The following is a 72089-nucleotide window of genomic DNA, read 5'->3' as shown; positions in this document are numbered from 1 at the left end:
TTAGTAGGATCTGAATGCTCCTCATCTCTTAGCGACATCTGCTGGAGAACTTTCAACATATTACTTACATTTTCATATGGAGGAGGGGCCGTAGGCAGGGGTATCGCACCGGAATTCAAAACTGATGGATCAGGGACTGGTAACTTAGGTTGTGGTGTGTTAACATCTAGAGTCGCAAGTCCTTTGCTCATTTCTTTATCTGCCTTGCTTATTACAACTTTCATATGTTGCAAAGCCACCTTAGTTCTAACTAGTTAATCCTGCAGCTTTACCAGCTGTCTCCTGTTTGCTAATGCCTTCAGTCGCCCTTCTCGATTTAATACCCAATTATGAAATATTTTTTTATATTTCTCACCTTCCTTGTCTCTACCTTTTACTGGTTGGTGTCTTTGATCCTATTGATAACTACCTGCTGCAATTGTCTTGCTGTTAGATCTCCCATTTTAGGTTAAGTTTACTGTATATATTGTTATCAAAGACCTGAGCAGTCAAAGTCAAACACAAGTGTGATGGACTGGATAAAGTGTCAAGCTAAAAGGCAACGCACACCAAGTTATTCACCTGGGGAAGAAATGGTCTAACTCAGAGATGGGGAGTCGCAGATAATGTCAGTCACTCGTGATGTCACTTTAGCTCCGCCCCTTGAGGGTCGTCCAGGGCCCCCAGTGGGATTCCTCCAATTCACTACCAACTACAGAGGGGAGCACATACTGTATTTCTAAAGTTTATCAACACTACAATGGAGGCCTTAAACTTTTGGATCACGTAGACATGTGTTCCTAACTTCACAACCCCCACACATTAGAACAAAGAAACAATAGAACAATCTCTCAACAATACATGCACCAACACACCCAGCAAATATCTTATCACAATCAACAAGCACTGTGTTACTCTCAAACAATTTTAATCTTATTCATTTACATTACATTTTCAGCATTTAGCAGACGCTTTTATCCAAAGCGACTTACACAATGACCTGAACACGATGAGCAATTGAGGGTTAAGGGCCTTGCTCAGGGACCCAACAGTGGCAACTTGGTGGTGGCAGGGCTTGAACCGGCAACCTTCTGCTTACTAGCCCAGTACCTTAACCACTGAACTATCACTGGCCCCTATTCACTATAACAACCCTGATTAAGCAGATTTTCCTTAATTACTTGTGAAAATGTTTTACTCTTTTCAGTTGTGAGGGATAATACTTTTCACAAATGGATGAATTCTACTCTAAGTGCCCCCCTTTCCTAGTTTAAGAATTAAAACCTATTGTTCGGATACAATATGCCAGGGCTTGCAAGTCAATGGATTCTTCCAGACGCTACCCACTTTAAAACACACTTAATAAGGTACCATATCATATACTTCGTCTCAACTCATAGTTATGTTAAGATTATAAAATTAAATTAAATTATAAAATTATCTGCAACAACCTACACACCCCAGGCACACGAAGACAAAATAGCCGATGGACAAGAGATACGGCAAGTTGCGCACATAGAGCCAAAATGGTCGGCGGACAAAAGATAACACGCTGCGCATCCAGAGCCAAAATGGCGCCGACGAACAAAAGAAAACACGCTGCGCATCCAGAGCCAAAATGGCGCAGACGAACAAAAGAATACACGCTGCGCATCCAGAGCCAAAATGGCGCCGACGAACAAAAGAAAACACCACGTGGGCAAGATGGCCGACAAACAAAAGGTAACACACAGACAAGATGGCTGTCAGACCAAAATAACACAAAGCACACACACGGTTTCACCCGCGGTTCGCAGACGAATATACACAGAGATTTACTGACAAACAAAACTCCTGATGTACTATTTTCGAACCGAATTTAGAATTTAGAATAATCAAATTACTCGAGCCCCGCTACCAAAACAGACTCGTTAAAATTTAGAACAATCAAATTAATCGAGCCCCACTACCAAAACAGACAGACTCGTTAAATTTAGAACAATCAAATTAATCGAGCCCCGCTACCAAAACAGACAGACTCGTTAAATTTAGAACAATTAAATTAGTCGAGCCCCGCTACCAAAACAGACAGGCTCGCTAAAGTTTGCGACAATCAAATTAATCGAGCCCCGCTACCAAAACAGACAGACTCGTTAAATTTAGAACAATTAAATTAGTCGAGCCCCGCTACCAAAACAGACAGGCTCGCTAAAGTTTGCGACAATCAAATTAATCGAGCCCCGCTACCAAAACAGACAGATTCGTTAGAATTTAGAACAATTAAATTAGTCGAGCCCCGCTACCAAAACAGACAGGCTCGCTAAAGTTTGTGACAATCGAATTAATCGAATCCCGCTACCAAAACAGACAGACTCGTTAGAATTTAGAACGATTGAATCAGGCCAGTCCCGCTACCAAAACAGACAGACTCTCCTTTCACTCCGATAGTGCCCCGGGCTCCGACCCAGCCGAACACAATGGCGCCCTGTACAGTTTATTTAGACCGGTCTGGTTCAAACTCAGCAATCAGGAAACATACATTTTAGCTCCAGCATATATTCACAGTTTTAAACTATCTAATGATACTTTAGTAATTTAATCAGACACTTACGGATTCTGAGATTCAATTTCACACTCACTACGCTAAATAATAAGTGCAGCTAATGTATACAGAGAACGTCTGTTTACCTTGTGTAGGCGCGCCTTGTACTGAGTACAAAAGATTCTCAGAATCCAGGTCTTAGCTCAGTCTTGATGCTATTTCAGGCCTCTTCGAACCATCCTCTGCTACCATCTGTTACGACGAATCTTTTTGTCGAGAGGCCTTGAAGAAGCAGTCGGAGAATCCAGAAAGTACTCTTCAAAAACACTTTATTAAGTGTAAGAAATGATCTGTGAATATACAGTAGTGTTCAAAAAAATAGCAGTGATTTTAAAAAAGTGAATAAAGCACAAAATCATTCTAATAACTTTTATTTCCATGAATGCAAATGCACTGAAAATACTACGCTTTCAATTCTAAATCAAAACATTAACAACATTTAGCCAGTTTGTGTTCATCATTTACAGAACATTAAGAAAAATTAATATTAGGCTGTTCAAAAAAATAGCAGTGCCAGCATTTTTCTCAAAAAATGTATCTATAAACTAAAAATGTTTGAGGTTTCACTTTAGTTTAAATTACTGAACGAATATTTAGTGGCATTACAATTGTTTCCGAGATCTGTGTTGCATGGAGTCGACCAACTTCTGGCACCTCTGAACAGGTATTCCAGTCCAGGATGATTAGACTACATTCCACAGTTCTTCTGCAATTTTGGGTTTTGCCTCAAAAGAATGCATTTCAGATATCAGAACACAAGTTCTCTATGGGATTGAAGTCAGGAGATTGGGCTGGTCACTCTATTACCTCAATCTTGTTTGTCTGTAACCAAGATGTTTTGGGTCATTGTCATGTTGAAACATCCATTTTAAGGACATTTCTTCTTCGACATAGGGCAACATGATCTTCTCAAGTATTCTGATATATTTAAACTGATCCATGATCCCTCGTATGTGATTAATAGGCGTAACACCATGGTATGAGAAACATCCCCATATCATCATTTTGTACCACCATGCTTTACTGCCTTCACAGTGAACTTTGGCTTGAATTCAGTGCTCAAGGGGTGTCAGACATACTGTATACTGCCACTAGACCAAAAAAAAAAACAATTTTGCTTTCACCAGTCCACAAATGTTGAGCCATTTCTCTTTGGACCAGTTAATGTGTTCCTTGGCAAATTTGATCCCATTCAGGACGTGTCTTTTTCTTAACAACGGGACTTTGCAAGAAGTTCTTGCTGGTAAATTGGCTTCACTTAATCATCTTCTGTACTCACTGGTAACTTCAGATGTTCCTTGATCTTTCTGGAGGTGATCATTGGCTGAACCTTTGCCATTTTGGCTATTCTTTGATCCAATCGAACAGTAGTTCCACGCTTCCTTCCGCGTCTTTCAGATTTTAGTTGTCACTTCAAGACATTTGAGATCATTTTAGATGAGCAGCCTATAATTTGCTGCACTTCTCTGTATGTTTTTTCCCTCTACTATCAACTTTTTAATCAAAGTACGCTGTTCATCAGAACAATGTCTGGAACAACCCATTTTACCCAGTATTTCAAAAGGACATGTGCTATGACCAACCTGTGCAACATTTGCCCCCCCCCCCCTCCTACATTAAATAAGGGCCAAAATTGACACCCGTTCTTCTGCAGAATGAATAGCTTCACCAATTGAAATTCTCACTGCTATTATTTTGAACAACCCCCTTTCAATCAATGCTTCGATTACTCAGAATGAGCGGCATGCATGTCCTAATTGTTGGGTTTGTTTTGTTTTCATTACTCTACTACACTTTCAAGTAAAATTGTTGCTATGTAGAAATAGCATTTCTACTAAAAACAGTGATTTATCAGGTCAATGGTGTTGGACTGCTATTTTTTTGAACACCACTGTATGTCAGAGCTAAGCCGATCGGCGCTCCTTTTCTCCTGCAATGCAGATGATCACCAGCCAAAAAGAGAGCCTGTGCGTCTCAGCGCGCGGTTTTTTAAACTAACCTAGGCTCCTCCTCCTTCACTGCTGGTGGAGCCAATGAAATGTGCTAAAGAAGTCCAGGGCTCCACCCCTCCCCCCCTACGGCAGACATCTGGAGGGTCCCTAACAAGGGAACATGGTAGGCGCCATTTTGAGTGCACCTACCAGACAAAGAGCCACGTGGGGAATTGATGTTATGTTCCAAAAAATCCTAACAGCTGCTATAGCCAAACCTTTGGTCACTCGTGCCAATGCCAAACGTCGGTTTCAATGGTGCAAGGAGCGCAAATCTTGGGCTGTGGACAATGTGAAACATGTATTGTTCTCTGATGAGTCCACCTTTACTGTTTTCCCCACATCCGGGAGAGTTACGGTGTGGAGAAGCCCCAAAGAAGCGTACCACCCAGACTGTTGCATGCCCAGAGTGAAGCATGGGGGTGGATCAGTGATGGTTTGGGCTGCCATATCATGGCATTCCCTTGGTCCAATACTTGTGCTAGATGGGCGCATCACTGCCAAGGGCTACCGAACCATTCTGGAGGACCATGTGCATCTAATGGCGGTGCCGTGTATCAGGATGACAATGCACCAATACACACAGCAAGACTGGTGAAAGATTGGTTTGATGAACATGAAAGTGAAGTTGAACATCTCCCATGGCCTGCACAGTCACCAGATCTAAATATTATTGAGCCACTTTGGGGTGTTTTGGAGAAGCGAGTCAGGAAACGTTTTCCTCCACCAGCATCACGTAGTGACCTGGCCACTATCCTGCAAGAAGAATGGCTTAAAATCCCTCTGACCACTGTGCAGGACTTGTATATGTCATTTCCAAGACGAATTGACGCTGTATTGGCCGCAAAAGGAGGCCCTACACCATACTAATAAATTATTGTGGTCTAAAACCAGGTGTTTCAGTTATTTTGTCCAACCCCTGTACTATCATGCTTTCTAGTAGCATGACAGTTTATTTTCGTACAAGTTGCAACATATGTCATAATTATCATTCCATATCATGAAAAGACTCAAGTAGGCTACCTGATATTTCTTTAATGTAACAGATCTTTTTATCTTGATGTTTTTCTAGAACTTCTGATGGTTCTTGTCTTCTAATTTTATTAATATAAAGCAATCTAAATTGCTTTAATATTTTATATCTTAACTGTTTTTATACCACTATCACTATTACACTTTGATTTATTTTTCATTCTTCTCTGTAAACTTTGTAAACATTTTAAAATATGCTAAATAAATAAATGGATGTGCATGGTGTCATGTTTCTTTACAAGAACCAAGGCCAGAAGGTAAGCTGTTCTGGAAGAACAAAACAAATGTGTTGTTCAGAAGATGATTGTGTTAAGAGATTCATCTTCAATAAACCACAGCCACTATTCATCATCAATGCCTAAATAACTGATTTGTCAGTGCTTGAAGAAGCACAAACTTCTACACAATTGTACAATGTACTTATTAACCTTATTATTCATTAATGAATCATACTGGGCACATCGGTGAGCATACTGACGTATACTGTTTAACAATGCATCTATAAAATACAGTGGCATGCGAACATTTGGGCACCCCGGTCAAAATTACTGTTACTGTGAACAGTTAAGCAAGTTGAAGATAAAATTATCTCCAAAAGGCATGAAGTTAAAGATGACACAAAAACATTTTTTTTATTATGTCTCTATTATGAATTACATCTCGGTTGTGAGGTTGTAGTGAATGCTGTTCATCATCCTCTTCATATTGCACATCATCGCCATGGTCTCCTGGCTCCAAGCAAACACTGTGTAGAATGCAACAGACACTGCTGAGCTGATGGACTGGACATTCCTCATGTGCAGGCATCGGAGTCTCCTAAACTTTGCCGAAGGCATGCTCAATGACCACACGGCCAGTGTTTAGTTTTCTATTAAAGCGCTTCTGCCTAGCTGTCAAGTGCCCATTGTTTCTGTAAGGCCTCATCAGTTGGGGCAATAGAGGGTAGGCTGAATCCCCAATTATATACATCCCTTGTGGAACCATGGACAGACAGGGGATCTTCTTCTAAAAGACAAGCAACCTCTGTGAGGCGAAAGGCTCTGGCATCATGCCAGCTACCAGGATGACCCACGCTGATGTGGGTGAACTGCCGGTGACTGTCACAAAATCCAGTGAGAATGATAGAATAGAACTGTTTCCTGTTAAAATATGCCAGGGGGTTGTCACAGTGTGGCTTCTGAATATGAATGTGGCATCCATCTACTGCACATAGTGTTTGGAAATCCAGCTGCTTGAAAGCCTAACAAAGAATTGTGCAGGGTTTGTCCTAAAGGCCAGGAAATGTGGTGTGCCATGTGAGTACAAAACTCATGGAGATGTTTGGCAAGAGTGGATTTTGTGATATTGAATCTGTCTGAAATACCCCTATATATATGACTCCTGGTTCGACAGTGTCCATAGACAGGCTAGGACACTCTGTCAGTGGCAATTTTGTCTGCTGTGGATTCATATAGACAGGGCCAATGGTGCTTATAAGATCCTACATAGTAAGTGAGAGAAAAGAAGGTTATCATATCGTACCTCCACTTGTCCTTTGGAGAGTCTGAAATGACCTCTAAATTCTGAGAGACTATAGAGGGGGACAACATCCTCTACAAAATGTTGTATTTTTGGAACAAGCCTAAAGAAGGGTAAATGTGATTAAGTCCTTACTAGACAATATAATTAGACAGTTTGGACTTTAAGCCACTTTGACACAATATAATTGCAGTCTATTTACCATAATGATGATTAAGGTCTGATTGAGTGCACTTTATAATTTCCATCTAATTATTTCTAGAACACTTTTACGTACATTGTTTTATCATATTCACTAATTCTACCTTGAACAAACCGTATATTTGGAATTATGTATTCACACGTTTTCATGTGAAATGTTTCAATAGACAGTCTTGAAAAATAGGCTACTTAGTTTAGGTCTATTCATTTAAATTGTTGTAGACAAATATTTAAATCTATTCAATAACATAAATATGTGTTTGATAACATGTTTGTTAGAACTTTTCTTTTTCACCAATCTACAAGATAAATGAATGATGAGTAAAACTATATTTATTTACAGATTTTACAGAAACTTAGTTTGACACTTTATGGTCATCTATATTCACCACTATGAATTTGGAAAACAAACGCTGGGTTTAACCTGCTCAATGATCAAGAATGTTTAGTTCGATTTCACGCAAAGGCAGAGCTATTTCTACTGCGTTCACTTCATCAGCCACGCAGAACGCAAACGCAGCGAGATCCGCTGTAGCTCACATGGGTTGCAGGTGGCGACTGTCCGACTTGACGGCTTTCTTTTAACCTCCTCCCCCAACTGCAACCGGCAGCTCTCGCTGACCACCAAGGCGAGGTGCAGTTCATCTCGAACAAGCCTACTGTGATGAAGGCATTCGGACTTTGGTTCTGCACTCTAGCGATAGTTGAATGAATGACGTCACACGCGATGTCTGCGCTGGCTGATGGAGGGATGTACACAGCACACAAAACCACTTTCGTAAATTCTCGCGGCAAATAATACGGACGCATACCGATCACACACAGTTCAATGTCCGGCTGACAGATCACTTCCTTCAGCGTAATGTGACCAGGGTTACACCATCTGTTGTTCACGAACACAGCGAGACCCCCTCCCTTCTTCTTACCGGTCTGATGGTAAACTCTGTCCGCCCTCACAGTAGTAAATCCGTTCAGGTGAACATGAGAGTCCGGTACATTCTGATTCAGCCAGGATTCCGTAAAGCATAAGATGCTGCACTCACGGTACTCTCGCTGTGTCCGGATCAGCGCAGAAAGTTCATCCGTTTTATTCACCAGTGATCGCACGTTTCCCATGATGATGGAAGGGAGACAAGGTTTATAACTCCTTCTCCTCTCCCGCCGCTTGTTCCCAGCTCTACATCCACGATACGGCCGTCTCAGTTCTGCTGGGATCTCCGTCCTATATGTAAACAAAGCCGGCGTCTTCCGCAGCGCGATCAGCTGATCCCGCGAGTAGACAATGCGACGAGACATGTTGCGAGTGAAGTCCGAAAAAAAAAAAAAAAAACTCTCTAAAAGTAATTAAAGAACTTAAACTTAAAAAGCTGCATGAAAATGTCCATAAACTTGACAGAGGTTCGGGGAAAAGTCACAAAAAAACACTAAAACAGACAAAAAAGATGCAGAAACACAGAGAGACTGTGACTGGCAGCCGCACGGAGCAGCGCACATCAAGAATATGCAACATTATTAATCACAATAATCACAATATTAATGAAAAGGCTTGTTATAAGATTAATTATAACATTGTGGATGGAATGCTATGGATGAATATAGAATAACTTTAACAAACTAATGAGTGAAAACCACAAATACAAATAAACATAAATAAAAAATGATGCAAAATGATGTTAAAGAAAGATAATGAATTCTGTAAGCATTTTTTGCCATTTGTGAATTGTACAGACATTTTCATGATCTGCATACACAGGCATTAATATTTCCTGCTCTATTGGTGTAAAATATGACGCTCTAGTCTTTCTTTCATTCCCATCCACAGTTACCATCCACCTTTTAATGCCACTCCATTGAGAATGTCTGTTTGTAGTTTAAATTTTACATTTACATTTTCAGCATTTAGCAGACGCTTTTATCCAAAGCGACTTACACGAGGAGCGGAACACGATGAGCAATTGAGGGTTAAGGGCCTTGCTCAGGGACCCAACAGTGGCAACTTGGTGGTGGCGGGGCTTGAACCGGCAACCTTCTGTTTACTAGTCTAGTACCTTAACCACTGAGCTATCACTGGCCCTAGTAGTAGTTAACCGTGGAAGCGCCTCTGCTGGGTTCAATCTACTCAGAATCTGTTCACCTAACACTGATCCGCTTTTCTGGAACTGGAAACTCTGACATGACGAGATAAGTCAACTCGGAGTTCATGGTTACGTTTAAATTTTGTTAAACCCACTTTCTGGAATACCCCCCTGTTAGCAATGCTTGTGGCAGAAACAACTACATTCAATCTACATACTAGGAGGGGTGTCCAAATACATTTACAAACAGGCCTAACCAACTGTCTGCGAGTCGCCATCGGACGTCACCCGGAATCCTTAGGTCACAAACCATTGAGACTGTGTCTGTTTACCGTGGCAGGTGTAAGCCAAAACTAAATCAAAAGTATGTCATAATAACTTAATTAAAATTAATCTAAATGAGCATCATGAAAACCATAGTAGGGCTAAACTAAAGTTAGGACTTCTAAATATCAGGTCACTTGCATGCAAAACAGTAATTGCAAATGAAATAATTACAGATAATTGTCTTAGTGCACTTTGTTTAACTGAGACCTGGGCTAGACCTGATGAGTATCTAGGTTTAAACAAAGCAGCTCCTCTGGATTACAGTTATGAACATAAGCCACGTCTTAGCGGTCGTGGTGGAGGAGTAGCCACAATTTATGATAAAGACATAGGTCTTACTGTAAAATCATCGCCCATAACAAACTTGTTTGAAGTTCTTATCTCTGACATAGCCAATAAATGTTCATCTGATAAAACTAGTATGTTTAAGCTGGTTACTGTTTATCGACCCCCTGGTCCTTACTCAGAATTTCTTAACGATTTTGCCGATTTTCTCTCTAAATTAGTTTTATCAACTAAAAAAGCTTTAATTGTTGGTGACTTTAATATTCATTATGAGGATAAGTGTAATCCACTCAAAATTGCATTTCATTCTATTTTAGAATCTTTAGGCATCACCCAAAATGTAACAGGACCCACTCACCGCTGTAAACATACGTTAGATTTAATACTTACTTATGGTATAAACATAGACAACCTGGAAATTGTACCACAGAATGACTTAATTTCTGATCACTCCCTACTAATTTATGAAGTGTCCCTGTCCAATAATATACAGCAACCACATCGTTTTAAATGTAAGCGCACTATTACATCTGCAACTGCAGCAGCGTTCATAAACTGCCTACCAGAATGACCAAATATATCAGCATCAGAACCTAAAGAACTAGATCAGGCAACTCGACACCTAGAGACCGTACTGCGCACAACCTTAGATAACGTAGCCCCACTCAAAACTAAAGTGATTAGGGAGAAAAAACTTGCTCGATGGTACAATGACCACACATGCGCACTTAAACAAGCAGCACGGAAATTAGAACGCAAGTGGCGTCACACTACACTGGAAGTGTATAAGATTGCTTGGAAAGATGCTCTAACTGAGTATAAACATGCACTTATAAAAGCTAAATCTTTATATTATTCGTCCCTAATAGAGAAAAATAAAAACAATCCTAGATTCCTTTTCGAGAAAGTGTCCAAATTAACTAAAAACGTCAATGAAACTGAATCTAATATACCACCCGACTGTACCAGCGATGATTTTTTACAATTCTTTAATGATAAGAAAGAAAAAATACGACTTCAGAGTCAAAGTGTGTCACTTGCCAATGTTAAGTATGGACTCACTCCGAGCAGCATTGGTGATAATAGTAACGAGTTAATCCAACTAAATTCCTTTAATCCAATCTCCCAAAATAAACTAACTGCGTTGATTAAATCATCAAAATCATCATCGTGTATACTCGATCCTGTTCCAACTCGTTTACTTAAAGATTTACTCCCAGCTATTGTAGAGCCCCTGCTTACATTAATCAATGCATCCCTTAGCCTTGGGTACGTACCTAAATTGTTTAAAAGCGCTGTTATTAAACCCCTGATTAAAAAACCTAATCTTGATCCACATGTTCCAGCTAATTATAGGCCAATTTCAAATCGTTCTTTTATCTCTAAGATATTAGAAAAAGTTGTTTCCAAACAGTTATGCTCTAATTTGAATGAAAATTGTATTCACGAAAAATTTCAATCAGGATTTAGACCCAATCATAGTACCGAAACCGCATTAATTAGAGTAGTTAACGAGTTGTTAATGTCTTCTGATAATGGATGTGTCTAGATATGTAATAGATCTTAGTGCAGCGTTTGATACGGTTGATCATAACATTTTACTGGAGAGGCTAGAAAATACAGTAGGTGTTAAAGGACTCGCACTCTCTTGGTTCAAATCATATTTGACTGACCGCTCGCAATTTGTTTATGTAAATAATAAATGCTCAGAAACAACAAAAGTAAACTGTGGTGTTCCACAGGGGTTCGTACTGGGACCGCTATTATTTACACTCTATATGCTTACACTAGGAGAAATTATTCATAAACATGGCATAAAATTTCACTGCTATGCAGATGACACACAGCTGTATATATCAGCCAAACCAAATGATACTGACACAATCAGTAAGATAGAAGATTGTGTAAATGACATAAAAAACTGGATGTCGTGTAATTTTCTTTTACTTAATTCAGATAAAACAGGTTTTACTTGTTGGCTCTAAAGCTGCAAGAGACAAGTTGTCTAACCTGGTGCTAAACCTAAACACTTTCTCTGTTACTCCCAGCCCAGATGTAAAAAACTTGGGTGTCACAATAGATTCAGATCTTTCCTTTGATGCACACGTTAATAATATTACTAGAGTTGCTTTCTATCATTTGCGTAATATCTCTAAAATAAGAAATATACTATCTGTTAATGACTCTGAAAAACTGATCCATGCGTTTATAACTTCTGGGTTAGATTATTGTAATGCTCTTCTAACTGGATGCTCTGGTAGATCCATAAACAAACTCCAGTTAGTTCAAAATGCAGCAGCTCAAATGCTAACTAGAACTAAAAAATTTTATCATATTAGTCCTGTTCTATCATCTCTACACTGGCTACCAGTTAAATTCCGCATTGATTACAAAATACTTTTACTAACCTATAAAGCGCTACATGGTCTGGCTCCACAGTATCTGAGTGAACTTATTAATCACTACAACCCAGCGCGTTCACTTCGTTCACAAGATGCAGGGTTACTTATAGTTCCTAAAATTAGGAACACAGCTGGTGGAAGAGCATTTTCTTACAAAGCTCCACAACTCTGGAATAATCTTCCTGCCTCTGTTCGGGACTCGGACACAGTCTCAATGTTTAAGTCTAGACTGAAAACATATTTATTTTCTCAGGCTTTTGATTAATATAGACAAAGGCACAGAGCTTGGGGGTTCTTGGTGATAGAAACTTGTGGTGATCAGGGATGTTGGGTTGCTGTCGTTCTGCCTCTCTTATCCGATCACTCAGGTTTGGGTAGGGAGGTGGGCGCTGATGTCCTGTGAAAGCCTTCATGACTTTGTTACCTGCTCGCTCTCCCTTTTAGTTATGCTGTAATAATTAGGGCTGCCGGAGTCTAAAACTCTCTGTAAAACTGTTTTACTCAACTAGCATTGTACATTATTAACTACATTCTTTGTTGTTTTACTCCAAAGGCATTCTGATGGAAACCTGTTTACCCGCCGAGGTTAAGGATTAAAGTCGAGACTGCCGTGACAACTATGCTGCTCCTGCCAGATGTGACGAGTCTGGAGTAATTGCACCAAGAATGACAAGAAATCACTACAGACTTTATTGAAGACTAGAGCGAATAACAACTCTATTATTATTTATCTATTTATTACCAGTTATAACTTTTAGAGCATTTAATTCTGTGTTTGTATGCTTTGTGTAAATTGTGCATTTATTTAAAGTATCCTCCAGACCACCCAAGAAGGATGGGCTCTGCTGAGTCTGGTTCCTCTCAAGGTTTCTTCCTGTAATTTTCAGGGAGTTTTTCCTTGCCACAGTCGCCCTCGGCTTGCTCAACAGGGGTTTTTGTATCTGTTGGTCCTGGATTTTGTAAAGTTGCTTTGAGACAATGTCTATTGTAAAAAGCGCTATATAAATAAAGTTGACTTGACTTGACAATAGGGTTGGGCGGTATGACGATATTACCGTATACTGCGGTATTAAAAAATGGTGACGGTATTCAAAAATGGTGACGGTATTCAAAAATGGTGACTGTATTTTTTAAATGCTGTATTTTGCTGCTTCAGGTTTACCTTGAAAACTGAGACTTTAGGACATGCGCGCATCCACAGTAAGGGAGGGGTGGGAGGGGTAGGCGGTTGGAGCTCGCTGATTGGCTGTGGGGTGCTCACTGTGTAAGCTGATAACACAGAGAGACGAGTGAAAAGCCACACTGGCCAGTGTTGCCAACTTAGCGACTTCGTCGCTATATTTAGCGACTTTTCAGACCCCTCTAGCGACTTTTTTTTCTTCAATAAAGTGACTAGCGACAAATCTAGCGACTTTTTCTGGTGTTATTGGAGAATTTTGGAGACTCTAACCTGAAAACACACATTTTGTTCTGCAGTTACTGTCCTCAACGAGCAGCGGTGAGCTGCCGTGAGCCCCTTCCTCGTCCCAAAGCACGGGCGGTCAGTATCACAGTAAGTGTTGCCAGATTGGGCGGGTTTCCACCAAAATGAGCGGATTTTGTTGGAAATTGGCAGGGAAAAACACACTTTGGCAGGTGGACAAATTTGGGCTGGTTTGTAATTATTTTGGCAGCTTAAAATATAAATAAAAAAAGCTATTGCTAAAGCAGGTGGAATATAAATAGGTCTCCCTTCTCACTACCTTCTCCCACCACATCCAACCCGTTGTCAAAAGTTTGATTGACAGGTTATTCTTTCCAGTCCAAGACACTGTTGCCACACCCATCAATACACTGATTCATATGTTAGACAAGTGATTTGAGTTGAATATGAAGGTAAGCAAGTCTCGTACATACAACCTCTCATATGTACGAAAGGGCAAACTTTCATTGCTTGCAAGTTTATTTTTATTTACATGCAAAGGGTTGTGTGTTCTAACAAATAATGCATTTTACAAACTTGGTAGGCTACTTCAAAGACATGCAAGCATAATTTGTCCTTTATTATGTATAATTACTAATCTGTACATTTTAAGATATTAATTTGTAGGTCATGATGGTTTAACTGGTTTATTATTTGTGAAATGCTAAACATCATCTGCTTATCCTGTGTTTTGGGTGTTTTATCATGCATTTTGGTTGAAAAATACTGTGGCAATCTGGCAACCCTCCCCAGAGTAGCTCAGTGTTGTCTTAAAAAAACAAAAACAAACCACGAATTAACAGAAGAATGTTCATTTGTAGTTCTAAACATATTTAGTGTGTTTTTACCCACTTTTTGTCTCTCCCACGATGTTATTTCTCTCTTCTACAGCGTCAATTACATGCAAATGGATCATATGCAAATTAGGCGATGACGTCATTTAGCGACTTCCAGCGACTTTTAGGACAGCCAATAGCTACTTTCCTTACTGAGGAGTTGGCAACACTGACTCTGGCTAGCGTTAGCTGTGAGCTAACAAGCAGAAACTGGAAAACGGCTCATCTTTTAATTTTTCAAAATCAAAATTTTTTATCAGTTCAACCGGAAATGAACACAAGCGCGTGCATGCACGGACATGTACTTATTTACTAAATATATCTTCAGTGTAAATCGAGCACAAGTGTTGAGAAAAAGGAGCAAACAGTAGTAATAACGTTACACCCAATCCGCTGTTCTGACTCTTGTCTGCCATAGATTTTCCTGCCTATGTAAGAACTATTTTTTCCTAAATAAAAGCGCTATATTAAGAAAAATGTTTAAGAATGAAGTGCACTATAGGGCGTAGGCAGCGAGTGTGTAGGGAAGAGATCGGATTTGTACCGTTTCCGTGTTCGTGTTTTGCACTGAGCTTGTGTGACATTTAAAGTAGTGTTCTCGTTAACCACTCAAATGTTTGGACTTTAAATTATTTTAACATTACTTTACATCACCGTCATCGCAACATGAACATTTACATTCATATTTTTTGTTACGGTATAGAACTTAATTCTGGATTACAGGCATAACTAATCGTACACGTTCATACACTTTTAAGAAATATCTGTAACTATAAAGTAAGCAGTTAACTTTTGAAATATATTGAAGTGTGTAGCCTGCTGTCATTCTGTTTTGTGTGGGCAGAGAGAGAGATTACAATGCCAAAATGTTATGTGTTAATGTTTGTGTTAAAGTGTAATTGATACACATGCATTTATACTTATGCGTATTTATTATAGATCAGATAAGATAAGCAATGTTTGACGTTCAGATTGTTAAATCTTTTTATAATAGATCACTGAAATATTGTAATTGCACTCAAGTGTGTACACTGTAAAGTTTGTCCCCCCCCCCCGCGGTAATACCGTATACCGCGGTATTTCCTGAAGACGGTATAAAAATCGGCAATATCGCCCAACCCTACTTGACAAACAAAAAAAATAAAAATCACACAGGACCAAAAGCAGCTGATGTAACTTAAGTGGCAGCAATCAACTGCAGTCAATAGGCTTGTTCGAGATGAACTGCGCCTCGCCTTGGTGGTCAGCGAGAGCTGCCGGTTGCAGGAGGTTAAAAGAAAGCCGTCAAGTCGGACAGTCGCCACCTGCAACCCACGTGAGCTACAGCGGATCTCGCTGCGTTCTGCGTGGCTGATGAAGTGAATGCAGTAGAAATAGCTCTGCTTTTGCGTGAAATCGAACTAAACATTCTTGATCATTGAGCAGGTTAAGCCCAGCGTTTGTTTTCCAAATCCATAGTGGTGAATATAGATGACCATAAAGTGTCAAAATAAGTTTCTGTAAATAAATATAGTTTTACTCATCATTCATTTATCTTGTAGATTGTAGATTGAAAAAAAAGAAACAAACATGTTATCAAACACATATTTATGTTAATGAATAGATTTAAATATCTGTCTACAACAATTTAAATAAATAGACCTAAACTAAGTAGCCTATTTTTCAAGACTATTGAAACATTTCACATGAAAACGTAAGAATACATAATTCCAAATATATGGTTTGTTCAAGGTAGAATCAGTGAATGTGATAAACAATGTAAAAGTGTTCCAAAAATAATTAGATGGAAATTATAAAGTGCACTCAATCAGACCTTAATCATTATGGTTGTGTATATGGTAAATAGACTGCAATTATATTGTGTCAAAGTGGCTTAAAGTCCAAACTGTCTACACTCAGTGTCTGGAGGACATCAATAACTGGATGAGCCAGAATTTTTTACAGTTAAATAAGGACAAAACAGAGATTGTTGTGTTTGGCAGCAAAGAAAAGAGGACCAGTGTCAGTGAACACCTCAGTTCCCGGGCTCTAAAAACCAAAGACCAAGTCCGAAATCTTGGCGTTCTAATAGACTCAGATCTCACATTCACCAGCCATATAAAAACCATCACCAAAACAGCCTTCTACCATCTTAGAAATATAGCCAAAATCAAGGGTCTAGTGTGCCAACATGACCTAGAGAAGCTGATCCATGCTTTTATCTCCAGTAGGGTGGACTATTGTAATGGTCTCTTAACTGGACTTCCCAAAAAGACCATTAAACAGTTACAGCTCATTCAGAACGCTGCTGCTAGAGTTTTAACTAAGACGAAGAGAACTGAGCATATCACTCCAGTTCTAAAATCTCTACACTGGCTTCCAGTTAGTTACAGAATAGAATTTAAAGTGCTGCTACTGGTCTATAAATCACTGAATGGGTTCGGCCCAGAATACATCTCAGAAATGTTTAGAGAATATAAACCCAGTAGATCTCTTAGATCGATGGACTCAGGTCAGCTAGTTGAGCCCAGAGTCCAAGCTAAACATGGTGAAGCAGCATTTAGTTGTTGGGCTGCATATAACTGGAACAGACTGCCAGGAGATATTAGATGTTCCTTAAATGTAGAAATCTTTAAATCCAGGTTAAAAACATTTCTTTTTTCTTGTGCCTATGATTGAGCTCGAAATTTTTGCTATTACCCTTATTTTACCATATTTCTTTTAGTTTTTCATGCTCTTCTAAATTGTAGTGTATGTTTTACTATGTTTTCTTTTAGTTTTCATGTTCTTAATTTTTTACCTCTCTTGTTTTAATTTCATATTCCCTAAATTGTAGGTTATACTTTACAATATTTTTTTTGTATTTTTCATGTCCTTAATTTTTTTTATCTCTCTTGTTTGAATTTCATGTTATTAATTGTAACTAAATGTTTGCAAGAAGTCTTTCTGAGGTTTTAGATCTCAGGAATGTTTTAATGCTTTTAATAATTTTTTTTTCCTTATGTAAAGCACTTTGAATTGCCACTGTGTATGAAAGGTGCTATATAAATAAACTTGCCTTGCCTTGCCTTACATCAGGGGTCATCAAACTACGGCCCGATGCTTTAATTTGACCGGCCCCTTTAACCACTGCAGCAATACATGTTGTCTGGCCACTGTTCATCTTCGAACTCGGGGGGAAAAATAACAGAGGAAAATTGGCCACCCGGAGTCTCAGTAGATTATACGGCAGCGATCCAACGGGTGGCGCTCCGAGCATGAGGGTAGTGATTGGCGCATCAATGGAGAGATGAGTGACCGCAGCCACTGAACTGTGTTGCAAAGTGGGATTTTGTTATGAAAATCCTTGTGTCCTGTGTTAATTTCATTAAAGCTACTGCTCTTAACTACAGGCAGTTTCAGGAATTCTTGTCTGAGCTGAAGATGTGCTTTACTGAGATCCGCTGGATGAGTCGGGGCTAGTTTTGAAATGTTTTAACGACCTGCTCCCGGAGATCAAGGCATTTATGCATCCAAAATCAAAACTCAAGCACATTGTTTAATTTTTATGCTTCTCTTTCCATTGCTCCCCGATCTCAATAAAACATGCACTCAAAGTAACTACCGTTTTCGACAGCATCTACTTCTGTGAGCAGACTTTTTCGAAGTTGAAACACCTTAAATCTCCAACCAGATCCAGACTCACTGATCAACATTTATTAGCTATTATGACTGGCAGTAACAAATATGGAACCTGACGCTTACTGTCGTCAGGCAAAAGCAGGCTCACAGTTCACACTGATTTTTTAAGGAAACACTGTACGAGGTAGGATAAGGGAAATTATTGAAATAAATAAAATTTCTGCATTATCATTATGAACTACAATTATACAAAGCACAGACAATACATCCAGTATACATAGTAAATAGCTTTTTTGGGTGTGTTTTCTATTTCACCTGCGGTCCGGCCACCGAAACACTGAAGAACAGTAATCTGGCCCTTTGGTTAAAAAGTTTGAGGACCCCTGGTCTACATAATTATTTTGTCTACGTAAGGACTTAATCACATTTACCCTGCTTTAGGCTTGTTCCAAAAATACAACATTTTGTAGAGGATGTTGTCCCCCTCTATAGTCTCTCAGAATTTAGAGGTCATTTCAGACTCACCAAAGGACAAGTGGAGGTACGTAGAGTATGTGGAAGCCACATAATCATCCAGATGGTTTCAATGTTATCATGATAACCGTCTTTTCTCTCACTTACATTTACATTTTCAGCATTTAGCAGACGCTTTTATCCAAAGCGACTTACACAGTGAGCGGAACACAATGAGCAATTGAGGGTTAAGGGCCTTGCTCAGGGACCCAACAGTGGCAACTTGGTGGTGGCGGGGCTTGAACCGGCAACCTTCTGTTTACTAGTCCAGTACCTTAACCACTGAGCTATCACTGGCCCTAACAGACAAGCTTGAGGCGCGAACCCGGGTCCCCCAGATATGAGGCGTTCGCGTTTCTCAATGCGCTACAATTACACTTACTATTTAGGATCTTATAAACACGTTTGGCCCTGTCTATATGAATCCACAGCAAACAAAATTGCCACTGACAAAGAGTGTCCTAGCCTGTCTATGGACACTGTCGAACCAGGAGTCATATAGGGGTATTTCAGACCGATTCAGTATCACAAAATCCACTCTTGCCAAACATCTCCATGAGTTTTGTACTCTGGTAAATACACACATGGCACACCACATTTCCTGTCCTTTAGGACAAACCCTGCACAATTCTTTATTAGGCTTTCAAGCAGCTGTATTTCCAAACACTATCTGTGCAGTAGATGGTGTACATTCATATTCAGAAGCCACACTGTGACAACCCCCTGGCATATTTTAACAGGAAACAGTTCTATTCTATCATTCTCACTGGATTTCTGAAAGCAAAGTTTAGGAGACTCTGATGCCTGCACATGAGGAATGTCCAGTCCATCAGCTCAGCAGTGTCAGCTTGTTGCATTCTACACAATGTTTGCTTGGAGCCAGGAGACCAAGGTGATGATGTGCAGGATGAAGAGAATGATGAACAGCATTCACTACAACCTCACAACCAAGATGCAGTTTATTATAGAGACATAATAAAAAAAATGTTTTGTGTCATCTTTAACTTTATGCCTGTTGGAGATCATTTTATGTTCAACTTGCTTAACTGTTCACAGTAACAGTAATTGTGACCGGGGTGCCCACATGTTCACATGCCACTGTATTTTATAGATGCATTGTTAAACAGTAAACTTCAGTATGCTCACCGATGTGCCCAGTATGATTCATTAATGAATAATAAGGTTAATAAGTACATTGTACAATTGTGTAGAAGTTTGTGCTTCTTCGAGCATGGACACATCAGTTATTTAGGCATTGATGATGAATAGTGGCTGTGGTTTATTGAAGATGAATCTCTTAACACAATCATCATCTGAACAAGATTGTTTTGTTCTTCCAGAACAGCTTACCTTCTGGCCTTGGTTCTTGTAAAGAAACATGACACCATGCTCATCCACACATTTTTATTCATGTAGCATTTTTTAAAATGTTTACAGAGAAGAATGAAAAATAAATAAAAGTGTAATAGTGATAGTGGTATTAAAACAGTTAAGATATAAAATATTAAAGCAATTTAGATTGCTTTATATTAATAAAATTAGAAGACAAGAACCATCAGAAGTTCTAGAAAAACATCAAGATAAAAAGATCTGTTACATTAAAGAAATATCAGGTAGCCTACTTGTGTCTTTTCATGATATGGAATGATAATTATGACATATGTTGCAATTTGTACGAAAACAAACTGTCATGCTACTAGAAAGCATGATAGTATTTCGCACATATCAGGTCTTTAAGACAAATAAACTGACATTTACATTTTAGAATGAAACGAAACAACCGCCAGAGATTCAGCGGAGCTTCTGGCCAATGAGGATTAAGCTCTGTCGTCATCAAGCCGTCTCTCAGGCAGCGCAGCCCGTGGAGAGCAACTGCAGTGAACCGCTTCCACCGCCTGCATCCGCCCCGCTCTCGCGAGATTATAACCAGTCTGTCATCGTGACGCGCCGGTGGCGCCGACGCAAGTCGGACAAAAAAAACTAACCGGCATGCACCGTACCGAGCCAGGCGGCGATCGGTCTGCGCAGCGCCGGGTTAAGTCGAACAAGCCTATTGTGTGCAGCGTTCTTACACCAGAAACTTTCTCTCTCACTCTCACACACACATCCTTCAGTACACCTGTGTTTTATACTGACTATATCATCATCAATGTATACTTTTATTAAGACTGAATTAATTACACTTACCATGTAAACTTGAGAGCAGGAAAATGGTGCTGTCATCTCCCTGTCTCCAACCGAAGAAGTAAAATGCATGGGTGGAGTTTAATTAAATCTAAATGCATGGGCAGAGTTGAATTAAATCTCTGCTAAGTTAGGTTAACACCGATCCAATCAACTCTGCCAAATAACTCCAACACTGAACACAATTTAAACCTGAATGTGTTAAAATGACACTTTGAACTCTGAAATGTTTAACTCTGAAATTTCAACACTCAAAAGCAACAGTTTTTGCTGTGTACATACACAAAATCATTTATTACTGTTATTATCACCATTAAATCACATCACGTCTACACATCTGCAGTTATAATCTAATACATGCACTAAATCATTTATTACTGTTATTATCACCATTATATCACTTTACATCTGCAGTTAAACTCTAATACATGCACTAAATCATTTATTACTGTTATTATCACCATTATATCACATCACGTCTACACATCTGCAGTTATAATCTAATACATGCACTAAATCATTTATTACTGTTATTATCACCATTATATCACATCACGTCTACACATCTGCAGTTAAACTCTAATACATGCACTAAATCATTTATTACTGTTATTATCACCATTATATCACATCACGTCTACACATCTGCAGTTATAATCTAATACATGCACTAAATCATTTATTACTGTTATTATCACCATTATATCACTATACATCTGCGGTTATAATCCAATACATGCACTAAATCATTTATTACTGTTATTATCACCATTATATCACTTCACATCTGCAGTTATAATCTAATACACACACTAAATCATTTATTACTGTTATTATCACCATTATATCACTTTACATCTGCAGTTAAACTCTAATACATGCACTAAATCATTTATTACTGTTATTATCACCATTATATCACATCACATCTACACATCTGCAGTTATAATCTAATACATGCACTAAATCATTTATTACTGTTATTATCACCATTATATCACATCACGTCTACACATCTGCAGTTATAATCTAATACATGCACTAAATCATTTATTACTGTTATTATCACCATTATATCACTTCACAACTGCAGTTATAATCTAATACACACACTAAATCATTTATGACTGTTATTATCACCATTATATCACTTCACATTTGGGTCAAAGACGAGACGTAACTTTTTAGTGTCCCCACTTGATAAATAATATACAATTATATTAATATAAGTGGATATACCTTCAATCTACTCCATTTGTACATCTTTACAGAAACCTAAAGTAATTTTTACGGAAAATGTATGATTTTTGAAAAAATAACCCTTGAAACCCCCAAAATGTCATTCAGTGCAACGGTCCCCCTACCTCTTTAAGTAATAAAACATTAAGAAAAAACTAATTAATCTTAAGTAAAACTTAAAATTTACTGCTTTGGCATAATTGTACAAATGTCATGTGTGACATATTAAATAATATTCAATCAGATGTGTTTTTTAATATTAATAATATTCAGGATACTTGCAGTCCCCATTTTTCCAATCTTCAGTTGTCATTCAGTACAACGTTAATAAAAAGCCTTATTTTAATATGCAATCAAGCTACTGCAGTCATGTGACCAATTATAACAACAAAAGAAGACTACTGGGGACCCTTCAGCACGCACACGAGGTCAATGCGTTTTAACATTATTTGATAATTATTTATTTTTACTGACACAGTACATTAAAGAACAAAACTGAGTGTCATTCAGTACAACACAGGAAACGTAATATTATGGTTACTCTTGTAAACAAACAAGGTTATTAACATTTAAATGTGAATATGTGTAGAAATGTCTTTGAGCTAAGGTAAAATTTCTGTCATTCAGTACAACAGAATTTCGCTGATGCACTAAATTGACAATGACATTGTTATACTGACTTTTTAATGTTTTAAAATTATTTTTAAATATTAAAACCACTTTTTTCTATTCTAGTCTTCCTTAATAAGAGCAGTAATTACAATGAATATTAATAATTATGTTTTTGATGAAGTGGTCCCTGAGATTTTGTTATTGTCAAGTACGATGACCTGCCATTCATTGGGCAGGTACTGCTGTCTGTAGGAGATGAGGTGCAAGTTAGCTGCATCCTACAAAATTGAAACATAAATTCCTTTGTGTGGCCAAATCCACATGACGAAATTTACTACCTTAAGTCTGATGTCAAAATCTTAATCGCAGAACCAAAGCCATGTACAGCAAGAACCTCAAGGTTAACAACAAAAGACTGGAAAACATTTGTTCAGTTCATGAAATAAAATGTGACTTCAAATGGTTTTCACGGCTGAAAGAATTTAGATTTACTGCAGCAACTTTTTCACGTGTTATGACACAAATTCCACACTTCCACACTGTTCTGGTGCCTTACAAGTTGTTATGATTATATTACTACACATCTGCAGTTAAACTCTAATACATGTACTAAATCATTAATTACTGCATTATCACCATTATATCACATCACATGTCTACACATCTGCAGTTATAATCTAATACATGCACTAAATCATTTATTACTGTTATTATCATCATATCACTTCACATCTGCAGTTAAAGTCTAATACACACACTAAATCATTTATTACTGTTATTATCATCATTATATCACTTCACATGTCTACACATCTACGGTTATAATCTAATACATACACTAAGATGCATTTCTGTATCTTCTGTGAATTAATTCATCTGGATGATCAAATGTTATAAAAAAAAGATCAGGAACAGAAGCAAGCTTTATATCACTATGGAATTTAGCTCAACCATGCAGAGGAAGTAAGAAACCCTTGGAACAGGAAATAGGAAAACACAGTCATCTTACATTGTCTACCTTCCTCTATTCCTCTTTCTTCTTCTTCTCTTGTTTGTGAGCATAAACAGCAGCACCAACACATGTAGCACCACTAGCTACAGCCATAGCAGCCCCACAACCAGCAGCAGTACCAGTAACAGTAGCAGTAACAGTAACAGTAGCAATAGCAGCACCACCAGCAAAAGCCAAAATACCAAGACCAGCACCTACAAGTATAGCTCCACAGACACCTAATATAATATATGTTTTATACTTTCTCCAAAACCGACTGAATCCACTGGGTTGAGTTTTCTTTTGAGCCTCTTTCTTTTCTAACTGTGATCTTAATTTATTCATTTCCTCTTGTTTCTCCCATTTAATTTTGTCTTCTGTCTCTCTTTTTATATTTTCAATTTCTTCTTGTCTTTGTTTTTGTTCTCTTTGCTTTCCCTCTTCTTCCTCCTGCATCATCCTCTCTTCTTCCTCTCTTTTGAATCTGGCTGCTTCCTCAAACATCTCGTTGGAGTAGCAGCTTCCTCCGTTTTGCTCCACCATTCTGTCGATCTTCTCTAACAGCTCACTGACCTGCTCTCTGTTAATTGTATCTCTATTGTTGAAGACGTGATAACCACCTCCACACTTCTCTACAAGCTTTCTTAAAGATTCATTCTCACTAATGAGATCCTCCACGTTTTCATCTTCATCTAACTGATCTCCATGAGTGAAGAGAATAATTGTATATTTCGCCACATCCTCTCCAAATAACATTTCAATTTTCTGAATAACTTCCTCTTCCTGTTCTGTGAACCTGATATTTACTGGTAGAACCATGAGGAAAGCGTGAGGTCCTGGACTGGATAAATAGATACTTCTTCCTATCTCTTCATCTAACTCTTCATAAGCAACATTTGCATTTTTTATTTTGTTTCTCGTATCAAAGAGCCCTGGAGTATCAATCACTGTCACATTCCTGTCATCAACACGTCCACTCTGAGCTTCACTCTTACTAGAGACAGAAATCATACTACGTTTAGATTTAAAACGTTTCTCTCCCAGGATGGTGTTTCCTGTTGCACTTTTCCCAAAACCAGTTTTCCCCAGCAGAATGATTCTTCTGTCTGAACTGGTGGAAATTTCTGTTTTCTCTTTTTTTCTGTGTAGATGTGTTGCTGTTTGAAAAAAATGACATGTTGTTTAATAGTAATAAAAATACAAAGTTATGAAATTAGTAAACAAGTATTTAGAACTGAATTATAACTCACCAGATTGTAGATATGTCTGTACAACGTTTACAATCAGAGATTTCACTTGTTCATCAGAGCCTCTTATCTTCTTGTTGTTGAAGACGTGGTATCTGTTCTCATATTTCTGCACCAGCTTCTTCAGATCATCAGTTTTATTGATAAATTTATCAATTGTCTGATCCTCTTCCAGTTCGTCTCCCCTGGTGAAGAGGATCCAGGTTTTCTTCAGACGATCTTCTCCTAAGAGATCCTCAATCTGCTCCACAGTTCTTCTCTCTTCTGCAGTGAATCTGTCTGCACTGATGACCAGAAGATACGAACAGATTTCTGATTCTGATTCACATGAGCTGAGAACATTCTGACATTTCTGTCTGATCTGTTCATCACTCAGTTCTGTGTTACAGAATCCTGGAGTATCATAAACAGCGACCGGGATTCCACATACAGTGTCACATTCTTTCTGAACATCTTGAGTCACAGATTTGTGACTCTTCAGTGAAGAAAAAGCTCTTTGTCCCAGTATTGTGTTTCCTGTTGCACTTTTTCCTGAACCTGTTTTTCCTAACAGGACAAAAGTAAAATGTGTCTTTGTGTCCATTTCTATTGGGAGCTGAAAAAGAAATCAGACTACAGCTGTGAGGAAAATACAAAACAAACACACAAACAGAATGTTAAAAAAAAGAATAGTGTCACTGGAAATAAATAGGATTTAATTTATTTACACTATTTCTGACTTGGTATTTGAAATAGAGAGTTGAGTTTTATATAGAAAATGTAATGAGGCAGAAAGGACCCAAGATGCAGATTCTTAAAAAATAAACTTTATTAATTATTTTGAAACAAAAAACAAAGCAAAAGACAGAGACCAGAACAAAAAAGCAGTCGGGAGAACCCCGATTGCGCCGCAGGCTCAGCAGGCAACTGAAAAAGAAAAGGCAAAATAATAAATGAATGCGAGGCACGAACCCCGGTCGCTCCGGTGCTGGGCGTTCGCGCTACAGTCTCACCTACTGGAGGATAAAGAGCCGCTAGGCACAAGCTAAAGATAAACGTCTGGACGAGGCATGGCACCAGACGCTGAAATCCTGCTATTAGCAACAGGGGAGCTAGCACAAAGCTATAAACAAACAGACAGCGCGAGGGCTGAGCGAAATCGCACCACTTTCCCTAGGATGAAGGAAATCAAAGGACTATACCTCAGCACAGCGCTTACAATCCCGAACGGCCTAAATACCGTCCAGGCTACCGTCTTTCCCTGCAAAATGGGGACGAGAGGACGTTCTCGCCACCGGGCTACACAGGCCAACACAAACAAAAGGTGCGACGACCACTGCTGCACACAGGCAGATTAAATAGGCCAGGTGCAGCTGCAGGCAATTGCCCTAATTAGCCGCCCTCCTACTTGAGGCCTCACTGGGTTTGGGACTGTAACGCCTGCTTCGCCGGGAACTCGGGGTGAGTTCGCCAGCTACCGCAGGCACCCTAACAGAAAAGTTTCCCTTTTTTAACCAATAACTGTTTAGATTAGTGATTGTTGAACCAATGCAGATGATTTAAGTTCCTCTCCAACAGCTAATTCTTGATATTTAAATAAAAGCTGAGCTGCAGATATCACACATCAGCATCATGGAGTGCAAGTCGATGTTGTGCAGACATTCAGCACCCAAAGCGTTCATGTAGCAGTTAACCAAGCACAACTACAACCATAACTTTACATTTCTGTAAGACACCGCCATCCGCCCACCACTAGAGGGAGACCGCGTGCCACACCCAGGGATAATTAAGCGGATTGACATCAGCTGTGCAGCCTCTTTATAAAGGCTGCGCACGGCTCACTTGGCGCAGAGTCTTGTGTTAATCTAGTAATACCAGACCTCGCCGGTACTTTGGTATTTTCTTCTTAAAAAAAGACATCTTTCGTCCTCTTTTTCCTCTGTTTCGGGAACATTGGTTTTCCCCAAAAGAAAGACCTTTTTGTTTATCTCCCTGTTTAAATAACTGGAACAGTTTTAGAAAAGTAAAGTAATTCATTATTTCTTTAGTAACCTCACACCTTTATTGAGGTCTCTTTGAGTTCTGAAACGACTACCCAACAGCCAGCGGGTAGCTCATCAGATTAGTTTTTCTTTGTGTATTTTTTTTTTTGGGTTTGTTTGGCATCCTTTGTTTCGTTTCCCGCCTGTTTGAGGCGCATATGTTAATAAGCGATTCAGATCGCGGTTTCTTTAGTTTACCCTATAGAGTAGTGGTTAGTGCATCAGTATCTTGAGCTCAGTACGCTGACGTGCGGGGTTCAAAACCACAATTTTATTTTTTATTATCAAGTTGCGGTCTCCGCTAATTCAGTCAGTCTTTCCTTTCAGTTTTCCCTGCGATCCCGGTTCGAATCTCGCTCACTGCAATTTTTCAAATCTGCTTTTGGGTCTCACCTGACTGTTATTTAAGATCTGGGAAAACACAACACGAGGCGTTTGAGCCCCGTAACAATTTCAGCATAGTGTGTGTGTGTGTGCTTTTATTGTGTTCTGATCATGGTTTCTGTCTTCTTCTATCCCTCTGTTTATAGGTGGAGAGCTGAGATAAAAGGGAGGAGCCGTTGATGTGTGGGCACATCTACTATGAGGCGTGTCTTAGTGAATAAAACTAGTTTACAGAGAAAGAGTCAGACAGTGGTGGAAATGAATTGTTGTGGTGTTTGATCTGAAAAAGTGATGCAGTCACAGTCAGATATAAAAGCAACATTTACAAAAGCTTTAAGTTTCGCCACTTGTAACAGTTAACCAACAATTGATGATGTCCTTTTTATCAATTAAAAAGTTTGGAACAATTTGAATCACTAGTTTAATACTAATAATAATACTAACAACAATACTAACACTACTACTGCTACTACTACTAATATTAATAATAATAATAGCAGGCGGCACTGTGGAACACTCCTGTCACTAGCTCTATAAGGAATTGTGCATGTTCTCTTTGTGTCACATGGGTTCCCTTTATCTACTTTTATTTCTCTAGTTGGATTTGTCACTCCAATAAACTTTTAAATCTGATTGGGTTGGTGTGTGATACCCTGTCATAAACTGGTACCCTATCTAGGTGTTTCCTTGCCTTGTGTTGCTGGGTCCACAATACAAGGCAAGGAAACGGAAAAGGATCGAATCCAAGTTACCAGGAGCAGTGTTGCTGTGCAGCACTTACTTTACCATCAACAGAGGTAGAAGTACAAGTAGGAGTTAGTATAGTATAGTAGCAGCTCAGTAGTAGTACTACCCAGATCTGATTTATACTGATTTATTCCTGAACCAGTCAGAATTGTAGTCTAATAGGTTTAAACTACAGCATGATGTAAACTGAACTCGAACAGGAAACCAGTGAGATTTAAATTTAGTATTTATTACAAAACGAAGTTAAGTTGGTTTAAAATACAATTGTAATTTCTCACTCAACATTCAGCTTCATCTGTTCAGTAATAATAGAATTAAATACTTAATAAAAGTTTCAAAAGAAAAAATAACAACAGTTTTATCAAAATTCATAATAATAGCTCACAAGAAAATAAATCTAATAAATAATTTATCTATTTATGTTCAACAAACTTTTAAACACATTTCTGTTCATTTCTATTGTACTTTTAATGATTTTGTTTAACAATAAAACTCAATTTCTATTCATTTATTTTTTCTAGTTTCAGTGTAACATGAGAACGCAGATGAAATTCAAAGCGTTTGCTCATTTTTTTTAAAGGATTTTTTTTATTCAAGATTTTCCAGTTGTTTTTCTTGCAAGTTTTTTTATTCTAGTATTTTTTCCCTGAACCATTAAGAAAAAGGGAACAAACTAAAGGAAACAAAGGTTTAGGTTTATGAGGTTTATAAAGTTAATGCTTACCTTATAAGTAGATTTTTCTGTAAAAGAAGTCTGGGCCACTGGTGAACAAAATGCTTTCGCTTTCCTGCCTGAACACACTAAAAAATGGAACTAAACTCCTCCTACTAACATGCTGTATTTTATATTGCAAAAGAAAAACAATTGCTGTGTGTAAGGTGTTTAACATGTTTTCCTTCTGTGCATGTGGGTTTCTTGCCACCTTATAAATGCTTGTTTGTTGGTGGTTTGTCTGCTCCATCCAGTGTTTAAAATTAATGAGTGAGTGGATTTAGGGCAGAGAATTAGGAGGAACCTCAATTGATTCTGTGGTCAGTAAAACATGTTAGTGTTGATTTTGACCTTCAGTTTGGATCATTGCTGGAAAATCCAACAACAGACCAGTTTACTAGTGGGCAGGTTGTATAATAATGCTAATGATTTTGGAAATAGATGTCCAATAAGCTTCTGGTCAGGTGTCTATACAGTGTTAGTTATTATCAAATGAGTTCTTTTATCACTATTGTTTACTGTTTCAAAAATTACTTCTGAAATAAATTACAGTAGCAACATTTTCTAGATTAAAATGATTTAATGTTCAATAATTCAGTACAACACAACACAATGTTCATCATATCAAAGGTACAGAAAAATATAACAGCATCATTTCCTGATGCACTATGGGAATTAATTTATTGATCATGTTCAGTAACCACTTCATATTGATCAGTGATTAGTCTTTGCTTGATATTCCATCCTTTCTCTTTTCTCCTCCCTCCGCTCCTCCTCCAAAATCCTTCTGCGCTGTTCTTCTGCTCTTCTCTCAGCCTCCTGCAGCATCTCCAGTGTGTAGCAGCTGTTCCCATTAGCAGAAACCATGTTGTTGATTTTCTCCAGTAGCTGATAAACCTGCTGTCTGTCTGATTGATTTTTATTGTTCAGAACATGGAATTTTCCACCACAGCGACTCACTAAACTCTGTAAGGACTCATTTTCTGAGATTAATGTCTCCATGTCTTCATCAAGTAGATCTTCATGTGTGAAGATGATCATCGTGTATCTAAAAGCTTCCTCACCATAACTGAGTTTAAACTGAGACACTGTATCTGCCTCCTGCTCTGTAAATGTGGTGGGTTTTAATACAAACAGAAAAGCATTAACTCCTGGAGGAGATACATCTACACTCCTTTCTATCTCACTGCTCAGATCTTCATCATGTGTGGAGTAGAAATAATCTGGAGTGTCCACAACTGTCCATTTCTTTCCTGAAATCACAACACTTTGTTTCTGACATTGTTTGGTAACAGATGAGGAGCTTAAATCTGCAGCAAAACTCTTCATGCCTAAGATGGTGTTTCCTGCTGAACTTTTTCCAACACCAGTTTTTCCCAGCAGGACGATCTGAACTTCACTGTGAGAAGCCATGTCTTCATCTTGTAAAGCATAAAATGTCATAATGTGAAGAAAAAACTATAGCAATTTTAAATCCTTACATAAGGGTTGCAGCAATTTAGGCCATAAAAAAGAAAATGTTTTTACAGAACACATAGCTTTAATGAGTGCAGAGTCTGAAGCAGTACAAATTAGCATGAAAGGTATTAGCAGCCCTCTCCAGTGCTAAAATACCTATCCCAGGTTCATCTTGTCTGCAATCAAATAAAAGTCAAAGTAAATGTAAGAAACTCTGTGTTTTTTTTATTATTTACATTTTACATGTGGATCATGTGGGGCAGAAAAAGAGGTCAAACCAATCCGAATTTAGTGAAGTGGGGTGATACATTTACATTTTTGGCATTTAGCAGACGCTCTTATCCAGAGTTTAATAGTGAACATGGGAGCTCCTGCCAGCAGTGAGTTGCAGTAGTCCAGCCGTGAGATTAGGCAAGGCAAGGCAAGGCAAGTTTATTTGTATAGCACCTTTCATACACAGTGGCAATTCAAAGTGCTTTACATAAGGAAAAAAAATTTATTAAAAGCATTAAAACATTCCTGAGATCTAGAACCTCAGAAAGACTTCTTGCAAACATTTAGTTACAATTAAGAACATGAAATTCAAACAAGAGAGATAAAAAATTAAGAACATGAAAAATTAAAAGAAAATATTGTAAAATATACCCTACAATTTAGGAAATACGAAATTAAAACGAGAGATAAGCAATTAAAACATGAAAACAAAAAGAAAATATAGTAAAATATACCCTACAATTTAGAACGTACACTACTCTATAAAAAGAATTATTAAGAGCATGAAAAACTAAAAGAAATATGGTAAAATTTCAAGCTCAATCATAGGCACAAGAAAAAAGAAATGTTTTTAACCTGGATTTAAAGATTTCTACATTTAAGGAACATCTAATATCTCCTGGCAGTCTGTTCCAGTTATATGCAGCCCAACAGCTAAATGCTGCTTCACCGTGTTTAGTTTGGACTCTGGGCTCAACTAGCTGACCTGAGTCCATGGATCTAAGAGATCTACTGGGTTTATATTCTCTAAACATTTCTGAGATGTATTCTGGGCCGAACCCATTCATTGATTTATAGACCAGTAGCAGAACTTTAAATTCTATTCTGTAACTAACTGGAAGCCAGTGTAGAGATTTTAGAACTGGAGTGATGTGCTCAGTTCTCTTCGTCTTAGTTAAAACTCTAGCAGCAGCGTTCTGAATGAGCTGTAACTGAATGAGTTTACAAGTGACTGGACCAGAATCTGAGTAGCTTCCATGGAGAGAAATGGCAGAATCTTCCTGATGTTGTAGAGGAGGAACCGGCACGATCTTGTCATGTTGGCTACATGAGGAGAGAAGGTCAGCTGGTTATCCAGGACAAAACCAAGGCTTCTTACATTATTAGATGATCTGATCTGGGAGTCATCAAGAGAAATGACTAGGTCCTGGGTTGAATATTGATCTCTAGGTATGAGCAACATCTCTGTCTTGTGTATCTGAAGGAGGAAATGACAGAATGAGCTGAGTATCATCTGCATATGAGTGGTAGGAGAAGCCATGGGAGGCTATGACCTTACCCAGAGAGTAGGTGTAGATAGAGAAAAGAAGTGGGCCAAGTACAGAGCCCTGAGGAACACCAATTGAGAGAATGCACATGGGGGGGGGTATAAATCCCCTTCACGACACTTGGTAGGAGCGCCCTGCCAGGTAGGAGGCCATCCATTGCCATGCCGAACCAGTTACTCCAAGGTTGGAGAGAGTAGACAAGAGAATGCTGTGATACCTGATGTCCAATCACATTTCAGAGGTGTGTTTTTGGTATGCTGCTCCTGACCACCTGCTTTACTCCGCCCTTATTTCAACATGATTTTATCTGACTATCTGTGGTGCTGAAAACAAAAGTGAAAAAAACAATCCGACATTTTGTTCTCTGAACCTCACACATACAAAATGGAGTGAAAAAAGTGGCGCTCCAGAATGATCCAGAGCAGAGTCACAACAATGTTTGTTGCTTACGTTGCTTTTTTTTGCATCAATCCACTGACTGTACCTGTTTCTCCACAGGATCATATAAAGAAAAACAATATTATGTTGCTCTAACCCAGCTGTTCCCAAAGTGTGGGGTGCACCCCCACTCGGGGGGCGTAGAAGCATGACAGGGGGGCACGTCTGAAAATAATCGTGGAACCAATGTTTTAACGTCAGAAATTTTTTTACGGTGGACGATAAACAAACTGTGTTTTCAGGTGTGTCAGGATTCATTCTGACAGAGAGTCTAGATCAGAGGTGCCCAATACATCGATCACACAGTACACGCTGGTACATCGTTCCTCATTTAAACAGGTCAGCGTGACTGACATGAAATGTGGCCACCGTTTGTTTAATTTGCGTTTTGTTACCATGACTACACCTCATAAAGCAGCGCATTATATTAATGTAAATAACATTTAATGTAAATAACACATAATTTAAATAACGCAATGTAAATAACACTTACTACTGCCACACCTAAAAACACTGTTTAAACACAATAAAAATTGCTTTATGAATCGCTTTATAAATGATAAATCGGACTAGTTGTATTTCACACTATGTGATGCTGATGTAGAAGTACAGGGGTTGGACAATGAAACTGAAACACCTGGTTTTAGACCACAATAATTTATTAGTATGGTGTAGGGCCTCCTTTTGCGGCCAATACAGCGTCAATTCGTCTTGGAAATGACATATACAAGTCCTGCACAGTGGTCAGAGGGATTTTAAGCCATTCTTCTTGCAGGATAGTGGCCAGGTCACTACGTGATGCTGGTGGAGGAAAACGTTTCCTGACTCGCTTCTCCAAAACACCCCAAAGTGGCTCAATAATATTTAGATCTGGTGACTGTGCAGGCCATGGGAGATGTTCAAACCAATCTTTCACCAGTCTTGCTGTGTGTATTGGTGCATTGTCATCCTGATACACGGCACCGCCATTGGATGCACATGGTCCTCCAGAATGGTTCGGTAGTCCTTGGCAGTGACGCGCCCATCTAGCACAAGTATTGATGATGGCAGCCCAAACCATCACTGATCCACCCCCATGCTTCACTCTGGGCATGCAACAGTCTGGGTGGTACGCTTCTTTGGGGCTTCTCCACACCGTAACTCTCCCGGATGTGGGGAAAACAGTAAAGGTGGACTCATCAGAGAACAATACATGTTTCACATTGTCCACAGCCCAAGATTTGCGCTCCTTGCACCATTGAAACCGACGTTTGGCATTGGCACGAGTGACCAAAGGTTTGGCTATAGCAGCCCGGCCGTGTATATTGACCCTGTGGAGCTCCCGACGGACAGTTCTGGTGGAAACAGGAGAGTTGAGGTGCACATTTAATTCTGCCGTGATTTGGGCAGCCGTGGTTTTATGTTTATTGGATACAATCTGGGTTAGCACCCGAACATCCCTTTCAGACAGCTTCCTCTTGCGTCCACAGTTAATCCTGTTGGATGTGGTTTGTCCTTCTTGGTGGTATGCTGACATTACCCTGGATACCGTGGCTCTTGATACATCACAAAGACTTGCTGTCTTGGTCACAGATGCGCCAGCAAGACGTGCACCAACAATTTGTCCTCTTTTGAACTCTGGTATGTCACCCATAATGTTGTGTGCATTGCAATATTTTGAGCAAATCTGTGCTCTTACCCTGCTAATTGAACCTTCACACTCTGCTCTTACTGGTGCAATGTGCAATTAATGAAGATTGGCCACCAGACTGGTCCAATTTAGCCATGAAACCTCCCACACTAAAATGACAGGTGTTTCAGTTATTTTGTCCAACCCCTGTATGTTCTACACAGTTGAAACATTACACTTGAGAGTGTGTCTTAAGGAAATATAGAGCTGTTTTCTTCTCTCCAAAGAGTCAAAATGTGAAATGTTAAAATCACTTGCTGAAAAGAAGAACCTGAAATAAAAAAAAACTGTTTACAGTAAGCTCAGAGGTTTCCTGGGTTATAATGACCAAAGGGTTCTAATTTTACTTTATTAATGCTGTAGTAACGGTTTCCAAAATGGTCTATCGACATGTTGTTTTGCATTCTTCCGATTGTTGATTTCTGTCATGGGTACATTTAGTTTCTATGCAGGAGCAAGCATTGCTGCACACCAGAACAGTGCTCTGTCACTCCTGTGCCAGCTCAAATTCAAGTTCAGCTAAAACGTTCTGCAGGTTTTTGGGGGTGCTTTGTTGTTGTTGTTTTTTTTTTAAAGCATAGGAACAGTTCTGTATTAGAGTTGGTCCACCAGATCTTGCAACTTGACTTTCACAGTTCCCCTTAACATTCAGGACAGTGAGAATAACCAGAAAGCTTTATTCTCAGATTCTCAATCAGGTTCTTAGAGGAGTCCATGGGTGAATTCTGTTAGCATGAGGTTTAAAGAGTCAGAGAATTTGTCAAGCTTTTGAACTGTTATCATAATTACAATTATTGACCTGCCAAAATAAGCTGTTAGAAATCAGGTAATGACAAACAAGTTATTTACAATTAAACACATTTTTGTTTAATTGTGAAATATAAAATTTCCAATAATATTAAATATAAAAAAAAAATCTTTTCTTCATGTTTGCTGCCTTTTCAGTTTAAAAATCAACAAAACAAGTAATTTGGCCAGAAATGTCCTGTAACATTAAGCCTCTGTGTGCTCTGGTGCTTCTATGTGCCACGCCCCCCCTGTCCATGAGCACACTCTGTCTCCTGCCACGCCCCAGCTCATGATTGGTTCATTTGAACTAATTGGCTCCAGCTGCCATCTATTTAAGAGGTGCACTGGAGCACAGACTGCGTGAACTGTTTTGTTTGTTTTCCATGCTGCCATGCTGCCATGCTGCCATGCTGCCATGCTGCCATGCTGCCATGCTGCCATGCTGCCATGCTGCCATGCTGCCATGCTGCCATGCTGCCATGCGCCATGCAATCTAGGTGCTCTCACTTCCGGTTTCCGGTGGTACGCACGCTGAGACTGTAGCCTAGTTGTTTGTTTGTAGCCATTAGCTAAATAACTTTTTATATACGTATGTTTTAAACGTTAATCTTTTGCGCGTAGTTGATATATGTTTACGCTTGTTTACTAACGTAAATCCGTGCTTGTGAAAACTTCTGCTACCGGCATCCGAACGAAGCCGGTTTTAGTTTGTTTTGTAATTCAGCGCATAAACATTTTATTCATCCAGAATTAAAACCGCTTTCTGTCTGCACGAAGCACGTTTGTGTTTGTTTGTTTTTGTATTTTAGCGCTTAAACATGTTTGCTTTGTGGAGAGTTAAAGCCGTTTTCTGTTCGTAGGAACTGCGTTCTGTTTATTTGTTTTGTACACCAGCACATAAACTCCGTTTTCCTTTAGAATTACAGCCGGTTTTGTCGGAAACAAAGCGCGTTTGTGTTTGTTTGTTTTTGTACTTCAGCGCTTAAACACCTTTGTTTTGTGGGGAGTTAAAGCCGTTATCTGTCTGTAGGAACCGCGTTCTGTTTATTTGTTTTGTACACGAGCGCATAAACACCGTTTTCCTTTAGAATTACAGTCGTTTTATCCGAACGAAGCGCGTTTGTGTTGTTTGGTTGTTGGTTTTTGTATTTCAGCTTATCAACGCCTGTTTCGTCCGGAATTAAAGCCGTTTTTCTGTGACTACCAGCAGAAGCGCCGGTGTAACCAACATAAACATCCACTTCAACTTCAACTCATCTTCTAAAGCTAAGTACTGTTATTATGGCCCAGCAGGAGCTTTATTTCCCTCTTCCGAGTGTAATATGTTCAGTTATTCCTTCTCCGTGTTTAGTGATAACTTTATATGTGATAAGTGTAGACTAGTTGTTAGTCTGACGGAGAAGATCTCAGTGTTAGAAGGGCGCATTCGGGAGTTAGAACAGACTACTACTAGTGAGGGCTTAGATTTAGCTGTAGCAGTCCCGAATGCCAGCAGTTCAGGTACAGAACCCCAGACTCCGGCATTAGAGCCCTCACAGCGGGGCGACTGGGTGACGTCTTGGCGACATAGTCGTAGGGCAAAGCACCGACCATCTCAGTTGCACGTGTCCAACAGGTTTTCCCCACTCAGTGAGCCACCCGCTGAGAAGCCTGTTAATGTAAGTGCTCTGGTTATAGGAGATTCTCAGCTCCGACACGTGCGTATTGCAACCCCCATAGAGACACCAGCAACCATAGTCACTTGTATTCCGGGGGCCAGGGCGCCTGACATCAGAGCAAATCTAAAAGTGCTGGCTAATGCTAATCGTAGATTTTCGAAGATTGTTATCCACGTCGGCACTAATGATGTTCGTTTACGGCAGTCTGAGGTTACTAAGAGTAATGTTAAAGAGGTGTGTGAGTTAGCTAGGTCGATGTCTGAGGCAGTAGTGTGCTCTGGCCCCTTACCGATTCGACCCAGTGGCGAAACCTACAGCAGGTTGTTGTCGCTGAACCGCTGGATGTCTAAATGGTGCTCAGAAAACTGCATTGATTTTGTAGATAACTGGTCCACCTTTGAGGGAAGGCCTGGTCTTTTGAAGCGGGATGGTGTCCACCCCACGTGGGAGGGTGCTGCTCGCATTTTTTGCAGCATAGGTGACAGGCTTTACCACCGCGTTAGTGTAGCGGCAGATAGTGTTAAATGACTATCCAGAGCCAAGACCAGGCAGCAGACAAACAGGCCAAACCGACTGTCTGCGAGTCGCCATCGGACGTCACCCGGAATCCTTAGGTCACAAACCATTGAGACTGTGTCTGTTTACCGTGGCAGGTGTAAGCCAAAACAAAATCAAAAAGTATGTCATAATAACTTAATTAAAATTAAGCTAAATGAGCATCATGAAAAACATAGTAAGGCTAAACTAAAGTTAGGACTTCTAAACATCAGGTCACTGGCATGCAAAACAGTAATTGTAAATGAAATAATTACAGATAATTGTCTTAGTGCACTTTGTTTAACCGAGACCTGGGCTAGACCTGATGAGTATCTAGGTTTAAATGAAGCATCTCCTCCGGGTTACAGTTATGAACATAAGCCACGTCTTAGCGGTCGTGGTGGAGGAATAGCCACAATTTATGATAAAGACATAGGTCTTACTGTAAAATCATCTCCCATAACAAACTCGTTTGAAGTTCTTATCTCTGACATAACCAATAAAGGTTCATCTGATAAAAATAGTATGTTTAAACTGGCTACTGTTTATCGACCCCCTGGTCCTTACTCAGAATTTCTTAACGAATTTGCCGATTTTCTTTCTAAATTAGTCTTATCAACTACGAAAGCTTTAATTGTTGGTGACTTTAATATTCATTATGAGGATAAGTGTAATCCACTCAAAACTGCGTTTGACTCTATTTTAGAATCTTTAGGCATCACCCAAAATGTAACAGGACCCACTCACCGCTGTAAACATACCTTAGATTTAATACTTACTTATGGTATAAACATAGACAACCTGGAAATTGTACCACAGAATGACTTAATTTCTGATCACTCCCTACTAATTTATGAAGTGTCCCTGTCCAATAATATACAGCAACCACATCGTTTTAAATGTAAGCGCACTATTACATCTGCAACTGCAGCAGTGTTCATAAACTGCCTACCAGAATTACCAAATATATCAGCATCAGAACCTAAAGAACTAGATCAGGCAACTCAAAACCTAGAGACCGTATTGCGCACAACCTTAGATAACGTAGCCCCACTCAAAACTAAACTGATTAGGGAGAAAAAACTTGCTCGATGGTACAATGACCACACATGCGCACTTAAACAAGCAGCACGGAAATTAGAACGCAAGTGGCGTCACACTACAATGGAAGTGTATAAGATTGCTTGGAAAGATGCTCTAACTGAGTATAAACATGCACTTATAAAAGCTAAATCTTTATATTATTCGTCCCTAATAGAGAAAAATAAAAACAATCCTAGATTCCTTTTTGAGACAGTGTCCAAATTAACTACAAACGTCAATGAAACTGAATCTAATACACCACCCGACTGTACCAGCAATGGTTTTTTAAAATTCTTTAATGACAAGATAGAAAAAATACGACTTCAGAGTCAAAGTGTGTCACTTGCCAATGTTAAGTATGGACTCACTCCGAGCAGCATTGGTGATAATAGTAACGAGTTAATCCAACTAAATTCCTTTAATCCAATCTCCCAAAATGAACTAACTGTGTTGATTAAATCATCGAAGTCATCATCGTGTATACTCGACCCTGTTCCAACTCGTTTACTTAAAGATTTACTCCCAGCTATTGTAGAGCCCCTGCTTACATTAATCAATGCATCCCTTAGCCTTGGGTATGTACCTACATTGTTTAAACGTGCTGTTATTAAACCCCTGATTAAAAAACCTAATCTTGATCCACATGTACTAGCTAATTATAGGCCAATTTCAAACCTTCCTTTTGTCTCTAAAATATTAGAAAAAGTCGTTTCCAAACAATTATGTTCTTATTTGAATGAAAATTGTATTCATGAAAAATTTCAATCAGGATTTAGACCCAACCATAGTACCGAAACCGCATTAATTAGAGTAGTTAACGAGTTGTTAATGTCTTCTGATAATGGATGTGTCTCTTTTCTTGTTCTATTAGATCTTAGCGCAGCGTTTGATACGGTCGATCATAACATTTTACTGGAGAGGCTAGAAAATACAGTAGGTGTTAAAGGACTCGCACTCTCTTGGTTTCAATCATATCTGACTGACCGCTCGCAATTTGTTTATGTAAATAATAAATGCTCGGAAACTACAAAAGTAAAGTGTGGTGTTCCACAGGGGTCGGTACTTGGACCGCTATTATTTACACTCTATATGCTTCCACTAGGTGAAATTATTCATAAACATGGCATAAAATTTCACTGCTATGCGGATGACACACAGCTGTATATATCAGCCAAACCAAATGATACTGACACAATCAGTAAGATTGAAGATTGTGTAAACGACATAAAAAAACTGGATGTCGTGTAATTTTCTTTTACTTAATTCAGATAAAACAGGTTTTACTTGTTGGCTCTAAAGCTGCAAGAGACAAGTTGTCCAACCTGGTGCTAAACCTAAACACTTTCTCTGTTACTCCCAGCCCAGATGTGAAAAACTTGGGTGTCACGATAGATTCAGATCTTTCCTTTGATACACACATTAATAATATCACTAGAGTTGCTTTCTATCATTTGTGTAATATCTCTAAAATAAGAAATATACTATCTGTTAATGACGCTGAAAAACTGATCCATGCATTTATAACTTCTCGGTTAGATTATTGTAATGCTCTTCTAACTGGATGCTCTGGTAGATCCATAAACAAACTCCAGTTAGTTCAAAATGCAGCAGCTCGAGTGCTAACTAGAACTAGGAAATTTGACCATATTACTCCTGTTCTATCATCTCTTCACTGGCTACCAGTTAAATTCCGCATTGATTACAAAATACTTTTACTAACCTATAAAGCGCTACATGGTCTGGCTCCACAGTATCTGAGTGAACTTATTAATCACTACAACCCAGCGTGTCCACTTCGTTCACAAGATGCAGGGTTACTTATAGTTCCTAAAATTAAAAAGACCACAGCTGGTGGAAGAGCATTTTCTTACAAAGCTCCACAACTTTGGAATAATCTTCCTGCCTCTGTTCGGGATTCGGACACAGTCTCAATGTTTAAGTCCAGACTGAAAACATATTTATTTTCTCAGGCTTTTGATTAATATAGACAAAGGCGCAGAGCTTGGGGGTTCTTGGTCATAGAAACTTGTGGTGATCAGGGATGTTGGGTTGCTGTCGTTCTGCCTCTCTTATCCAATCACTCAGGTTTGATGACGGTGGGGAGATGGGCGCTGATGTCCTGTGAAAGCCTTCATGACCTTGTTACCTGCTCGCTCTCCCTTTTAGTTATGCTGTAATAATTATGGCTGCCGGAGTCTAAAACTCTCTGTAAAACTGTTTTACTCAACTAGCATTGTACATTATTAACTACATTCTCTGTTGTTTTACTCCAAAGGCGTTCTGATGGAAACCTGTTTACCCGCCGAGGTTAAGGATTAAAGTCGAGACAACTATGCAGCCATGACAACTATGCTGCCCGTGCTGGATGTGACGGGTCTGGAGTAATTGCACCAAGAATGACAAGAAATCACTACAGACTTTATTGAAGACTAGAGCGAAGAACAACTCTATTATTATTTATCTATTTATTACCAGTTATAACTTTTAGATTATTTAATTCTGTGTTTGTATGCTCTGTGTAAATCGTGTATTTATTTAAAGTATCCTCCAGACCACCCAAGAAGGATGGGCCCTGCTGAGTCTGGTTCCTCTCAAGGTTTCTTCCTGTAATTTTCAGGGAGTTTTTCCTTGCCACAGTCGCCCTCGGCTTGCTCAACAGGGTTTTTTTGTATCTGTTGGTCCTAGATTTTGTAAAGTTGCTTTGAGACAATGTCTATTGTAAAAAGCGCTATATAAATAAAGTTGACTTGACTTGACTTCCATGCGCCATGCTTCCATGCGCCATGCTTCCATGCGCCATGCTTCATGCTTCATGTGTTTTGGTATGTTGGATTTCTGTTCATGCTTAGTTTTTGGTGTTATCTAAGTTTGCCGTGTTTTCCTTAGTTAGCCCTGTTAGCCAGTTTTTCATTGTTTAGCTGTGTTTAGTTTTGTTTTCCTGTGTCTTGTCTTTTGTTTATAATAAATATGTAGTTTTGGTTTACATCTCTGCGTGTGTGTCCGCCCCACTTTGTCTTGCCTTAGCCCCCGTTCATGACATGGCCAAACTTCTGCATAAACTTTACATATGCCTTAAAAGTAAATGTAAACTTTTAACTTTAGTCATAGCTGTTTTAAACAAACAAACAAAAAAAAGGTTTTTTAAAACAAGCAGGTGAGCTTCAATAATGTAGTGGTATATAACTCTAATCAACTGGGTTTGAATCTCAGCTGTGCTATCGGCCAGTCAGGCGTCTACCAGCGTCTATGTATTGAATCCCTGGTCAAATTACATATTTTATGATTTTTAAAGTAAGTAGTAATATACACAACCTTTGCAGCAAATGTCAATGCATAGTTTTTACTTATGAGTAAATTACGTTTGGGCAAATAAAGGAAGAGTCATTGTAATATGTAAAACATTTAGAAGTCTTATCAAGTCACCTTCTTTGGCAAATATCACAGCCTGCAAACACTTTTTTATTAACTATATTTAGTCTGTATTAGTCTTTATATTATTGTTTTAGGGATTTTTTTAACTCACTTTTTTGCAGAACTCTGTTAGTTCTGAAATATTCTTGGCCTGTGATGTATGCACAGCATGTTCAAGATCTACCCACAGATCTAAAATGATGTTTCAGTCAGAGAGCTGTGTGGCCATTGTAAAAGCCTCAGCTTGTGTTTCTTAAAGTAGCTTTTGGTGGGTTTTTAGGTATGTTTAAGACAGTTGTCCAGTAGTAGAAATTGCAGCCCAAACTGATTGTGTTACATTTGCTTTTAGAATTGTTTAGTGAAATCTGTTCTTTCATCGACCAACACACTGCCATGTGCTACTGGCTGCCACATAACCCGAAAGCAAAATAGATTCACCTTCATACTTAACAGCTGGCAAATTCCTTTTTCACCAAACATATCCTTGGTTATACTTCTAATTTTACTTTATTAATGCTGTAGTAATGATTTCCAAAATAACTGGTTTCCAAAATGGCCTATCAACATGTTTTGCATTTTTCAGACTGTTGATTTCTGTCATGGGTTCACAAGTATGTTTAGTTTCTATGCAGGACGTGTCTGTACAAGCATTGCTGCACACCAGAACAGAGCAGTGCCACTCCTGTGCCAGTGTGTGCTTTGTTTTTTTGACAAGCACAAGAACAAGTTCTGTACTAGAGTTTCTTGGTCCACCAGATCTTGCAACTTAACCTTTCGCTGCAACAAAGAGCGCTATAGGAAGTCATTTCTGCCCACAGCGGTGGCAACCTATAATAACTCTCACTGGTGCAAGAGAAGGACTCAGAACCTATAACACCCACACAAGACAATTAAACTACAATTTGCACAGGGTACTGTTTTTAGTTTTTAGTTTTTATTTAAAAATTTCAAATTGCACAACGTCTGTAACTGCACCTTCAGCCCCCCCCCCCCCCCCCTTTTTAGTTTCTTTTGTTCTTGTCCTGTTAGATGTTTTTTTATATTATATTATTATTTTTTATGTTATTATATTTTATTTTATTTTATTATTTTTATTTTTTATTTTATTTTATTTTCTTCATATATGTATATTTTTTAGATTTTATATCTATATTTTTAGATTTTATATCTTACTTGTATTTACATTTGTACTAATTTTTTGATTCTTTATTTACCTCATTGTAATGTCACTGTGTGATGTTTTTTTGTCATAATTGTTATTGCTGCTGCGACACCAAAATTTCCCTTCGGGGATTAATAAAGTACTCAATCAATCAATCAATCAATCAATCAACCTCCACAGTTCTCCTTAACTGTCCATTGCTAAAGACATTCAAGACGAAAGAGTGAAAATCATCAAAAAGCTTTATTTTCAGATTCTCAGTCAGGTTCTTAGAGGAGCCCATGGCTGAATTGTGTTAGCAGAAGGTTTAAAAAATCAGAGAATTTCTCAAGCTTTTGAAGTGCTATCAGGAGACAATTTCTAATGACAATTCTTGACCTGCTAGAATAAGCTATAAAAAAATCTTTTTTTATATATTTACAGTTAAACACATCCTGTTTTATTGTTAAATATCAAATTTCCAATAATATTAAATATAAAAAACTGCTTAATATAAAAGTAATTTTTTTATTTTGCTTATACTGCTAATTTTCAGTTTAAATATTAAGAAAAACAAGTAATTTGGCCAGAAATGTCAAACTTTATATATGCCTTAAAAGTAAATGTAACTTTTAACTTTAGTCATAGCTGCATAATGTACAGCTTACAATTCATGTTTTTGTATTTGGAGTAACAATTATATAGTGTAATATAAGCTTTGATTGTTTAAATAGTGTTTAAAACATTATTCTGTCGCAAAATTCATTTAAAACAAGTTTGATATTGATTATTAATGTAGCCTTTAAACAAATGGCAAAAATGTTAAAAAAACATTCTTACTGTTTGGGTGGTCGGTATCATCACTATTTCTTCTTGATGGTTGCTTTTTCGAACGCTCATTTTCCATAAATAAAAAACAAACAAAAAAAAGATTATTTAAAACAAGCAGGCGAGCTTCAATAATGCAGTGGTTCTATTACTCTATCAACTGGTTTTAAATTTGAGCTAAAAACCATAAATGTAAAAGAAAATACTTATTTTAATACGAAGCCATACCAAAACTAAAACTTGAAGTGTTTTGCCTCGTTTTGAATAAAACTAAACAGACATGTAGCGACAAATTTGAGCGACACCTTCACCTCAAAAAGCTTTCACCTTGTCTACAGGAATGTATTCAGCAATTCACCAACACTTTTCATGTTTACTGTGTGAAAGAAATCACATTTAAAATGTACAGTTAACTCGTAGTTTAATAATATTTATATCCAGATTGTCCAAGAAGCATTTCTAAGGTACCGGGAGCAGTTTTCACTTTGCACGGTTAGTCTGTGCAAAAGTTGAATTTCTGGGTATACTTACAGGTGTAGCGCCTTCGCCATACCCTCCATGTCACAGCTGGAAACGATACGCTCATCTGTGCGAAGGCCCTGGGTTACTTTAAATTTTTTGATGGGTTTGTAAATTTATATATGATAACTAATGCTAAATTAATCCTAAAAACTCAGGATACTACACTATTGTTATAATTATTATATTATTATGAACACTATTGATATATTAAATATATATTATTATATAATATATATACAGTGGGGCCAAAAAGTATTTAGCCAGCCACTGATTGTGCAAGTTCTCCTACTTAGAAAGATGAGAGAGGTCTGTAATTTTCATCATAGATAAACGTCAACTATGAGAGACAAAATGAGAAAAAAAAAAGGATTTTTAAAGAATTTATTTGTAAATTATGGTGGAAAATAAGTATTTGGTGTCTTTTATACAGATAACGAGGTCAAACAGGTGCCATTAATACAGGTAACGAGTGGAGGACAGAAGAGCTTCTTAAAGAAGAAGTTACAGGTCTGTGAGAGCCAGAAATCTTGCTTGTTTGTGGGTGACCAAATACTTATTTTCCACCATAATTTACAAATAAATTCTTTAAAAATCCTACAATGTGATTTCCTGGATTTTTTTTTCTCATTTTGTCTCTCATAGTTGAAGTGTACCTATGATGAAAATTACAGACCTCTCTCATCTTTCTAAGTAGGAGAACTTGCACAATCAGTGGCTGACTAAATACTTTTTGGCCCCACTGTAAATACAATAGAAATCACAAACACATGAATTTATAAGGACATAAATGTATTGTGACAAAGAATACAAAACATACAAATACAACCCCTGGCAAAAATTATGGAATCACCACTCTTGGAAGATGTTCTTTCAATTGTTTAATTTTGTAGAAAAAAAATAAATCACAGACATGCCACAAAACTATCATTTCTCAAACTGTCAACCCTCTGGCATTAAGAAACAATAAAAAAAGAAACAAATATAATAGTTGTGGTCAGTCACAATTGCTTTTTTTTAGATCAAGTAGAGGAAAAAAATATGGAATCACTCAAATCTGAGGAAAAAATTATGGAATCATTAGAAAACACTGCACCATTATTACTTTGTTGCACCACCTCTGGCTTTTATAATGGTTTAAACTCTCTGAGGCATGGAGTTAACTAATGACAAACAGTATTCTTCATCAATATGCCTTCAACTGTCTCTTGCTGTTGCCAGATCAGCTTTGCAGGTTGGAACCTTGTCATTGACCATTTTCTTCAATTTCCACCAGAGATTTTCAAATGGATTGAGATCCGGACTATTTGCAGGCCATGCCATTGACATTATATGTTTTCTTGAAGGAAAGTTTTCATGTCCTTTGCCCTATGGCAAGATGCATTATCATCTTGAAAAATGAAGTCATCATCACCAAACATCCTTTCAACTGATGGAATAAGAAAAGCGTCCAAAATTTCAATGTGGACTTTGGCATTTATTGAAGACCATCTCCCCTGTGCCTTTACCCGACATGCAGGCCCATATCATCAACAACTGTGGAAATTAACATGTTTTCTTTAGGCAGTTATCTTCAAAAATTTCATTGGACAGACACCAAACAAAAGTTCCAGCATCATCACCTTGCCCAATGCAGATTCGCGATTCATCACTGAAGATCACTTTTATCCAGTCACCCACAGTCCACGATTGCTTTTCTTTAGCCTACTTTAACCTTGTTCTTTTCTTTTTAGGTGTTAATGATGGCTTTTGTTTGGCTTTTCTGTATGTAAATACCATTTCTTTTAGGTGATTTCTTACAGTTCAGTCACAGACATTGACTCCACTTTCCGGCCACTTGTTTCTCATTTGTTTTGTTGTGCATTTTCTGTTTTCAAGACATATTGCTTTAAGTTTTCTATCTTGATGCTTTGATGTCTTACTTGGTCTACCAGTATGCTTCCCTTTTACAACCTTCCCATTTTGTTTGTACTTGGTCCAGATTTTAAACACAGCTTACTGGGAACAACCAACATCTTTTGCGACATTCCACAATGATTTATCTTCTTGAAGGAGTTTTATAATCCTCTCATTTGTTTCAACTGACATATCTTGTGTTGGAACCATGATTCATGACAATCTGCTTTGTGCAACAGCTCTCCGAGGTGTAAGCACTCTTTTTAAACTGAAGAATAATTAGCAAATCTAATCTGCTGCAGATGTTTTGTTTTTAAACTGCAAATTACAGAGTGATTCCATCATTTTTTCCTCAGATTTGAGTGATTCCATATTTTTTTCCTCTACTTGATCTAAAAAAAGCAATTGTCACTGACCACAACTATTATATTTGTTTCTTTTTTTTATTGTTTCTTAATGCCAGAAGGTTGACATTTTGAAAAATGATAGTTTTGTGGCATGTCTGTGATTTATTTTTTTCTACAAAATTAAACAATTGACAGAACATCTTCTAAGAGTGGTGATTCCATAATTTTTGCCAGGGGTTGTAAAATAAATTGGGCCCACACACACGCATGCGCGCGCACACACGCACGCACACCTGACAGGACTTAGGACTTCGCTCCAAAGAGCAACTAAACAATAAAAAACACAATACCTCGGCAATGATGACTCTCTCTCTCTCTCTCTCTCTCTCTCTCTCTCTCTCCTCGGACCTCGACTATCCCACGTAGCCAGGGGAAACTGGGGCTTTCTGGTCACTCCAGTCACTACCTACTTATTCGGAGTTATGGTGCACTTTTGTAGCCTGTGTTAGCCTACGATGCTACCGCACTCAGGAGAATAACCGTACACAGTAGCCTGCATTAGCCTACTACGCTAGCTTTTGCCCGACTTTCACTACTCCTCAGGCGCTCTCTCCGACAACCTTTCCTTGGAGCTTCTCGTAAAAGATGGTTTAGTTACTTACTCACGATTAATCTCGTTATCTGGCATAAAATGCGGTACCTCATAAATCTCGAACTTTCTATCTCTCTCCTGTTTTCCCGCTCTCTTTCTGTTTACTTTCTACTGTGCTCTTGTAAAAGTTTGCTAGTAGTTTCTGTGGTAGTTTGGCCTTTTTCAGCTTCCTGAGAAAGAAGAGTCTTTGTTGAGCCTTCTTAATCAGGTGTGAGGTGTTAATGGTCCACATCAGCTGGTCAGACAGGTAGATGCTGAGGAACTTCAGGCTTTTCACCATCTCCACCTTGTTTCCATGGATGTGCAGAGGGAGGTGGTATATCTCCTTTGTCCTTCGAAAGTCAATGACAAGCTCCTTTGTCTTAGAGGTGTTAAGAGCCAGGTTGTTTAATCTACACCAATCAGACAAGTGAGCTACCTCCTGCCGGTAGGCCATCTCCTGATTGTTGGAGATCAGTCCGACTATTATGTTATCTGCAAATTTAATTATTCTTTTGGAATTGTGAATGGGGGTACAGTCCTGTGTAAAAAGTGTGAAAAGCATAGGGCTTAACACACAACACTGCTGAGTTCCTGTGTTTAGGATGAGGGTGGAGGAGGTGTGGTTGCCAATTTTGACCTTTTGTGGACATCCAGTGAGAAAATCCATAATCCATGCGGAGCTAAAATGCGGTGCTGAAGTCTACAAATAAACTCCTCACATAGCTGTCAAGTTTCTCCAAATGTGTCAGCGTGGTGTGGAGTGCTGTTGTGATGGCGTCCTCTGTGGTGCGATTTGGTCGGTAGGCAAACTGATACATGTCCAGGCCAGGTGGGATGACTGTTCTGATGTGTGAAAGCACCAGCTTCTCGAAGCATTTCATGACTATGGGTGTTAGAGCCACTGGACGATAGTCATTCAGGCATGATGAAGCTGATTTCTTGGGTACTGGAACGATGGTGGAGGATTTGAGAAACGTTGGGACAGCAGCTTGTTGAAGTGAGAGATTGAATATGTTGGTAAACACCTCTGTAACCCGGTCAGCACATGCTTTCAGCACCCGGCCGGGAACTCCATCTGGACCTGCTGCTTTGCTTGCATTGACTTTCCTCAGGGTGGTTCTCACCTGGTGGTGGTTTAGAACCAGTGTTGGTTCTCCAGAAATGGTATTTCTGCGGGATGGGCAGAGCCACATTCTGAGTGTCAAAGCGGGCAAAGAATTGGTTCAGAGCATCGGGCAGTGTTGGATCATCATTAGGCAGGACATTGGTGGTGTTATAGTCGGACAGTGCCTTTATACCATTCCACATGCTGTGTGCATTGTTGTTGTTGAAATGGTCCTCAATGCGCTGTTTGTATTTTCGTTTTGCATCCCTGATGACGCTTAAGTTTCCCTCGTGCTTCACTGTAGGTTTGTCACCTGACCTGAATGCTTTATGAGTGTAATTATCTTGGGTGGCATTCCGTAGTACTGGAGTATCTTCCAAAGAGTGTTCCGATAGACACTGTCAAAGGCTTTCTTAAAATCAACAAAGTTGATGTACAGGGGTGTATTCACTGCTCTAGGATGTTTTGCAGTGCAAAGATCTGGTCCATACATCCTCTTCCTTTCCTAAAGCCTGCTTGTTCTTGTCTGAGCCTGGAGTCAATGGCTCCATTCTCGCCAGTTGTCACAGTTTTTGGTGTCACCTTTCTTTGGGATTTTGACTACGAGGCCTTTGTACCTGTCTTCGGGGATGATGTCACTGTTCCAGATGTTTTGGAAGAGGTCAGTAAAGACTTTAGTTCATGTTAAAATGTCGGCCTTCAGCATCTCCGCATGGATTGAATCTAGGCCACATGCCTTGCCACTCTTTAGGGATAGGATGGCAGTATTTACCTCGGAAAGGTCAGGGGGGCTGATGTTGATATCCAGGATGTAGTCTGTTATAATGTTAGCAGGTTGTTCTGGTTCAAGGTGGTTGAGCACTTCCTGGAAATGTTGGACCTGATTGGACCTGGAAATGAGCATCTGGCTGCTTGCTCACGCTCTGATGAGCAAATGTTGCCATTCTTATCCCTAATGTGGGTACTTTGGCTAGTGTGGTTTCCACAGAGTCGTTTGGTGATCTTATATACAGTCCCCAGGTTCCCAAAGGCTGCAGCCTTCTCTGCTTCCTCTGCCAGGCTTTCTGCAAAGGTCCTCTTGTCTCTCCTTGCACTCGTATTCACTTCTTTGTCCTTGTTTTTATAGGACAGCTTAGCTTTTTCAATGAGTCGTTGGGACTTGAGACTCAATAGCTTTGCTTTTAGATGTTTCCTCTCCACAATTTTCTGCCAGGTGTTAGCGGATATCCATTCTTTGGCCCCTCTCTGTTTATAGCCCAGGACTTTTTGTGCTGTTTCAGAATATATATTTTTTTCCATTTGTGGCTAACAGTGGGCACTTCTGTTGCAGAGGTAGCATCTAATGTGCTAAAGCGGTTCCTCAGTTCCAACACAAATTCCTTGTTTTTCTTTGGATAGTGGAGCTTTGCAACATCTAGCATCTTCTGCCGCTGGCCTTGTGGCGCCAACCTAAAAGTAGTTCCACCGATGACAAGGCTGTTGTTCAAGCAGAAATCAACAAGACGTTCGCCATTGTTGTTTTTTGTGCCATCCCCATATGTGCCCATTGCCCTCTCATAGTTGGAATTGTCGATTCCCACTTTGGCATTCATGTCGCCAGTTATCAGGAGCATTAGAGACCTTAGACCTAGACCCTTAGAGACTGCCATTTGGAGCTGTTCATACCAATCCTCTTTGTCCTCCTCTTCAGCCTCATTTGTTGGTGCGTAGCACTGCAAGATGGTGAGTTTACAGAATTGGAATTGAGGCGCATTCTGATCAGCCTTTCACTTACTGGTTCCCACTCCAGCAAGGTTTTGGCTTTCTCTTTGGAACTTATGATGGCTACTACATGTGTATGGGCGCTCTCATGGCCTGAGTGGAGGATGATGGATCCATCTTGTAGAACTTGGCGTCCGGAGCCCTTCCAGTGACTTTTGCTAATCCCCAGGATGTCCAGGTGGTATCTCTTCATTTCACTGAGGACTCGTGCTGTCTTGGAGGTCTCAAACATAGTTCAGACATTCCATGCTCCAAGGCATATCTTAATCTTTGGTCAAAGCAGACCCCCCATTGCGCCCCTGACTTCCTTGTGGCTTTCATCAGGGGTGGTCATACTGCCACTGAAAGAGTGGCGGAGAGCTGCTATGGGCCTAATATTGACGGATTTGCTCATTTTAGTTTCTGTAACAGTAGCTTTTTTACAGGGTGGCGTTGTTAGCGCCACGCCCAACCCCCAACCTGCAGGACCAGTATGCTGTCTTTTGTCTGGCTACTGGCCTACAAAACGGCTTCAATTTGCTAGAGAGCATAAAGATTGGACTCTGGAGCAATGGAAGAAGGTCATGTGGTCTGATGAGTCCAGATTTACCCTGTTCCAAAGTGATGGTAAGAAGATGGTAAGATGGATCATGGTAAGAAGAGAGGCGGCTGAACTGATGCACCCATCATGCCTAGTGCCTACCGTACAAGCCTGTGGGGGCAGTGCTATGATCTGGGGTTGCTGCAGTCGGTCAGGTCTAGGCTTAGCAACGTTATGTGCCCAAAGAATGAGGTCAGCTGACTACCTGAATATACTGAACCACCAGGTTATTCCATCAATGGATTTTTTCTTCCCTGATGGCACAGGCATATTCCAAGATGACAACGCCAGGATGAGGGTGGAGGAGGTGTGGTTGCCAATTTTGACCTTTTGTGGACATCCAGTGAGAAAATCCATAATCCATGCGGAGCTAAAATGCGGTGCTGAAGTCTACAAATAAACTCCTCACATAGCTGTCAAGTTCCTCCAAATGTGTCAGCGTGGTGTGGAGTGCTGTTGTGATGGCGTCCTCTGTGGTGCGATTTGGTCGGTAGGCAAACTGATACATGTCCAGGCCAGGTGGGATGACTGTTCTGATGTGTGAAAGCACCAGCTTCTCGAAGCATTTCATGACTATGGGTGTTAGAGCCACTGGAGGATAGTCATTCAGGCATGATGAAGCTGATTTCTTGGGTACTGGAACGATGGTGGAGGATTTGAGACACGTTGGGACAGCAGCTTGTTGAAGTGAGAGATTGAATATGTTGGTAAACACCTCTGTAACCCGGTCAGCACATGCTTTCAGCACCCGGCCGGGAACTCCATCTTGACCTGCTGCTTTGCTTGCATTGACTTTCCTCAGGGTGGTTCTCACCTGGTGGTGGTTTAGAACCAGTGTTGGTTCTCCAGCAGTTGTGTTGGTGAGTGGCGGGATGGGCAGAGCCACATTCTGAGTGTCAAAGCGGGCAAAGAATTGGTTCAGAGCATCGGGCAGTGTTGGATCATCATTAGGCAGGACATTGTTGGTGTTATAGTCGGACAGTGCCTTTATACCATTCCACATGCTGTGTGCATTGTTGTTGTTGAAATGGTCCTCAATGCGCTGTTTGTATTTCCGTTTTGCATCCCTGATGACACTTAAGTTTCCCTCGTGCTTCACTGTAGGTTTGTCACCTGACCTGAATGCTTTATGAGTGTAATTATCTTGGGTGGCATTCCGTAGTACTGGAGTATCTTCCAAAGAGTGTTCCGATAGACACTGTCAAAGGCTTTCTTAAAATCAACAAAGTTGATGTACAGGGGTGTATTCACTGCTCTAGGATGTTTTGCAGTGCAAAGATCTGGTCCATACATCCTCTTCCTTTCCTAAAGCCTGCTTGTTCTTGTCTGAGCCTGGAGTCAATGGCTCCATTCTCGCCAGTTGTCACAGTTTTTGGTGTCACCTTTCTTTGGGATTTTGACTACGAGGCCTTTGTACCTGTCTTCGAGGATGGTGTCACTGTTCCAGATGTTTTGGAAGAGGTCAGTAAAGACTTTAGTTCATGTTAAAATGTCGGCCTTCAGCATCTCCGCATGGATTGCATCTAGGCCACATGCCTTGCCACTCTTTAGGGATAGGATTGCAGTATTTACCTCGGAAAGGTCAGGGGGGCTGATGTTGATATCCAGGATGTAGTCTTTTATAATGTTAGCAGGTTGTTCTGGTTCAAGGTGGTTGAGCACTTCCTGGAAATGTTGGACCTGGTTGGACCTGGAAATGAGCATCTGGCTGCTTGCTCACGCTCTGATGAGCAAATGTTGCCATTCTTATCCCTAATGTGGGTACTTTGGCTAGTGTGGTTTCCACAGAGTCGTTTGGTGATCTTATATACAGTCCCCAGGTTCCCAAAGGCTGCAGCCTTCTCTGCTTCCTCTGCCAGGCTTTCTGCAAAGGTCCTCTTGTCTCTCCTTGCACTCGTATTCACTTCTTTGTCCTTGTTTTTATAGGACAGCTTAGCTTTTTCAATGAGTCGTTGGGACTTGAGACTCAATAGTTTTGCTTTTAGATGTTTCCTCTCCACAATTTTCTGCCAGGTGTTAGCGGATATCCATTCTTTGGCCCCTCTCTGTTTATAGCCCAGGACTTTTTGTGCTGTTTCAGAATATTTTTTTTTTTCCATTTGTGGCTAACAGTGGGCACTTCTGTTGCAGAGGTAGCATCTAATGTGCTAAAGCGGTTCCTCAGTTCCAACACAAATTCCTTGTTTTTCTTTGGATAGTGGAGCTTTGCAACATCTAGCATCTTCTGCCGCTGGCCTTGTGGCGCCAACCTAAAAGTAGTTCCACCGATGACAAGGCTGTTGTTCAAGCACAAATCAACAAGACGTTCGCCATTGTTGTTTTTTGTGCCATCCCCATATGTGCCCATTGCCCTCTCATAGTTGCAATTGTCGATTCCCACTTTGGCATTCATGTCGCCAGTTATCAGGAGCATTAGAGACCTTAGACCTAGACCCTTAGAGACTGCCATTTGGAGCTGTTCATACCAATCCTCTTTGTCCTCCTCTTCAGCCTCATTTGTTGGTGCGTAGCACTGCAAGATGGTGAGTTTACAGAATTGGAATTGAGGCGCATTCTGATCAGCCTTTCACTTACTGGTTCCCACTCCAGCAAGGTTTTGGCTTTCTCTTTGGAACTTATGATGGCTACTACATGTGTATGGGCGCTCTCATGGCCTGAGTGGAGGATGATGGATCCATCTTGTAGAACTTGGCGTCCGGAGCCCTTCCAGTGACTTTTGCTAATCCCCAGGATGTCCAGGTGGTATCTCTTCATTTCACTGAGGACTCGTGCTGTCTTGGAGGTCTCAAACATAGTTCGGACATTCCATGCTCCAAGGCATATCTTAATCTTTGGTCAAAGCAGACCCCCCATTGCGCCCCTGACTTCCTTGTGGCTTTCATCAGGGGTGGTCATACTGCCACTGAAAGAGTGGCGGAGAGCTGCTATGGGCCTAATATCGACGGATTTGCTCATTTTAGTTTCTGTAACAGTAGCTTTTTTACAGGGTGGCATTGTTAGCGCCACGCCCAACCCCCAACCTGGAGGACCAGTGTGCTGTCTTTTGTCTGGCTACTCGCCTAAGACCCATCTGGTAAGGTTGAACCTGCTGGGAGCCAGTGGCTCCCCCCAGCATTGCTCTTAGGGTCTTTGAAGCATGCAAGCTTCTCCACCACAGCAAGGTTACAGCACAAGGAGATGGACCACCTCCTTTGCTCTGCTTTTATTTCTACATAATTTTATCTGACTGTCTGTGGTGCTGAAAACAAAAGTGAAAAAAAAAAACAATCCGACATTTTGTTCTCTAAACTTCACACACACAAAATGGAGTGAAAAAAGTGGCGCTCCAGAATGATCCAGCACCAAGTTAGTTGTCAGAACAATGTTGGTTATTTTGGCATCAATCCACTGACTGTACCTGCTTCTCCACAGGTTGATATGAAGTAAAACAGTACTATGTTGCCTTAAACTTAAATGTAGCCATTTACAATTTGTAAAAAAACAAATGCAATATTATCAATATATTATCAATATATTATCACCAGAGGTGGAAAGAGTACTAAAATATTGAACTCAAGTAAAAGTACTATCACTTTAATAAATGTTTACTTAAGTACAAGTAAAATAACTAGTCTAAAAATCTACTCAAGTATAAAGTTTAGAGTCTTTGAGGAGCAAAGAGGAGCAGAGGCTCTCCAGTTCGTCAACAGACACATTTAAAACTGAAATGTTTAAAAACAATGTACCTCAAAGAAAGATTGGAAGGGGTTTGCATAACATCATTAAACAATACCATTAATGTTTTGCATAATATTGTTATCATTTTAATAATGGATTTATTATTAAATGTACTGTAGAATGTTTTGTAAATATTAATTGTGTTAAAGTTCATTAAACTACATGCTCACATTATCATGCTAATTAGTTTTGTTATAGAAAAGTAGTTGATGATGATGTTAAAGTCATTGTAGAAACCAGAACTGATACTGCCCTGCTCACATGAGACTCCTGACCAGCTTCTCTATTACTGCAGATTATCTTGCTACTCCTGACCACATCCTTCAGCCTCTTCTTGTTTCTGTATGATACTCGTGACTTTCTGCAGTTCTGAAAGTAAAAGTGAAATAAACAGTCCTACATTTTGTTCTTTAAACTGTATTAAAGATTTAAGAAGCACAAAATGGTGTCAATGAACTGAACCTTTGTGCTGTTTACACGTGTTTATACTAGTAACGGTGAGGTCACATTAGGACAGGACGATTACGAAATCACAGGTGTTGTTTTTTAATATTTAATAGTTTACTGTCTAGATATATTTTCTTTTGAAATTGTCCAAGCCCTAATTCAAAGCTCTAACACAGCGTGATGAAATAATTAGATTTATATAAAATTTCATATAATATTAAAAATCTTGTCTGAATAAAGCTCAGATATAAAACTGTTCTAAAATAATGGTGTTAGAAAAATGACTTAAAATGAATGAATTCAATTTATTGTCATTATCACAATACAGGGTTATGCAGTATAACAAAACACTGTCAAGCTACTTCTTTGGTTAAGTTATAAATAATAGCTACAAAAGACTGTAGTGAAAAGACTACATACATACTTCATAAATATTGATGTGTATAAACAGTAACTGTACTGAATCTGGTATACTAGGTCTGGTGTACAAATGAAATTATGTTTAGTGCTGTGGACAGCATCACAAATGGTATACCACAAGTGTACAGTGTAGCATGAATCTTTAATGAATATACTTAAACAGATCGCTGATAAAAACTCTTCTTAAATCTGGTGGTCATGGCGCTAATGTTTTGGCACCTCTTTCTGGATGGCAAACAGGGAAGAAGGACACTTGCATTATTAACTCGATTTAGATCTATTTGATTTTTAATGTAGAGCAGAAACTAAGCAGCTTCAACACAGGTGCCACTATCTGTCTTAGAAATCAGGTTACCTAATAATTAATGTGAACTTAATACCATAATCACTGGTGCTTGTATAACCCCCCTAAATATGCCTTTAATACACTGCCTGGTCAAAAAAAAAGTCACCACCTGGATTTGCTGGCAACAAGTTATTTAACCCTAACTGATGCAGTGAGTAGCTTCTCATTTGTTGAACAACCATGTGGAAAGACACATCCTGTGGTCATGGAAAAGATGTTAATCTGTTTCAGAAGCGTCAAATTATTGGCATGCATCAAGCAGAGAAAACATCTAAGGAGAAGCTGACTACTAAAATCGGGTTAAGAACTGTCCAACACATTATTAAAAAGTGGAACGACAGTGGGAAAACATCATCTTCGAGGAAAATCTTGAATGATGGTGATCAGCGATCACTTAAACGTTTGGTGAAATCAAATGGTAGAAAAACTACAGTAGAACTCTGGGAGATGTTTAATAGTGAAAGTAAGAGCATTTCCACACGCACAATGCGAAGGGAACTCAAGGGATTGGGACTAAACAGCTGTGTAGCCTTAAGAAAACTACTTGTCAGTGAGGCTAACCAGCAAAAACGGCTTCAATTTGCTAGAGAGCATAAAGATTGGACTCTGGAGCAATGGAAGAAGGTCATGTGGTCTGATGAGTCCAGATTTACCCTGTTCCAAAGTGATGGTAAGAAGATGGTAAGATGGATCATGGTAAGAAGAGAGGCGGCTGAACTGATGCACCCATCATGCCTAGTGCCTACCGTACAAGCCTGTGGGGGCAGTGCTATGATCTGGGGTTGCTGCAGTCGGTCAGGTCTAGGCTTAGCAACGTTATGTGCCCAAAGAATGAGGTCAGCTGACTACCTGAATATACTGAACCACCAGGTTATTCCATCAATGGATTTTTTCTTCCCTGATGGCACGGGCATATTCCAAGATGACAACGCCAGGATTCATCAGGCTCAAATTGTGAAAGAGTGGTTCAGGGAGCGTGAGACATCATTTTCACACATGGATCGGCCACCACAGAGTCCAGGCCTGAACCTCATTGAGAATTTTTGGGATGTGCTGGAGAAGACTTTTTGCAGTGGTCCAAATCTCCCATCATCAATACAAGATCTTGGGGAAAAATTAATGCAACTGTGACAGAAAGGCTATCACAGTCACTGGCAAACACACTAGCCATTAGCATTAGCAGTAACATGGGTGCACACATGGACTAGCTGCTATCGGCTACATCGGTGATAACTTCAAAGCAATACCAACAATAAATATTATAGACATAAAGAAACCACACCACACATGTTGATAACAAGGAAACAGTTTATTTTACTTATCCTGTCAGTGCGGTGCCAGTTGTTTGGTTGTGTTACTCCTCATCTGTGCAGGCAAGTAAAGGACCCGAGCTGGGGAGCTGGGCTGTATTAATAAGTATATTATGTATATGAATATATGTTCATGTGATAACTGAGATTATGTCTGTTGGTTTAAGGTTAATTAATTGGTGGACTTTTGGACTCTTCCAGGGGAGGGAAGAGGATATAAAAGGGCCACCAACCTAGGAGTTAAGGGGTTGTGGGAGGGGAGATGGCAGAAGGAAGTGACTGATCAGGAAGTGAGTTGAGTGAGATGGAAATAGCTGGCGGGAGCTTTGATGAGTGGGATGTAGCTGGAAAAAGAAAACGGAAAAAGAAATGAAAGAATAAATCGGATGATAGCGATAGCGACAAAGGATCAACTTTAACAGAGACGAGGAGAGAGGATTATAAGGTAAATGTGAAACTTTTGCAAGAAGGGGCTTCATTCAGGGACTGGAATCCAATAAAATTAACTAAAGCAATAAATAAGGAATTCAGATAAATAAAAAGTGCCAGGATATTGAAAGATGGATCGTTGATAATTGTAAGTAGAGATGAAGGACAACAAGGAAGGGCAAGAAAAATAAATAAAATAAATGATAAGAAAGTGAAGTGCTCAATGGTAAGTAACAAGAAACTGATTAGAGGAGTTATCACAGGAATTCCGTTAAATTTCAAATGTGCGTGTAAAGAAGTTAAACGTTTGAAAACAAATAGGAATGGGATTAGATGTGACAGTCTTTCAGTATTGATCATATTTGAGGAAGAAAGTCTACCGGAAAAAGTTTTCATTGGATATATGTGCTATGACGTAAAGTTATTTATACAACAGTTAGTTCCGACCTTACAATCTGATTGGTTGAGAAGCTTTCTAAATGTGCTGATATTCGTGATAACAGCCCGGTCTTTTCACACCACAACTGTATTACTCTGCTGACGCGTTGCCATTAACGACAAGCTTCATGCACACAAACGCGCACGCAGGCAACACAGCCTTTTTTTCCCGGTCGCGTTTTAAATCCGTTATCTGATATACAATCTAGCGCACTGTGTAGGGAACATAACCAATTGTCTAATTCACTATCTAGTGCACTATGTAGGGAACATATATCCATGATCTGATACACAATGTAGTGCACTATTTAGGGAACATTAATGTGTTTGTAACGCGAACAGTTAGTTAAGCCAGTTAGCAGCTCGTAGTAGTTCAGTTTTCATCCATAGCCTTTGGTGTGTGCGAGAGGTTTTTTTATTTCTTTTTTTCCCTTCGGAGGTTCTTGCTTTCTTCTTCTTGTTCTTACCTCCCTGAAATGAGTTTTTGCAACTTGGGATGTCTGCTTTGTAGTGTTAAACTTTATATTCGATGTGGAACTACTTTTTGGCGGAAGGTATCGTCAATATTAAAGCATATTTAATATGAAATTCAGGGCTTCTTTGATTTATTTTCTTTCTTTATTTTGTAAAAACTGTTGTATAAAAGCAATAGAACACTCGAGGTCGTGTGTTATCGCGAATAACATCACGGCTGTGATGATCTACGGCACTCACCTTCAGTTCGTGCCTGCGACCAAATCACAGCCGTGATGTTATTCACGATAACACACTTCCTCTCATGTTCTATTGCTTAAATATCCCCCCACCACTAAGATGTTTTAAATGTCAAAAATTTGAACATGTAGCGGCAGTATGCAAGGGAAAACAGAGATGTGGTAGATGTAGCGGGGATCATGAATATGGCAAATGCACTGAGGGAACAAAACTGAAATGTTGTAATTGCGGCGGAGAGCACAGCTCAGCTTATCGAGGTTGCGAGGCAAGTAAAAAGCGGCTGAGGTACAACGTATCAAAGAAGTAGCAGGAAACATACAAGTGCCAAAAACAGATAATGACAATAGAAACAGAAATATAGAGAAATGTGAAAAATTTGATATAATAAAAGAAGAAACCTTGTTGGTAAATAAAAATGATTTTGTATTATTCATGGCAGAGATAATAAATTGTTCAGTGCAATCGAAGAGTAGAATTGAACGAATTAAAATAATCGTTAAGTCAGCAGAAAAATACCTAGACATAAAAGGACTACTCTGGGAAACAGTAAGAGACATACTAAATGAAGATACCCAAACATCTCAAACATGGGCTGGTTCTTCCTCTTAATGTCATATTGCAGTGGAACGCAAGGAGTTTAATAGCAAATGGTCAGGAATTTAAAAAAATACATAGAGAATTTAGAAGAGAAACCTAGTGTTATATGGTATGTATACAAGGAACTTGGTTAAAACCACAATTAGATTTTAATATAAAGGGATACAAAGATAGGGAATCTGGTAAAGGAGGAGGTCTTGTAATATTCATACAAAGTGAAATAAGCTATAAAATAATTAAAGTAAGTAAAGAAAATGAAGCAATTGTGGTTACAATCTGGACAGATAGGGATAAAATAAATGTAGTTACCTACTACAATCCATTTTGCAAGCTAAGTTATAGCATATTAGAAGAAGTTGCAGGACAATTACAAGACAAAGTAGTATGGTGTGGAGATTTTAATTCACATAATACACTATGGGGGAGTAATAACACAGACCTAAACGGCTCAGTTATTGAAGAATTCATAAATGATCATGGTTTAGCGTGTATTAATAATGGGGAGGGAACACGATACAATAGTATAAATAATACAGAATCAGCAATTGATTTAACATTAGTATCTAGCTCAATAAGTTCGGAATTAGCAGGAATAAGTTCATGGAATGTGAAGAAAAGATCGACAGTAGGCAGTGATCATTACCCAATAATAATTAAAATTGGCATAAAAATTTATTATAAAGAAAAGAACACCCAGATGGATATTAGAGAATGCGGATTGGGAGGCATTTCAACAGATAAGTGAAGAAAACCTTATGAAGCTTCAAGAGGGAAATCAGATGGATGTAGACACACTTAACAAAATACTTACAAACAAAATAATCCAATCTGCTAGGTCAACAATCCCTATAGGAGAAAGGGGACTGGCCACATAAAAGGTGTGCCATGGTGGAATGAAGATTGTCGTAATGCTATAAAAGCCAGGAATAAAGCATTTAAACAACTTAAAAAACACCACTCTCAAGATTTCCTTATACAGTACAAAAGGGCACAGGCAGTCGTAAGAAAAACAATTAAAACACAAAAACGCACATTCTGGAGACAATATTGTAATACAATTGGAAGAGATACGAAATTATCAGATGTATGGGCTATGATAAGAAGAATGGGGGGAGTTACAAAGAATTATGCATTACCGGTAATGAATAGTGCGTATAAAATGGCTATTAGTAACTTAGAAAAAGCTGAACTTCTAGCACAAACCTTTAAAAAAGTGAATAGCTAACAAAAGAAGCAAGACAATGCAGAGAAAGAATCTTAAGGAATCACCCAAAAATATTAGAAAAAGTAAAGCCATCTGAAGACACATTAGATATGCCATTCAATATGTTTGAGCTAAGAAGAGCAATTACCAGTGCCAGAAAGACCACTCCCGGAAAAGATGAAATATGTTATAAAATGGTAGAAAATATGACAGATAAAGCACTAGAAAAAGTATTAGGTTTGTATAATAGATGCTGGGATGCTGGCCAACTTCCTTCTGTGTGGAAACAAGCAATCATAGTGCCTATTCCCAAACCAGGAAAAGACCCATCAGATCCTTCTAATTACAGACCAATTGCAATAACTTCCCACCTATGTAAAGTCATGGAAAGAATGGTTTCAGAAAGATTAACATACTTTATAGAAAGCAAAAGGCTCATGGCACCATATCAAAGTGGGTTTCGGAAAGGTCGTAACACAATGGACTCTATATTATGCTTATAGTCAGACATCAGGAAAGCACAGACCAACAAGGAAGTAGTTATAGCTGTATTTTTTGATGTTGAAAAAGCATATGACATGCTATGGAAAGAGGGAATACTTATTAAATTAAAATAATTGGGAATTGGTGGGAAAATATATAATTGGGTTTTAGACTTCTTATATAACAGGACAATACAAGTAAGAGTAGGAACAGAACATTCCAAAAAGCACACAGTGGAAAATGGAACTCCACAAGGTAGCGTATGTAGTCCACTGCTATTTAACATAATGATTAATGATATTTTTTCTCAAGTAGAAAAAAACGTAGAGAAACCTTTATATGCAGATGATGGAGCATTGTGGGTTAGAGGCCGCAATATAACAAATACCAATAAAAAAGTACAAACAGCTGTAACTGAAGTAGAACAATGGGCAAATAAATGGGGATTTAAAATATCCGTAACAAAAACACAAGTAATCTGCTTCTCAAAAAGACGCAAAATTACACCAATCTCTATAAAAATATACGAACAACCTCTTCAGCAAGTAAAGGCTATTAGATTTCTTGGAGTTTGGTTTGATGGAAAATTAACATGGCACATACATTTAGATAAAGTTAAGAACAAATGTAAAAAACTCAACAACATACTTCGATGTATGGCAGGACAGGACTGGGGAGCAAGTAGAAAATCAGTGCAAAATATTTACGAAGCACTCAGGAGAACAGTTTTTGATTACGGATGTGTAGCTTATATGTCAGCAGCAGAGTCAAACCTTAAGCAACTAGACAAATTAGAAGCCCAGGCGTTGCGAATATGTAGTGATTCAAAACAGATTCAAAACATCCCCATTAACAGCAATGTAGGTGGAAATGGGAGAAATGCCGCTAAGAATAAGAAGAATTAAGCTAATGATGACATACTGGGCTAATCTACAGGGACAATGGGATACACATCCTGCCAAGAATATAATAAGAAATTGCTGGGAACACAATAAATTATAAAAGTTTTGGATGGATTGGCAATGCAAAGGCAAGAAGCATGGGATTACATCAATTACAGTATAGTCCCACAGTACCAATATCCCACATTCCTGCTTGGCTATTCCCCTTGCCAAAGGGGAAGAATTCAGACCTTCAGAAAGAATTAAAAAACAAATCCAAACAAATTCCTGACATAGTACAGAAATACATAGATAGATATTACTCAAACTTTATTCTCGTGTTTACAGATGGTTCCAAAGACCCAAAAACAGGAATTACAGGTGTGGCAGTGCATATACCAATAAATAATACACATATTAAGAAAAGGACATCAAACTTGACATCAGACCATCTGGCAGTATACTCCATAGAATTATTGGCCATATTTTTAGCACTACAATGGATAGAAAAAAGGGAAATAAATAATACACTTATTCTTTCAGACAGTTTTTCAGCTTTGATAAGCATAAAATATGGTAAATCCTCAGTCAGAACAGATATTGTTAACAAAATATTATATATGTTACACAATTTGAAGGATAAAGGTATATCCAGGCCCGGAGTGGCTAATCGGGAGATTCGGGAGGATTCCCGATGGGCCGGCTCATGTCAATCTCGAGTTTGGGCCGGCTGGATGGGAAAAATAATTTTGACACTTATCTGTCACTTATCTAATCTTATTCTTGCATTTAATTCTCCATTCATTTGACAGCGCAGCCTTACATTGCAGTACTGTAGATTAGATGGGTTCTACCATCTGAGGGAATTCTCCCCTCTCACATGTTTAAGTTGGTTTGGCCAACGAGGCGTCTTTTCTGGAGCGCCGGTAAAAGTAAATAAAGCAACAGAATAGCGCAAACCATCAGTCGGTGGTGATCACTGATGTCAGTAACGTGTTACTAAGTAACGCGTTACTCTAATCTGACCACATTTTTCAGTAACAAGTAATCTAACGAGTTACTATTTCCAATCCAGTAATCAGATTAAAGTTACTTATCCAAGTTACTGTGCGTTACTATTTTTGCAGCTCGGGGAGTGACGTCTGGCCTATGTGACAATTAAGTCACGAGTTGCGTCCGAAATCGCATACTTACAGAGTATGCACTAGATTGGAGGAAGTATGCAATACTCGGCTGGTAAAGAAGTACATACTTTCAGTACAGAAGTATGCAGTATGCACACAACATGTATGCAGTATGTCACACGTGGGGACGTGATGACGTAATATCACCATAGTTACAGACTCATTACAAACCCCACTCGCCAAAATTTAGGATATTTATCGTCTTTTTGTTATTTATTTGTCTTTAAAAATTTTATTTTATTTATCTTACTTACACTTGTGAACAGAGGACTTAGTTTTCCGCGTCTTTCTTGTTTCTTATTCCGCTTTAATCGCCTACGCAGCTCCAGTTGCATTACGACAGCTGCTGAATGTAACTAATAAAGTAACTTGTAATCTAACTTAGTTACTTTTAAAATCAAGTAATCAAAAAAGTAACTAAGTTACTTTTAAAATCAAGTAATCAATAAAGTAACTAAGTTACTTTTAAAATCAAGTAATCAATAAAGTAACTAAGTTACTTTTAAAATCAAGTAATCAATAAAGTAACTAAGTTACTTTTTAAAGGTAACTATGCCATCACTGGTGGTGATGGAGGGCAGGAAGAGGCCAGGCGGAGCCGAAAAGGCCAGGTTAAAAAAAAGCTGCCAAATTAACAGACCCCAGTTGCAGCCGGTAAAGAGAGATAAGGAAATAATTTTGCATCGTCACTGTAAGGCTATTGCGCAACATTTGCAACGTCATCTTAGCGTAGTTTATTTTGTAGAACCCAGTACACACCATTAATCACAAATTTCCAGTTTCAAGCTGAAAATAATAAACATAATTTGAAGTGTAATATATTAAGATATATTAATATATTAAGTAGAGGATAGTCTCACAGAGTTACTTAAACTAACATAGTTATCTTTAATGTAAAATATAATATAGAAAATATACATGATAATTTATTTTAACAAATGGAGACAAACAATATTACACCATCATAATATAGGCTAAATTGTTAAAAAAAAAAAAAAAAAAACTTCAAGCATGTTATGTTATTCAGCAAAATAGGCTAACCCTTAATGAAATGATTTTAGCCTCAGAGCAGAAGATAAGCCATGTCTAGACAATGACACCGTTATTAATAAAGCTGCAGAAACCAGTGCACTGCTTAGGAGGCTTTTGATGCTGTAGGTAACCTAATAAATATGCGTGTAGTGAAGCTACTTATAAGAGTTTAGTGTAAACCTAACAATATAGCACCTCTCTGTTGGGAAGACAAATGCAATTTTAATTTCAAATTATTTTTATTTCACCATATTGCTCCTGTACAAATGTAAATACGTTTTCATCTTTATCACATTTTTTTACCTTTTAAATCTTTAAATTTAAATCTTTATCTGATTTAAATTTGAATTATCTGATTTAAATTTGAATTAAACATGTTTAAGTGAAGTGTTTTCTGTTAACTTACCAACATATACCTGAACTTATACCCAATAAAAAGGCATTGTAAGAGCTAGCTGCTGTTTCATTTATTCAAATTCCTCCTCCATGGAAAAAGTGGGCTGGGTTTGGGCATGAAACTCCCGGGCTGAAAAAGGGGCCCAATCCAGCCCTGGGTATATCCACCAGCTTTCTGTGGGTTCCTGCCCATGTAGGAGTGGAGGGAAATGAACCAGGGGATATCCTAGCCAAACAAACCCTTATATTAAAACAAATAAATCTACCGGTACCTTTGAGCAAAAATGAAGTTAAGGCCATATGTAGAACATATACACATGCAATATGGCATGAGCATTGGGATTTTGTTGAAACTGGAAGACATACAGTATGTACAATATTCAGAAACTGGTAGGAGCAGGGAGGATGGCAGGTTCTAGAAGGAGAGAAGAAAACATCATCACACGTCTAAGAAAATAGTCTTTATGGAAAATAGGCAAACACCCAACCGGAATGTGTAGCTTTTTTAAAGAACCCGAAACAGTAGAACATATACTCCTCAATTGTAAGCAATAACACAACTGTTTGAATCTGTACAGCGGGCAATACATAATGATCTTTCATTATCAGGACTCTTAGGAAAAGAGGTAGGGAGGATAAGTTGTTACATCAACAAGTTCTTAACAGAAACAGGTCTAGCAGAAAGAATTTAACAGAAATGTTAAATGTTTTTTTTTTTTTCTTCCCCTCCTTCCTTCTGTACAATCTCCTGTTCCAAACACAAAACAGTAAGTGGCGGTAATGCACCTTTAAGCAGGTATGCCAACCGCCAATAAACACAAAAGAAGAAGAAGAGTTAAGGGGTTGTTGATTAGTTGGAGTTAAGTGGAGCTAACAATAGACAGTTGGTTGTAAGCAGTGGAGTTTTGTATATATATTTTTGTAACTAGTGTTGTGTTTTTTTCACTGGATTAATTTCTCACCTTGGACTACACACAAAACAATGATAACTCGTTGTGATGTGTTCAAGGTCCTTGCTATAGCAGATATGATACTGACAACAGTTTGGAGAGTAAGCTTGGACCCAGTATGCCTGAAATGTTTTCTATTCCTGTGTTGATTAGAAATAGAAAGAATAGAACGCATTCAGCATATCAAGTCAACCAGTCTAACCTCTTACCTGTACCACCACAACCTCGGGCTGCCCCAGGGGCTCCTGTGGTTCCTTTAAAGCTAGCTCTGCTTAATATTAGATCTCTAGCCAACAAATCATTTTTAGTGAATGACATAATTCTATCCTACAGTTTAGATTTTCTGTTTCTAACTGAAACATGGTTAGCAGAAGGCAGCAGTGCTACTGTTCTTAATGAAAAATGATCCAAAATGGCTGCGCGTTAACACGCAGCGGCCGCTCTGGGGTCGAAAAACTGTGTTTTTTGTTGTTTTCAGGAAAAGTTTGTAAGTTTGTTTAGGACAGTTTTGTTTATAAATGTATGGATGCCACTTTTGACTCAGTTTACAACCGCCAAACACTGCTACAATTGATAAAACAGTCAGAAACCAACCTGCAGGACGATCTGCTGCGAACTCTGCATGAACTCTGCCTACTTCGCGAACCAGGCCTGCAGTCCTCGGTGTTACCTGAAGCAGGTGACCGGGGGGAGGGGGCGCCGCAAGCGGTGCTCGAGGAAGCGGAAGCGTGGAAAGCGAGCCGGGGTCCGTGCTAGGCTAAAAGCTAACCCAAGCCGGCCGGCTCTACCATCGTTATTCCTCGCAAATGCATGCTCTCTGGAGAATAAACTGGACTGTATCAGACTTCAGCGAAATACCCAATGTGAGTACAGGGACTGTTGTGTTTTAATTTTCACTGAAACATGGCTTAGCGACAACATTCCAGACAGTGCCATTCAGCTAGACGGGCTAGCATCGTATCGCGCCGATAGAAATGCAGCTCAGTCCGGTAAAACACGAGGAGGAGGCGTTTGTGTTTACATTAACACCGAATGGTGCAAGGACTCTGTGCTTGTTGTGGCGTACTGTTCTCCGATGGTGGAATTTGCTATTGTTAGATGCAGACCTTTTTATTTACCACGGGAATTATTATTGTCGCGGTGTATCTTCCGCCCAGCGTGAACGCGAAGGAAGCGTTGAGTGAACTTTACAGAGCCATCAGCGAACTGCAGAACATTCATCCAGACAGACAGTTTATTATCGCTGGGGATTTTAATCATGCAAATCTCAAGTCTGTTCTCCGTAAATTCCATCAGCATGTGGACTTTGCTACGAGAGGAGCGAACACGCTGGATAATGTTTACACGAACATTGCCGGTGCGTACCGGGCGGAGCCCCGCCCCCACCTCGGATACTCAGACCACATCTCTGTAATGCTAATTCCAGCATACAGAGCACTCGTCAGGCGCTCCAGACCTGTACAGAAACAGGTGAAAACCTGGCCAGAAGGATCCATCTCTGCTCTTCAGGACTGTTTTGAGTGCACTGACTGGGACATGTTTAGAGAGGCTGCAACATACGGCGATTACACTGATCTAGAGGAGTACACGACTTCAGTGACCTGCTACATCAGCAAATGCATTGAGGACGTCACTACCACTAGAACCATCACTTCCAGACCCAACCAGAAGCCATGGATGACTCCAGAGGTGCGTGCACTGCTGAGGGCCCGAGACTCCGCTTTTAAAGCAGGTGACCAGCCGGCTCTGAGAACAGCGAGAGCAAGACTGTCCCGGGCAATCCGAGAAGCAAAGCGCGCACACAGCCAGAACATCCACAGCCATTTCCAGAACAGTGGTGACACACGGCGCTTGTGGCAGGGCATCCAGGCCATCACCAACTACAGGACGACTCCACCCGTCTGTGACAGTGATGCCTCACTTCCAGGTGCGCTGAATGACTTCTACGCTCGGTTCGAGGCGCAGAACAACATGTTGGCGAGGAAGATGATCCCACCTTGTGACGACCAGGTGCTTCGTCTCACCACAGCGGACGTGAGGAGAACTCTGCCCAGAGTCAACCCACGGAAAGTTTCTGGACCAGACAACATTCCTGGCCGAGTGCTCAAAGGATGTGCAGACCAGCTGGCAGGTGTATTCACTGACATCTTCAACATCTCCCTGAGCAGCGCCATCGTTCCAACGTGCCTCAAGACGACCACCATCGTACCTGTGCCAAAGAAGTCATCTGTGTCATGCTTCAACGACTATTGTCCCGTAGCACTCACGCCTGTCATCATGAAGTGCTTCGAGAAACTAGTCATGAGGCATATTAAGACCCTACTGCCTCCCACCATGGACCCACTGCAGTTTGCGTACCGTCCTAACCGCTCAACGGACGACGCCATATCCACTACACTTCACCTGGCTTCTGCACACCTGGACAGAAAGAACACTTATGTCAGGATGCTGTTCATAGACTTTAGCTCAGCATTCAACACCATCATTCCTCAGCATCTAATTGGAAAGCTGAGCACGCTGGGCCTGAACACCTCTCTCTGCAACTGGATCCTGGATTTCTTGACTGAGAGACCTCAGTCCGTCCGGATCGGTAAGAACACCTCCAGCACCACCACACTGAGCACCGGCGCTCCCCAAGGCTGTGTGCTCAGTCCACTGCTGTTTACTCTGCTTATGCACGACTGTACAGCAATGCACAGCTCGAATTCCATTGTTAAGTTTGCAGATGACACAACTGTGGTGGGACTCATCAGCAACAACGATGAGTCAGCGTACAGAGAGGAGGTACAACATCTAACGGACTGGTGCCAAGTCAACAACCTGTCTCTGAACGTGGATAAAACCAAAGAGATGGTCATTGACTTTAGAAAGACACTAAGGGACATCGACGCACATCGATGGCTCATCTGTTGAGATCGTCAAGAGCACCAAATTTCTTGGTGTTCATCTGGAGGAGAATCTCACCTGGACCCTCAACACCAGTTCTATCACCAAGAAAGCCCAGCAGCGTCTCTACTTTTTGAGAAGACTGAGGAAAGCTCATCTGCCACCCCCCATTCTCACCACGTTCTACAGAGGAACAATCGAGAGCATCCTGAGCGGCTGCATCACTGTCTGGTTCGGAAATTGTACTGCGTCGGGCCGCAGGACTCTCCAGCGAGTAGTGAGGACAGCTGAAAAGATCATCGGGGTCGCTCTTCCATCTCTCACGGACATTTTTAACACCCGCTGCATCCGCAAAGCTCTTAGCATTGTGGACGATCCAACCCATCCATCACATGGACTTTTTACTCTGCTCCTGTCTGGGAGACGATACCGCAGCATCCGGACTAACACAACCAGACTGTGTAACAGTTTTATCCCACAAGCAATCAGACTCCTCAATTCAGTACTATAACAATTTCCTCTGAAATTTTCTGCTGAACTGTATTGACTATGTTAGACTGTTTTTACCTCTTTATTGAAATATTGAAAAGTCTTTTTTGTATTTTTGCACCTTATTTACTTTTTAGGCACCTTATCTGCATTGCCAATTTTACGCTGCTAATGTACAACATGTCACTACCTCATGAACCATTGTACCATCTATTCACCATCATGTACTAACACTTGTCTTTAGTCCTGTCTTCCAATTACTTGTTTAGATTAGGGATAATTAGGAATATCTTTTGTAGTTACTTATTATAGGATTTTTTATATTTATTGTTGTATTTACACTGTTTTTTTTTTTACACTGTTTTGTCTTGCACTTTTTGTACCGTTACACCGTGATCCTAGAGGAACGCTGTTTCGTTTCAATATGTACTTGTATGTAGCTGAAATGACAATAAAACCTCTCTGACTCTGAATAGATGAGCGATCGTCTCTGACTTTACATCTACAAGGTGGACCAACTAGGTAGGAGTGTCTAATAGAGTGGACAGAAAGTGGACACGGTATTTAAAAACTCCAGCAGCACTGCTGTGTCTGATCCACTCACACCAGCACAACACACACTAACACACCACCACCATGTCAGTGTCACTGCAGTACTGAGAATGATCCACCACCCAAATAATACCTGCTCTGTGGGGGTCCTGTGGGGGTCCTGACCATTGAAGAACGGTAAAAGCAGGTTAACAAGCATGTAGAGAAACAGATGGACTACAGTCAGTAATTGTAGAACTACAAAGTGCCTCTATATGGTAAATTTTTTAGGATGAACTCAAGTTCCTATGCGTGTGAAGGCAGGTGAGCAAATACTTTTGGCAATATAGTATATATATATATATATATATACTGTATATATATACTGTATAAATATATATATATATATATATATACTGTATATATATATATATATACTGTATATATATATATACAGTGTATCACAAAAGTGAGTACACCCCTCACATTTCTGCAGATATTTAAGTATATCTTTTCATGGGACAACACTGACAAAATGACACTTTGACACAATGAAAAGTAGTCTGTGTGCAGCTTATATAACAGTGTAAATTTATTCTTCCCTCAAAATAACTCAATATACAGCCATTAATGTCTAAACCACCGGCAACAAAAGTGAGTACACCCCTAAGAGACTATACCCCTAAATGTCCAAATTGAGCACTGCTTGTCATTTTCCCTCCAAAATGTCATGTGACTCGTTAGTGTTACTAGGTCTCAGGTGTGCATAGGGAGCAGGTGTGTTCAATTTAGTAGTACAGCTCTCACACTCTCTCATACTGGTCACTGAAAGTTCCAACATGGCACCTCATGGCAAAAAACTCTCTGAGGATCTTAAAAGACGAATTGTTGCGCTACATGAAGATGGCCAAGGCTACAAGAAGATTGCCAACACCCTGAAACTGAGCTGCAGCATAGTGACCAAGATCATCCAGCGTTTTAAAAGAGCAGGGTCCACTCAGAACAGACCTCGCGTTGGTCGTCCAAAGAAGCTGAGTGCACGTGCTCAGCGTCACATCCAACTGCTGTCTTTGAAAGATAGGCGCAGGAGTGCTGTCAGCATTGCTGCAGAGATTGAAAAGGTGGGGGGTCAGCCTGTCAGTGCTCAGACCATACGCCGCACACTACATCAAATTGGTCTGCATGGCTGTCACCCCAGAAGGAAGCCTCTTCTGAAGTCTCTACACAAGAAAGCCTAGACCTAAACCCAATAGAACATCTTTGGGGCATCCTCAAGTGGAAGGTGGAGGAGCGCAAAGTCTCGAATATCCGCCAGCTCCGTGATGTTGTCATGGAGGAGTGGAAAAGCATTTCAGTGGCAACCTGTGAAGCTCTGGTAAACTCCATGCCCAAGAGAGTTAAGGCAGTTCTGGGAAATAATGGTGGCCAAACAAAATATTGACACTTCAGGAACCTTCACTAAGGGGTGTACTCACTTTTGTTGCCGGTGGTTTAGACATTAATGGCTGTAAATTGAGTTATTTTGAGGGAAGAATAAATTTACACTGTTATATAAGCTGCACACAGACTACTTTTCATTGTGTCAAAGTGTCATTTTGTCAGTGTTGTCCCATGAAAAGATATCCTTAAATATCTGCAGAAATGTGAGGGGTGTACTCACTTTTGTGATACACTGTATATATATAATTTCAGTAGCACCTCTGTGATGAATATAACATCATTTTGTTAAGCAAAAAAACAATAACATTAAGCACATATGATCAAAGTATATTATAATGTGGGGTGCTCCGGTGGCTCAATGGTAAACTTATGTTGACATCTCAAACTTGTGGGTTTGAATCTCAGCATTTTTCAGAATAATATTACCAAACCTGTTCATGTTTCATTCAGCTTTTAAAATGTATGTAACCAGCAAATATACATATATACATCACTGTTAGATCTGATGTTTTACTATCTCTGTGTGATCATCTCTTATAAATCATCACTATTAAATCTAATGTTGTATTATCTCTGCTTTATCTCTTTTGTCATATTAACCACTGTTGTGTGTGAAGCAAAACTTCTGAGAAAATGTGATAAACACCTCTATTGCAGTTTAATAATCTCTAAAGACAACATACAGGACACAGTAAGATGAAATATCTTTTTTAAGGTAATGCAAATTATCACAAACTACATCTGATTTGAAAATTACAGTAACAGTCCTACTACTGTACAGTGTTTGTATTAATTTACCTCAGCTTTATGAAGAAACACAACAGTAACTAATGTAAAGTGAGACAAGAACAGAAGAAAAGCTGTTAAATTACAGAAAGCTGAAATAATTGTATTCTCTTATTTATTTTTACAGTGTATTTATGTTCGTGTGTGATGCAGTAGCTTAATGATTAGCACTGTCACCTAAAAAGCAGGAAGGTTCTTGGTTTGATTCCCAGATGTCACTGTCTGGTAACGTGTTTAACGTTTGATGTTTTTAACAGCAGTGTAAAAGTGAGTGTTTATTTTATTATTAATAAATATGCACAACATGATTTAGATGAAATTACCCCCTGATCATCATTATGTTTGATGATGTTTACAAATTGAACTAAAAACTAAAGTCGTCACAGATTTAAAACCGAAACTAAAATCATCCAGAACAAAAGAAGAGAAATTCTAACTGTTGTGGTAAAATGAGAGTAAATGTGGAAGAGACATTTTTAGAGCTTGTTACTGGAGCTAGAAGCTGTTTAAATCACCGACATGAATAAATCCACCTGATTTATTCCATAAACTACTCTCTTCCTCAAACCTCACAGCACCTCCCCCTCACAGCACCTCCCCTTTATACCAAAACACCTCACAGCACCAACACCTCACAGCACCTCCCCTTTATACTAAAACACCTCACAGCACCTCCACCTCACAGCACCTCCCCTGTATACCAAAACACCTCACAGCACCTCCCCTTTATACCAGAACACCTCACAGCACCTCCACCTCACAGCACCTCCCCTTTATACCAGAAGACCTCACAGCACCTCCCCCTCACAGCACCTCCCTTTTGTCTCACCAGCCCAGGTACACAAAGCCCTGAAGAGGATCAACCCCCGCAAAGCTGCAGGACCTGACGACATTCCTGGGCGGGCCCTCAGAGCATGTGCTAACGAGCTGGCTGATGTTTTTACTTCTATCTTCAACCTTTCCCTCAGACAATGTACAGTTCCCACCTGTTACAAGACCACCACCATCGTCCCTCTCCCCAAGAAGAATCCCCCATCCTGTCTGAATGACTACAGGCCAGTAGCACTCACTCCAA

The 72089-nt window shown here is 39.4% G+C and overlaps 2 protein-coding genes across 2 annotated transcripts; both read right to left on the bottom strand.

Moving 5' to 3' along the window:
* Positions 1-23861: 23861 nt before the first annotated feature.
* LOC134300404 (GTPase IMAP family member 8-like) lies at positions 23862-25658 on the bottom strand. Its single transcript, XM_062985092.1, has 2 exons — positions 25079-25658; positions 23862-24985 (listed from the first exon to the last, which is right to left on the bottom strand). The coding sequence occupies exons 1-2, from the start codon at positions 25656-25658 to the stop codon at positions 23862-23864; spliced, it is 1704 nt and encodes a 567-aa protein (XP_062841162.1).
* Positions 25659-29653: 3995 nt separating this feature from the next.
* On the bottom strand, positions 29654-30352 carry LOC134302060 (GTPase IMAP family member 9-like). The gene has a single exon (XM_062987062.1). It carries the CDS (start codon positions 30350-30352, stop codon positions 29654-29656), a length of 699 nt encoding a protein of 232 aa, XP_062843132.1.
* Between the last annotated feature and the right edge of the window lie 41737 nt (positions 30353-72089).

Source organism: Trichomycterus rosablanca, chromosome 2 (assembly GCF_030014385.1).
Source record: "Trichomycterus rosablanca isolate fTriRos1 chromosome 2, fTriRos1.hap1, whole genome shotgun sequence".
In the NCBI taxonomy this organism is placed as follows: Eukaryota; Metazoa; Chordata; class Actinopteri; order Siluriformes; family Trichomycteridae; genus Trichomycterus; species Trichomycterus rosablanca.
Note: the sequence above shows the minus strand (reverse complement) of the source record. Positions and strands in the feature narration are given on the sequence as shown.

What these genes read in the sequence shown, in the direction of transcription:
- LOC134302060 (XM_062987062.1), bottom strand. Translation starts at nt 30,352, where the DNA reads ATGGCTTCTCACAGTGAAGTTCAGATCGTCCTGCTGGGAAAAACTGGT.
- LOC134300404 (XM_062985092.1), bottom strand. Translation starts at nt 25,658, where the DNA reads ATGGACACAAAGACACATTTTACTTTTGTCCTGTTAGGAAAAACAGGT. An exon ending in ACAGACATATCTACAATCTG is followed by an intron (nt 24,986 to 25,078) that starts GTGAGTTATAAT and finishes TTTTTCAAACAG; the next exon opens with CAACACATCTACACAGAAAA.